Below are 72,089 nucleotides of genomic sequence, written 5' to 3' on the forward strand. Positions count from 1 at the left end.
TTTGATAAAAGTAAAATAAGTTTTAACAATATATTAATTAATATAATTTTAAATGAATTTTTGTTAACAATTTATTAATTATAACTATCTTTAGTTAACTAATGTTTTATGATTTAAAATTAAAAACTAGAATAAATTTGTAATTGTAATAAAATGTGAATATTTAAATATATCAAAAATAATAAAAATTAATATAATATTTATTGTTATTAATAAAATAAAATATTTGATTTATATAGTTATAAAATATTATTCAAATATTTAATTAAACAAAATATATTTTTAAGAATTGTAAAAATATAAAATTTAATTAACAATTATTTAGTAAACTTATAATTTTATAAAATGCAAAAATTTGATGGACAGTCAATTTATCTTTATTTTTTTTGTGTCAACAATTATAATACAAGTGTTGAAAGAGATTCATCTCAAAAACTTATAGATATATTATTATTCCATTAATTTATTAAATTAATGTTTTCTAACTACAGTATCTTTTAGATACTTTAATTACAAACTTTATATTATTTTTATGATTTAATTTAATCCTAATTGTCATATAGTTTTTAAATATACCCGTCTAAAGATATTATCATCAAATTTATATAATTTGTTCAGAAAAATACGATGATCTGGTTATAAGGTATTATATTATAGTAATAGTCTATACAGTACTGCAGTATCCATACTATGTATGACTCCATAGAATATTATAATAAAAAAATTAAAAATTATGCTAAGGATTACTTACAGTTAAATAATTAGTATTAAAGTTAAATTTAAGTAAAATTAGTTTTCTGTGGAAAAATCATTATATTATATAATATTATATTTTAAAAATCTTTTCATATAACAAAAAAAAAGATTTACTGTTCAATGAACTGATGAACCATTATTTTGTTGGTTGCAATCATCAATCGACAAATATTTACCTGTATTTTACTGTGTATTACCTGTATATATATATATATATTGTGTGTCTGTGTATATAATTTTCATAAGAAGAGTATACAATTGCTTTGATGCCGTATATGTGATCTTTGAGTAAAAAGATTGTTACTAACAATCAAATTACTTGTTAGTATCAATAGATATTTATGTTTATCTGTTAAAAGACTTAATCTTCAAAGTCTTTCAATACATTCAACCCATGGATTTCACTCTCAGGAGTGACAGACTCTAAGATCTGAAGTGTATTAATAAAAGTCAGTGATCTTTGCATTTAATTTGCATTTCTGTACATTTCTAATACTAATAATTTGAATTTATATAATTTTATAATAATAAACTGCATATTTATATTTGACTAAACATATAATAATATTTAAATTAATAATATATATTAATAATCGTCATTAAATTAAATATAGAAAACTATTAAAAAGTTACATTTTTTAATATAAAAGATTTAAATATTAGCTAATTATTTTGATTTTTAACTAATACTAATATTATCATCAAAATTGTTAAAAAATATATAGTAAAATTATTTAATAAGAAATTGAGTAAAACATATACAGATTTTCTATATAAATATATGAATATTTACAGTATATTTATACGTTATAAGCGACAATTGATTGTATTAATTGATATAATTTTACAACTGTTCCCAAAGGTATTGTCCCTATTATTTGTAATAATAATTTAGCAATTTTTGTAATTTTATTCATTTATAATTTATTCACTATTTTGTGTTTGTATACCTTATTTAATCAGACATTTGTTTATATAATTATTATTTTTAATTAATTCACATAAAGTTTATTTAGTATTAGTTGACAATTATTACTATTTATTGTTTATAATTTAGATGATAATGATTTCAAATTGCAATAATAATTAGTAACATAACTTATTAATAAATGTGTTAAACATTAATTATCCGACGATTAACATTCAATCAATTATTTTTCATTTTAAAGCTACTATTTTGGGAGTAAACCAAACACATTGATTAGTTAGATCTAAATATCTGTAATACAATTTTATAGTAGTAAATATATAATACTCAAAAAATGTTATAATATATATATTTTGAAATAATTTATATAATTTTAAACCAACAATTAATAATAATCAACAAGTAATTGAATATAATTTTTTTATTTTTTGTTATTGAGACACATGTGTTGAGACAATTAATACTATTACTTGAATAAATAAACTGTTTGTTAATGATATTTAATGGTAATATTTACTAATAGAAACGTAATAATAAAAGAATATTAATATATACAGTCATATAATACAATTTTCTATTTAATTTTATTACAAAATTAATATGGGAATTACATAAATATAAATTTTCATTTTTATATAATATGTCATATATACCTGTAATAACATAATGTAAAATTAATTGCCATAGTTTTATTTATGTTACTTTTTTAATTGAAAACTAATTATTTCTAATTTATAAAACACAATACATTACATCAATAATTAAATAAAGAGAATTTTATATTCAAAATTTAATTAATTAATTTAAATGACTTAAAGTTTTGACACATTCTAACATTTGTCACATTCACTAAACATATTATAAAGTTTATATCAATTGATTCAATAAATATATTTTTATTATATGTCATAAATTAATGTGTGTTATATTAAATAGCATTATTTAAATATCAAAAGCAATGATAAAAGTCAATTAAAAATACAGTATCTCAATAAAGTTAAAGGGATAAACATCTAAAAAGTAAAATCTAAAAATATCCGATTCTTGACCTTATTTGACCCAAAAATATACTATTTTTATGTGATATATTGTATATACTGTACATACAGTTTAGAAATACAAATGTTAGCATTACTACAAAGTAATCAAAGTGTCAAATAATATGCCAAAACAATACATTGTTGTTGTATTGGTCACATTAAAATTTTAAACACTGAAATATAATATTTATAGTAATTTTATTTAGATTAACAGATAGGTTAATATGGGATTGTTTGACTTATAAATTCTAACTTTATGTCAAATTTGTATTTTTTAATTTTGTGTTTAATACTGATATAATTAAATTATTTTAATTCAGACAAAAAATAATTAAATTTTGATGAAATTTTTTAAATAATATAATATGTACAAGTTTTGAAAATATTTTTTAAATATTGTTTTTTTTAAATAAAACAAAAAATGTATATTGACTTCTATATAATTATTATTACATATTTTATTATACTCTATTAAATATAACAAAAATTAATTTAAAGTTGTTTATTGCAGCTAAATGTTATAATAAAATAATATTGTAAAATACATTATTTAAATAATTTTGATTTTTTTGTCGCACAATTCAGACAATTTAATCTACAGTATATATAATGTGATGGGAAAATATCATAGTAATTACAAAATTGTTATTGTAATGATGTAATATATTTGTTAATAAGATTTAATGATTATTAATTATCTTATTTTTTGTAAACAACATAATAATAAAATACAATAATTTTTGTATTTGTATTATTATTGAATATTATAATACTTAAATATTATAATTTTATGATTTTAATGTACAGGTATTTTATTTAATAAAGTTTAATTAGATAAACAAAATACTATAAGAATTATATTTATAAAATTATAAAAAATTTAATCTAAATGATAAATCAGTGTTTTTTAAACTTATAATATTTATTTATTAATCTAGTTAATTTGATACAAATGCTAAATTATATTATTTATATCATTATAAAACGTTAATAATAAAAGTTAAAATAAATATCTGTTAATATTTTTAATAAAATCAGTATCTATTGTATTATATAATTGAATTGACTTCTTAATAGAAAAATTAATTAACGTTTTTATTTAATTGCAAACTCAATAAAACAATAAAAGATTAATATCCTGGTATTATTTAATTTCTCCCCTATTAATGTATATAAAAATAAATAATAGTAATAATAATAATTATTATTATTATAAAAAAGATCAAAATCACTAAATAAAACAACTGTTAGTTTAAGGATTTTCTGGTTCAGTAATGGCATAAAAGTGGGGTTTATTCAGGGATATGATATGACAGTCAATGTAAATGATGTCATATATACAGTATATATATTTGAAAAGTTGTGTGTGTTTTACAAATATCTTAAATAAACGACTCATTGAATTGAAAATAACATTGATTTTGATTTGGTTTACATCCAAATATAATTGTCTTATTATGAGAAAAGCAAAGGAAATCCTTATATATTAATCTCAAAGATGAGACAATTTTTCAAATTGAAGACATGGTATCCAATTGAAAGCAACCATTACTTCATGTCTAATATTGTTAACCGATATAACATTTTATTTGTAGTTTATTATATTATTTATGTGTTATAACTTTATATAATTAGTTGCATTTTATTTTTTACTTTTATTATATTTTCTAATAAAAATAATTATTCCCCAAAATATAGAAATATTTATATTTAATAATACAAATAGTTATACATTTATATATTATAATAATAAATGATATAAAATATATTGCTTAATAATAGTAAATACCGTTTTATTATTAAATAAAATAATATATATATAATTATATTTCAATGTTTTGCAAATAAATTATATATGTTAAATATTATTTTCAATATTATAGACAAAAACGTATTCAGTATTATAATATATCTAATAAACTAGAATTATATTAAATATTATATAAAAGAGTTGTTATTCATAGTATTGTAACAATAATTGTATTTATAACTAAAATTTGAAATAATATAGTAAATTGAAACAATTGGATACCAATAAAATTATATACTCATAAATTAAATACATTCAAAGGTTTCATTTTTAACACATTGTATGTATATTGAAATAAATAGTAATTATATTAAATACAATATAAAAACATTTAATCAGTAATTCAATAATATAGGTTATAATATAAGTTACATTTTTTGGTCATCTCTCATATTTGTTAATATTATTGATAATAATGTATACATTAATTACCATTGATTAACATTACCTTGACAATGTTAGAAACATTAAATATAAATATAAATTTCTAATAATACTTTTATCATATTACATTATTTTATAATACAATAGTAACTAGTATACAATAAAATAAATTATAGATTGTATATTTTATTGATTGAAATATTATATATCGTTGTAATCTTTAATTAAAAATAGATATATTTTATTAATTATAAAATTATAATTATAATAAATATTTTTATAAATCACTTCAAAAATCTTCATAAATTTCATTGATAATTAATAATCAATGTTTTAAGCTAAACATAAAAATCTTAACTTTAAAATTTATGAATAAGACATAAGTTACTATTAATAAATTTATTTACTAAATTAATTTTTTTAAACGTATTTAATTTTATTTTCAGACATTTTAATTATAAGATTTTAATCATTAATTTAATTAACACTTTTACAGTTTGATTTACTATTAAATACATAATAATTGATATCAATATTAATACAAATTAAACAATACTATAAAATTTATAAAATCTACTTCACTATAGATATAAGTGTAGTTTTTATTTATGTTATAAACTAAAAATGGGCAAATAGAAATATCTAATAAATTTTCGTGAAAAATTTCTAGTAAATTTCTCAAGAATAAATTTTACTTTATTATTATACTATGGGATCCCCATATTTATAGCTATTGTACTTTATATTCATTGTAATATATTTACTTAATTCTTAGGGCTATAGATATTAATTATAATTGACATAATTAGCATATTATTAAATAAAATTAATATATATATATATAAGAAGGTGCTCATTATATCTGTCCCAACGGTTTTCTTAATAATTCTTAAACAGATAGATATATTGTTTGTGTAAATGTCTGACTATTTTATATAAAACGTAATTTTTTATAAGTTTTAAGTTTATAATAAACTTTTTTACAGAAAGAATCTCTTTATCTGTTCAAACATATAATGAACGCCTTCTTATATATACAGTATATACAGTATATTTAAAATTTATTTTTCAAAATCATAAATACAATTCACATTTTTATAAACATCTATTAATCAATTTACTAAAATTTCAAATTAAACTTTTTATATGTAAATTCTATAATAAGCAACAATATGTAAATATTTAATAATTATACAAAATATGTAATTTTATTAGTAATTAATATTACAATTAAAATAAAAGTTACTTTAAAAATTGTTTATCTTTTTGTACATTTAAATTAATTTAAGTTTTTATTTATTATATAAATATTATTAAGCAATAGGTATTTTTATTAGCATGCATCATGTATTATTGCAAAATAAATTACATTACTTTTCTATTGATTTATTTAATGTGTTTCTAAATATAATTATTTTTATGTAATAAAATTGTAAATATTATGTAAATTATAGATTGAATGCATTGTTTTGTTTTCTAACAATTGTCTACATTAAATGAATTATATAAGTATTAATATAATATATTCATAACTATAAAAACGTAGATTTTAATTTATTTTTTTTGTTTCACGTTTGTAAAATAAAATTGTAAATTTACATAAAAATTGTTACTAAAATATTATAAATTAATCACTGTAATGTAAATTTTTAAATAACATTTGATTACTATTGAAAAAACAGTCTGATGATATATTATTTGCAACTATAATAAAATATTAATAAATGTTAAATATAAATATTTATTATATAAAAATATATCACGAAATAAAAGATTTGTGTCAACCAATTAATATTTAAATTATATATCTATTTAATTTTTTTATAATTAGTTTTATAATAATTAAATATTGTTTGATAAATAAATAAATAATATATATCTAAAACTTCAATAATAATATTTAATAAATTTTTTTTAATAAATTGTCAGTTTTGCCAACAATTGTCATTTGACTGTATATTCATTTGATGGCCGGATATTAGCTGACGGCGCGACTTATTTGGTGCGCAAAGCACTCCAACAGTATTATAATATTATATAATATTTAGATGAGATTTATGTTTAGCCTACCAGTGCTCTCACTAAACAAACAGAGCTCTCAAATGAAAATTATACACTTAAGACAAGAGACGTCGTTAAACCTGATGTGAACCTCAAATGACACCAACGATTACAAAACACTTTAATATTTTTTTATCTAAATAACTCACTATTTATATGTTAACATTGATTAATGTAAATATCGATAACAGATAAATAGTTTATGAAAAAACTAATTTTTATTAATTGAGAAAATTTTGAAATTAATTTATCTTAATATAAGACAAACTCAGACATTACGGCTAACCATTGATTAATCGACTCATTTACACGACACTGTGTTTTACATAAACTAAAAGATGAAAATCTCATATTTGTTTTTATCAATAAATATTAGTTAAGTGACAAAACCAAAAAACTACAGTTTCCACAAAATTAAATAATGGATGAAATATTAGGAGTAAATAAATCGGTGGTTCACGAAGTATATAATTCTTCATGTCTTCAATTACAACAATATTTCATATCACAAAACCAGATAAATGACGATCAAATTGGCGATACCATTGAGATGACAACTCAACCATTATTTAATACCTTATCTAATGCATTGACATGGGATGAAAGCAATTGTTCCGATATATTAAGTCAATTACAGGGACCGATACTAGAGCCTGAGTTTCCATATTATATACGTACGACAGCGACCATTGTGTGCACCATTGTGTTAATAATGGGCACAACCGGTAACCTATTGGTGCCCATAGTTGTCATCAAAACTAAAGAGTTGAGAAACTCGACGAATCTATTTCTTATAAATCTCAGTATTGCTGATCTACTCGTATTAATCGGTAAATTGTTTTTTATTTGTTTCTTTAGTATATATTTATTGTTATTAAATAAATCATTTATTTGAAAATTATCTATGAATTATATTTTTATTTTGTATTTTAAAATATGATTAATAATATTAATAATATTTATTATTTTTGTTTGATGTCTGTTATGTCAGTTTGTATGCCAACAGTTCTCATTGAATTACATACCAAACCAGAAATCTGGCATTTGGGTGAATGGATGTGTAAGTAATACTTTATATTATTAATAATTTTATTTTTATCACTATTTTCCACATACTGTACATATGTCTATTAACTCAATTATTTTTTTGGTCTACAAAAACACTAACAACACATACCAGTCTATCATTGAATTGCATAATACAGTATTTTAAAACTTTTTTTTTTATAATAAATTATGAGTTTCTAATAAAACTTTAAAACAAATGTAAATATAAATATCTCTATATATGATTATATTAATATAAGTGTTATACAGAATATAGACATTTATTTATTTGTTTTTGAGATCCATATGTTTCATAGTAATGCATGTACAGTATATATTTTATACAGTATTTATTTTTAAATTTTTTACTGTAAATTAAATATTAATAGTATTAGAAAAAAATTAATGAAATTATTTGAATAATTTTTATTATATTTAATTTTATTTTTAAAATTGTGCGAAAAATCTATAAGATCAATATTATAAGTTATTTAAAATTAAAATTAAAAAGACATTCATTTTAAATACAATATTAATATTATTATATAAATAAAAATTATTTTAATTGATTGTTTAAATTTAAATTTAATTCCTAATTAAGAATATTTTGATATATTTAACGAATTTATTATATTCGTTGTTCAAATTATTGTAAAATTATTGTTAATATTCCAATTAAAAACTTGTTTTTAAATAGTTAATAAAATTTTTATATCAATTGCAGTAAAAATTAAATTATTTTTGGATTATATTAATTTTTAAATACATACCTGTATGATACTGTTAAGTTATGTATCTATATATTAGATAATGTTGAATAAAATAATATAAAATAAGATTAAATCTAATCTAAATTTATATGAAAATTAAATAAATTTTGGTTTTAAATATTTTATTTAATATAAAATTAAATTTATATTTAGTTTAAAATATATCTTCAATTTTTAGATTTTTTTGACAACTATTAATACATATGACACTATACTACACATACAAATTTTACTTTTAAAGTATAATATATTAGATATTTATAAATAAAATGTCAAATATTAATATCATATTTGAATTGCAAAACACATGTCAGAATGTTTCTTTTTTATTATTTTTATTTTTTATTTTTATCTATATTTTTCACAACTTTTATTTTTGCGCATTATATTATATTTTTATATTTATTTTATATAATGTATTGTATAAACGTATTTAACTATTAATAAAGTGGATAAATCATAAGCAAACTAATAAACTAATAAAGTATTCTTATTGAAAGCATTTTAGTTTAAAATTTTATTTTTATTTTATAAAAATTAATATTATTTTATCAATAGCTAAATAATAAATTTAACTTATATTAACAAAATAATTAATGTTAATATTGTATTATACTTCTGCTTACTTAAAGTATATATTAATAATTCATTTAAAATACTTGAGATATTTTATTCAATATAAAATATAATTAAACTATTTGTTTTCAATATATAAATAGATAATATTATAATTAAGATATTTGTTTGTTTGTTGAAATGTTAAACTATTGTATATAGTGTTTTTGTAAATTTTAGTAACATTTTAGCTAATTTTGATACAAACCGTTTTAATCATTAATAAGAGCTAAACCATAAAATAAATTAATGCTTAAATGTTTGGACGGAATTAGTTTTAAGGATAAAAATACATTAAATTTAGTGTTAGATTCAATGTTTTTATAAGTGTTCACTTAATGAAAGTATCGATTGATTCAAACGAGTTGTGTGTCTGTCTAAGTGTGTGTCTAACTGTAGTTATATTAATGTACAATAATATAATATACCTTATTTGAGGGTTATGTCTACAAATACTTTATAATGTAATAAATAAATATAGTGACAATTAATAAATAAATTAAAAAATATATAAATACACTTATAAGCCATATGTACTGTACTATACATTAATGTATTAATAGTTTAATCGAATTTATATAAATTATTGTAAATTTTGTAAAAACTTGTTTTATGAAAATTTTCCTATAAAGTTTTACTATTATTATAAATTTAATTATAATTTATAAATATACATTTATAATAGTAATGTAAATTTCTGTACACCATTTGTTATGATAAAAACTTTTTAATCTAAACTTTCTAAATTTGTTTAATAAACTATTTATTAAATTTTTATAATATGATAAAATGATTGGATAAGTAAAGACATAAGTAATCTATTTATCATTTAATATATTTCTTATAAAATAATAATTTTAACCTAATTTAATAAATATATAATTAATTTTTGATTTTTATATAATAATTTATTTGAGCAAATCATTTATTACATTTTACATTAATTTATTGTGTTAATAAAATAATAAATATTTATGATTATTATAATATATATTGTATATACAGTACTAAAAAATCTAAATGTCTAATATTTTTTTTATTAAATGTTCTGTCAATTTGCAGACATAAGACCAGACACTTTAAAAAAATACAATAATATAATACAGTATTTATAACATATTAAGTATTAATTAAGTGAAGACACAGATATTAATAAATACACAGAATATTCAGTACCATAACTAATCATATTTTATATGCAAATATATTTTAATGTAACAAATGTTAAAATATTCCTAATAGAAATGCCATTTATTATTACATTATAAAATTTAAAGATATCATATAGAAATTATTTAAATTACATTTTTGTTATTTATTTAAAAAAAATTAATTTGTACTTATAATTGTTTCAATTGATTTATATACTCTGTATATATTATAATACAATATTATAACGCATCATTGATAGTATACAACTTTTTAAACTAAAATACAGTATATCTAAATAATAATAATATGTTAGATATTTACATAGAAAACAAATGTTATTATTAATAATACATACAGTACTTACAATAAAAGATAATACAGATTAATTTCAGTGCAGATATATTAACCTTGACATTGAATTAAAGTTTATAAATATATTTCATAAATATAACTACAGTATAATAAATACTTGATATTAGAGCAAATCATAAGTATTAAACATGATTAAATATTGTTATTATATTATTATTTAATATATTTAATAATAACAATATATATTTAATCATATTTAATACCTTATGATTTGGTCTAATATCATTGTGTTGTATAGTTATTGTAATACATGTGCTATAAATTATTAATAAAATTATTTTAGTAGTGATAGACAAACTTGCATTTAAAATCTATATTTACAGACTTAGGTAAACTAAATCAAAAAATTAAAAATAATTTAGTGTATATATATAATAGTACTGATATAATACTCTATTTATTATTCTTTCAAGTAATAGATGCTAAGTTTAAATAGATATTTATATATATATATATATAAAGTTATTTATATACTGTATTACAGACTGTAACTTACAGTAGATAAATACCAATATTTTTATGAATGACAAATAAAGTAAATTATCAAAAAATACATTTAAACTTATAAAATTTGTACTAAATATAAAAAACCAAATGATATATTTATTATATTTTTAAGTTTCTTAAATTAAAAAATTAGTTTAATAATTGTCAAGTTATTTGCATACAATTTAAAAACTTGTTTATATATATTTGCATCACTGTTTAAATAAGCTTGACTCGATTTTTAGTACAAGTATTAGCAATTAAAATGTATAATGAATACTTTATAAATTACATTTTAAATTTATTTCAAAATCAATCACTTACTATTTTAATTAAAAAAATGATCTATGTCTGTTTTAATAGTATTTGAATTAGAATTTCTAGTAATGTTTTAAAGAATATAACAAAAAGTATTTTATAATTATATAATATTTATAAAACTAGCTTGCTCATTTTGATATAGACATTACTTTCTCATTAAATATTTCAATGCATTTCAAAGTCCACTGTCAATAAAAACACATTCAATATTATAGCAATTACTCTATTGTTTTATAATAAAGTATTAAGGCTTAAAGTATAAAAATAAAAGATTATAAAATATATTATTAAGTTTCACTGTCATATTATTATATCAATATTTATACTTATAATGCTGTCTTATAAGCAACAAATAACTTAAGTAATAATATAGTATATAAGGTACTGTAGTATACTATACTATATTATTAATAAACTAAAATTTATTATTAGACTTCTTTGTATTTAATTTATAAATTATCTTCAAAATTAAATTATACGTTTTTCTAATATAATATTTACTACACCCACATCAGCATTGTATTAATATAATATTTATAAAAAATAGCCGAAACGTTGATGTTATGGATATTTTATTAATTATACTAAACATGTGATCAAATCAATACAATAACAACATCTGCAAGAATTTTAGAAATATGATTCTTATAGATAAAGAGTATTATATATATATATTATATATATAAGAGTTTTGGTATTGAATTTGTGTGAAATTTAATTAATTCAAATTATTTAAAGTTTTATATTTTGGGTTAAAAACCTTAAATATATTTTTTATTGTAAAAAATCATTTGATATTTCAACGATTCCAATATATTACAAAACTATCTAAAAAATTATAATATATATAACAATCTTTTTACAAATCTTTTCGATATGTTTTACATATTGACAAATAATAAAAAACTTATTTATTATTATATGTATATATATATATATATATATTCAATATAAAATATTTATAATAATAATAACAAAAATAGAGATAGAAAATATTTTTCATATTTTTAGTAACCTATATAACACACTAAACTCGCAATAAATATTAGCTGATATTAGACATATGGTTTCAAGAATTTTTTATTAAATGTATAAAAGTTTTATTAATATAATATCCATTTTAATGCCAATGGATGAGAGTAGGATATACACTACAATTGGTTAACAAATACTAGTAAAAAGTGTGTCAATCACTCATTGGATCTAATAATGAGCTCAAATGCAAATATAATTAAATTAAAATGTATTCAAACAAACACATTCTCTCTCTCTCTCTCTCTCTCTCTCTCTCTCTCTGTAGGTATAAATAACATTACTGTAGTTTTTACTACTTTTTTAGTATATTCTTAAAGAGAGAATAAGAGAAATTAGAGTAAATTCTTAAATGACATGATTTTGTCCAATGATTATCATTAACACACATATCATATATTATATATCTTATAATTTATTGATAATAATATCACTATTTTTCTTGTTTTTATTATCTTTAGGTAAAGCTGTTCCCTTTGTCGAGATGGTTGTCGCCCATTCATCCATACTTACCATATCTGCCATTAGCTTTGAGAGAGTAAGTGTCACATTTGCAGTAATATAAAGATAAAAACATTATATATATATTTATAATGATATTTTAGGTTAACACGAATATTCAATTTATTATTTATTTACTTTTATTTTATTTTATGTCTTTCCATCCCTTTCCCTCTATAATAGTATTATGCAATTTGTAAACCACTAAAAGCTGGTTACAAATGTACAAAATTGCGAGCGTAAGTCCACTTTATTTCTATTACTTTGTCTTATATTTCCCGAAACATTATCTCATAATAACCACTCTTTTTGTCTCAAATTTCCATTATTCGACTCAATAATAGTTTAATAATAATAGCTATCGTTTGGATTATAGCTATACTATCGACGTCTCCCATGTTATACATAACAGAGCTCTCGTTTGTTGAGTACATTGACGGCAGTATAGTACCAGTATGTCTGAGCRGAGTAGAGGGTCTCATAGAGACACTGTATTTGTTCATAATTTTGGTCACATTTTTTGCATTACCATTCCTCATACTAATAGTTTTGTATGGATTGATAGCCAAAAATTTGGTGATGGATTCCCGTTTGGTTAGTTCCAGTTCGGAACAGTACCAAATGAGACTCCGCAAACAAGTGGTCTTCATGTTAGCCGCTGTTATGTTAAACTTTTTCATATGTTTGCTACCATTCCGTATATTTTCGCTTTGGATTCTTGTCGTACCAAAAGAAAAAGTCGATGAATTAGGAATGGAAGGTATGTCTGAAAATTAAAGACAATCAACACATGCCATACATATTATAAGATCTCTATATAGACTTAATACACTACTATACCGTACTTACTATACTTTTTCAGTCAATATTATATTTTATGTTGTTTTATAACTGAGATTTTTGTTATAACTATTATTATATAAAAAACAAAATGAAATGAACATACAATACATATATTTTTCAATTTCTTTTTTGATCTCTTAATTAAATGCTATGAAATAAAATGATTTTTGTTTTCCTTATTATAGGGTATTATAATGTGCTCTACTTTTGTCGTATATTACTCTACATTAACAGGTATTTCGTATATAATATTATTTATATATATATAATAAACAATAATGTGATTAATATTTCTTTTATTGCTCTCTTTCTTTCTATCTTTCTATATATCTTTGTCTGTCATTCTGTCTTATAAATAAATATAATGTTGAATACACTTATGTTGGCTACCAGTGCGACAAATCCCATACTTTACAACATATGCAGCTCTAACTTTCGTCGAGGATTTTGCCATACATTAGGCATAAGAAAGATTCACAAACGACTACAAAGAAGAAATGGCACATCTGTTCACACGTCTATCACTTTGGGGAACAACAGCTCCATTAAGAGCAGATCCACACATTCGTCGTCCAACTATAATAATAATAACTATAATTATAATAATAATAACAACAACGCTCTTAGCGCTAATAATAGTATTATTGTTAACAATTGTGATGCCGTTAACAATACCGCCGGTGCCAATACAACAGCACAGATATATTCAAATGATAAGTCAAATATTATATATAAAACACACAACGGAATCGGTACTCATATTCAAAAAGTGGTTAACACTCTCATAACTGTCCAACGAAACGGACACAGAGTTTAAAAAATGTTATTAAATTATTAAGAAAATCGTATATTTTTTATTAATCAAATTATAATAAATAACAAATTATATTTATATTATATTACAGGGTATATACTGTATAAATATATATTTTATTTTTATCTAAAAAAATGTTAATACAGTATATAAATATCCATTATTCTTAATTATGAGTAAAGTTTAAATGATAAAATCAAATAACTTATTTATATTTATAATTATAAAAATATTTTTTTTGCTTGATATTTGTATATATAATATAAAAAAGATTTACTCTATTGATATATAATATCAATTATAAATGTTATATTTGGATATCAACTAATTGAGTGCTAAGACAAATAAATTTTAATTATAAACTATGCGTTACATAACATAGTCATTAATTTACTATTTATTTTGATTATTATACAAAAACATATATAATAAAAAAGAATATATATATATATTATAATTAATATATTACATAAATAAATACAAATTAAATATGAAATAAATTTATAAAACTAAATTATAAATAATAATAAATTTTGCATAAATTATTAATTGTTAAAAAATAGAATTTTTACAAAAGTAAAAAATAGCTCATAATTTTTTAAAATTATAAATTATCTATAAATAGTATAAATTAATCAAAAATTAATGAATTTAAAATATTTCAACTTTATGTATACTATCTCTATAAGAATATATGGTAATTAAAAAATATATAATTTATACAAAAAATTATATCAATTAATATTACACTTAACTAATTCAAATCCTTCGCCACAAACCATTACATGCCATTCGTTTACATCACTAAATCGGTAATTGTATATAAAATCATAAAATTTGTTTTATAAAAATATTTCACAACTAAATTGTTAATCAATTTTACCTGAAAAATGCTACAATTGATGATATGTCTGCAATGCTTGATATGATGAAACAAATTGGTTCTAATGATAGACTTTTTGAATAAACATTAGAGCTATACTTCCAGATGATAATCCTCTGGTCAATGGATGCGCTTAATAGTTGACAATCAGATACTATTTTAATTCCTATTAATAAAAATTTAAATTATAATTTAATTATAACTGAAAATTAAAAAATATTTTCTTTATATTACCTGTAATTTGTGATAAATGTGTATATTTATCGTTAACACTTGAAATTAGGATTATATCGTCGGATAATATTGAAAATAATGATAAAACTAATGTATTATCGTCACCACCCGTTACTATTATAAATAATTCATCTAATAATTAAAGATTTAAAAATTATAATTTAAAAATCTTAATAATCGAAAATATTTTTAAATATTAATTATTAATATACCGTTTAAAGAGTATACAAATAATGCATTAATTCCTGATTCATGTAAACGCATCTCAAATACAGATTTTAAATCAATTTGTTTGCTCTGAAAGTCATTATCTGATGATATCATTTGTCCGGTAAATCCTGAACCGAGAAACCAGAGTCTTAGTGTTCCGTCATTTGAAGTCGTAATAACATGCGATTGATTGACAGTTAATACACGTAAAACACAACTCGTGTTATATGAAGTAGTGTTTAATAAATAAAATATCATTAAAGTCGAGTCAAATATAAATAAACGAAACGATGAGTCGGAACAGGCAGTTGTGATCAGATATTTATTGTCATTAATTTTACTAATATTTGCGTCTAAATACCTAATCTGTGGATTAGATATTAAAGATAAGTTATTTATCTTTTTAGTTCTATTTTGAATTATATCGGAATCCCATAAAAATTTATTGAATAATTGTTTGCAAAATAACTGATTATCTTTCAATTGAATGGACCAAAGTATGAGTTGAGTCCGTCCGCCAACAGAAACCATAAAACAAGAGTCGGAAGATTTGTGTGATAAACATCCAGTTATGGCACATATATTGGATATATGACCAAAAAGTTGAGTCTCCAGTTTAATCAATTTTGACCGATGATTATAATTACCAATATGTATGATATTGTCTTCACCAGCGATTGAAATATAAGTATTTAAAGAAGTGGTAAATAAAATATGACAGCAATTAATTTTTTTCGTGTGAAATGTTTTGTTAAGAATGATATTGGAGTTGACATTAATTTTAGACAACTTTTTCCGATAACACAACAGGTTTTCATGTTTAGTATAACATAAGTTATGCTGATTTTGATGGTTAATATAATCCCACGATCGATGACCGCCACCGCAGTCAACACTCTCTATAAATCTTTGTTGTATTTCATCCCAAATGACAAAATTTCGTGATTCAAATCCATAGACATATGACAACTGATTAGTCGTGTCATCGAAGGTAAAGTTTCCAATCCATTCCATGTCTGAAAAGATTCTGTACGCTCTAAGAAGTATACAATTTTGATCTTCTAATAGAAATTCGCATATTTTACCATTTCTTCCACTAGAATACATGAATTTCGACTTTGGTTTGAGTTTAATAGCTGTCACTCCATTTGATCCATGCAAATGACGGAACTCTTTAAAAGGCTTCTCTTCATTGATTTTGTAGACAAAAACACTACCACATCGATCACCTAAAATAAGTAATTTCTCATAAATTAATCCATCGACTGGCCATCGATGACGGCTATTGGGTAAAACATATTCACTAATAGTGGTCATAGTATTCACTGACATGACTTTGACAACACCATTGAGACCACAACTAACAAAATGATTGCAATCAACAAAACAAACGCTAAGAACTTTCGATGTATAAACTCTTTTGACGCAAATGTCTAATGGATTGTCTAAATTCATTTTAATGGTAACAACTGCTATATCACCAAACTTTGATCCCAAAACTATTTGGTTGCGCTTAATGTTAACATCGAGTGCACAATAAGTGTTTAACATATAATTATAATCACTGTTTTTAATGCTTTTGCTGTCAGTATTTGTCGGCAACAGATAAATATCACCACTGATTGTCACACAAAATATGTAAAGCAGTTCTTGTTGGCCGATAAAGACTAGTTGTTTTGGATGTATATTACTCATTATTAATGGATCAAATGCAGTGATAGTATTTTGTATATCACAACAGATTATAGAAGCATCACTGCCGCCACTAAACGATATCATGGATTCATTATCGACAGCCAATGACCAAATACTTGAGTTTCGGTGTCCATTCACGCGTTGGATCAGTTTTTTGGCGGTTAAATCCCAAAAATACTGTCCACCATCTTCACCAACACTGATAACTATAGGTCGAGGTTTTGTAATAGTGATTACATTCCATATACGGGATAAATGACCGTAAAATACTTGGTTTAATGAAAATCTATTTCTTTCCCAAAATCCTACCGATTCTGAACCTAATTCACTATTGGCTGTCCAAATGCGGACACTTCGGTCATCTGACGCCGAAACTAAAATGTTAAGCGATTTATTGTAATTTAATGCAAATATCACTCCGTCGTGTCCTTCAAGTCTCTGTTGTATTTGTGTTTTAAAACTATTGTCAACTTGTGTTTGAAACCAATTCCAGATCACAATCTGTTTGAAAACAGTACCCGAAGCCAACACAAATCCTTTTGGTTCTTCAGATATGTACAGAAGTTCTGCTGAATATAGTAAACACTTGTCTTCTCCAGAGATGGTATTTATTATAACATTTTGCTGCCAATCGTAAACAATCACTTCATTGTGTGCTTTGACTACAAAAGCCAAACTATGGGTTAGTCGTATCGAAAGAAGCCAATCATAAAAATTGTGTCCAACGAGTAGATCATCAAATGTGTAGACATTTGTGGATAAAATATATAAAAACTTATATAAACTTAAAAAACGATTACCAGAAATGGCAACTATTATCTCAATGTGTGAATCTGTTTGACTATTGAGGTATGTATTGACACCCGTAATGACAAATGAAGTGAAAATAGGTTTACTTGATATCAATGCTTTCAAACCATTGTCGCCGGTTTTAAACACATGAAGAGTGGATCCAATGCCTGATAAAAATAGTGATAATTTTAATGATTAACAATTTGAAAGACTTATTAAATAAAATGTCAAAAATACAGACCAACGAAGAGAAATGGTTTCTCAAAAGTCAGAGCTCTTATGTGACATTTGGTGACAATAGGCTTGAAGTTGATTACACTTTTAGACATTGTTTGACATCAATTGTCACATCAATTCAAGTAATTACTAATTATTATTTATATTTATATTAGTCATCAACAGTAATACGTGACTGAATTAGTCATCAATTTGTTATATCATTCAAACCAATAGTCAATCCATACATACGGTGTGTAACACATGTGATGTCAATGTTATTGTAAACATCGATGCAATCAATATAAAACTTATAGATTCATATGGTGGTGGGATTAACCAATAGTGGATATGGGAAAAGGGTAAGCACTGAGGGGAAGCATTAATACATATAAAGCTATCAATAGTGATTGCGCAATAACATTGAAATAAAAATTTTAGAGTTTCCAACAAAAATATAAAAAATAAGGAAAGTTGTATTTTGTTTTTTATATAATTTTAAATTTTTATTAATTACTAATTTCTTTAATTTTTAATTTTTATTAATTTAATAATAAATTTATATTTAATTAATAAGTTATTTATCAAAATTTGTTTTATTTTTCTAAAATATTATTTAGTACTCCAAATAAAATATAATTTGGTCACTCTAATTTTTCATACTCTATGATCCCATCATATGAAACTATAAGTTTTATATTGGATGCAATGCATGTATTGAGACGTCGTTTATTGACATCACTTAGTCCTCCATTAAATGCAATAACCACTCGTAAACTTATGACTCTTATCAATAATAGTACTAATATTTGTTAAATATTTATTGTAAATTTGGGTCTTTTATAAATGAGTCAAAATATTTATAAGTCTTTATTGCAGTTTTCCTGTCATTTGTATGCAGGGTTTTTTTTAGAGACCACACATGTGGTAAATTACAGTAACGTAACTAGCGTTGCCAGCTAAAAAAATAGTAAATACTAAATATTTTATAAATTATATTTTAATTATTATTTAAGTGCTCTAAATCTTTTATTTATTTATTATTATTATTATTAATTATTATTACTAATTATTATTATTATTATTATTATTATTATTATTATTATTATTAATTATTATTATTATTAATTATTATTATTATTATTATTATTATTAATTATTATTATTATTAATTATTATTATTATTATTATTATTATTAATTATTATTATTATTAATTATTATTATTATTATTAATTATTATTATTATTATTATGAATGACAAGTTATTAGCCATAAATTATGACAAAAAATAATAAATTATTTTCACATTATTAAATACCTTAATACATCACATTAATGACCTTTATATAACAATAACACTACAATATAATAATACCGACTTACCAAAAATAAAACCGACTTTTATATCGAAATACCATGTTCCCATAGAAATATTGTTTTTTAATTACCGTGTTCCCATATATTTTTTTTATTTTATTATATTATAATTAAGATAATTTTAGGTACAAAGTATAATATAATTAATAATGTAACACGGTACTTATTTAAAAAAAACTATTTTTATAGGAAAACGGTACTTATTTTTAAAAATATTTTATGGGAATTTAACTAATTTAAAATAATTTTGTATGGGAACACTGATTATTTAAATATTAATATATATTGATATACACATGTAGGTATACTTACCTTTACATTAGTATGAAATATATATATCATGATTATACATTAGTTTAAAACAGCATTTTGTTATAAATATTGAAATAATTAATTATATTATATATAAAATAATTAAATACCAAATCAATTTTGAAGCAAATATTTATATATCGTATAATAATGGTTTAAAACAAATTAGTGATAAATTTAGTGTAATATGTGAACAAATAAAATTTTGAAATTTTTAAATAATAACAGTCAACAAAATTTATTTCAAAATTCAATTTTGATTGAAAAAATGGTTAAAATAACTAATAGTGATATCAACTTTTCCATACATATTTTTATGTATTCTTAGTTTTTTTACTTTGTATATTTATAAATAAATTATTTAAAATTATTTTTCCTACAAAGCCTGATATGTACTAATAGTATGGTTTTTTATTTAGAGTTTTACGGTATAATTTTATAAATTTATAATCATTATATTTAGTGACATTATTGATGTCCATTTTGGTTGTTATTAGTATTTTATATACTTTATATTAAAATAAATTCATTCTTTAAATGCATTACTAATCATAGTATATTTAATTAAATTTTTTTTATAAAAAATAAGTGTAAAGTTTTTTTTGTTGGCAACACTAGATAGTATACTGTGTATTAAAAACTCTATGCATTGATATATACTGTATGCTTATATGCACTAATCGTATATGTGATGTCATTTTTACATATACATTGATACCACATGTGTGATTGGCTGAACCACCTCGTAGTGCTTTACTTAATACACTGTTTGTATGTGATTTGTGTTTTCACTCATTTGACAACACATTCATTGATTTGTCGATCAATTGATTGATCCGTAAATACATTGGACACTGACATTGATGACAACAACGATGGCCAACGCGGCGGTCACTTTGCGACGAAACCGAAAGGGCTGTACGAGCGAAGAGTTTTATCTTTGGGCGGATGAGCCGTTTGAAGAGATGGACTCAACCATTGCTGTCCAACAGTTCATTCAGCAAACTATACGCAAAGATCCGGCAAATATCGATGAAATACTGATGGCTCCCGAAGGTCAAGAAGAGGGCGGTTGGAAGTATGAACACTTACGACAATTCTGTCTCGAACTGAATCGGTTGGCCGTCAAACTACAGGCCGAGTGTTCGCCGCAAACGTGTACACAGATGACGGCCACCGAACAGTGGATCTTCTTATGCGCCGCACATAAGACACCGAAAGAGTGTCCGGCTATTGACTACACCCGACACACGCTGGACGGCGCCGCCTGTCTTCTCAACTCAAACAAGTACTTCCCTTCCAGAGTGACTATCAAAGAGTCGTCTGTAGCCAAACTCGGATCAGTTTGTCGTCGAGTGTACCGTATCTTCAGTCACGCCTACTTCCATCACAAATCACTTTTCGATGAGTTCGAGAACCAGTCCTTCCTTTGCAAACGATTTACTGTTTTTGTTACTAAATATAATCTCATGTCTAAAGACAACCTCATTGTCCCGATTCCTGGTCTCGACAACACTACTACTACTACTACTACTACCACTACTACTGTAACCACCGGTGAGACAGAGGCTTAACACCAGTTACTTAATCCATATTTTGATTTGAGTTTTATTCTTAAATTTATCAACTTTTATATGCTTTCAAAATATATTAATATTTAATATTATTTATCTATAAATTACTGTAATTTTCAATTGTAATAAACCCTGAGTTAAAATAAAGTATTATATTATGAATGAAATGAATATATGGTTAGAGAATGTGACCAAAGATACTGTCGATTACTTTGAAAACTCATCCGAAGAGATGGCCAAATATCCACACAATATTTGTATAAACTTTTTTGACGCAAATGTCTAATGGATTGTCTAAATTGATTTTAATGGTAACAACTGCTATATCACCAAACTTTGATCCCAAAACTATTTGGTTGCGCTTAATGTTAACATCGAGTGCACAATAAGTGTTTAACATATAATTATAATCAATGTTTTTAATGCTTTTGCTGTCAGTATGACTATTAAGTAATTATTACATTCAAATAAATTGAAATGATTTGTCTGTTATATAATATTTTTGTGACAAATTCTTGTGTTTGTGACGAACTGAGATCTATTGTAATATTTTTGATAAAGTCTTGTTTCTCTAAACAAATTTCATCCAAATCTATACTATTATATAATTAGTTCAATGTTTGTGTCAAATATCTGTGACGCAAACAATTACTTTTAATGTTTCGGCGATTATTAATAATTTTAATTTATTAAATAAAAAAATTAATAAATAAAATATACTGTCTATAATAAACTGTAAGCGCGTAACGCGTTGCACGTGGTTTGAGCTAACTATTGACACACATTTGATTACCTGTAGATCTAATTATTTGATCGACAATTTGCCAAATTTTCGTTCATTAGTTTTGGTTGTCATCACTTCCGTTGAATGACAACATATAATGAGACAATTCCAGCCTTTTTCCGCACGAATACTAAAATAATAATAATAAACAAAATTGATTTAAATCTGTATTTGAGATGCGTTTACATGAAACAGGAATTAATGCATTATTTGTATACTCTTTAAACGGTATATTAATAATTAATATTTAAAAATATTTTCGATTATTAAGATTTTTAAATTATAATTTTTAAATCTTTAATTATTAGATGAATTATTTATAATAGTAACGGGTGGTGACGATAATACATTAGTTTTATCATTATTTTCAATATTATCGGACGATATAATCCTAATTTCAAGTGTTAACGATAAATATACACATTTATCACAAATTACAGGTAATATAAAGAATATATATATATATATATCGATGACATATTCATATGAACCAACTTTGTTAATGATTACGCCTTTTCTAACTCATCTCTCAATTGAAGAGCAGGTTTTAATGGATGTGTTGTCATCTGCGGTAAGTTGTCTTTTGATGCTTTTTATAATGTATAAAAGCAATGTTGAATAGATATTATCCATCGAAGATAACTTGAATCCATCGACTTCTTGGATGTAATTCCTAATACAAAAATATATGTTGTCATCGCTGATAGTACTTAATTGATTGTCTTCATCAAGAAGTGAACGCTCTTTCTTAGACTCAAACACTGATAAATCGTTATTATTGTCGTTATTATAATTATCTTCACTTTGAGATTCTTGTTGTCTTATAAACCCTGTATTAGTAGTACAACTCTGTCTATAATTATCATTAAACAAGTCATCACTACATGAGATATCATTACAAGACTCTCCAATGTATTAAATTCATTGCTACAAAAAGTACCAAATAGTAGAATCAAATAATTGTTTTGTTTTGCAATACAATAGCAAATATTGTGATTGTTTTGTCAATTGAGTGACAGTTTATACTTTAAAGTCAACAATCAATTGAATAATTGCAAAGAAATGTGTTTCAAATATTAATGTTGTCATCAATTGGTTAAGTATTGGCATAACTGGTGATACAATACATACAACAATGGGATCAATAGTATTGACCACTTTGTCTGTATTTCTCGGTATGTTCTTTGTGTTTATGGGATCAATTAAAGTGAGCCAACAGGTCAACCGTGAAATGCATCGGGAAATCCGCCGCCAGTTTGTCCAATACGCTAAAGTGTTGCCATTGGCCGCACAACTCGGCTTTAAAGTGTCGCCAAAATATTATCGATTAGTTATCGGTTGGACTGAATTAGTGGCCGGTTTGACGTTAGCTTTCATACCGGGAAAACTAAAGTTGGTCTCCAATGTCCTACTCGTTGGCATCACATTCGGCGGTATTTATACTCATGTCATGATTGGCGACAGATTTGAGCGTAAGTTTTGCAATCAATTGATAATTACTGAATAAATTTGTTTTGATTTTAAAGGAATCGCTCCATCGATTGTCTTCACTTTAATGCTTTGTTGTCGACTCATTGTCTCATATCAAGTGAAAAGACGTGAAGTCAATGAGGAGTTGAATATTAAAAAATTGAAGACACAATCACAGCCACAATCGGTCAGCGAAGAGAACAAGAAAGAGAAATAACTTATATATGATTTAGTGATTTGTGAACTCAACCCAAAACTATTGACATTATTTTTGCCAAAAACTTGTGCTCATCTTTGCTCTTAATTAACTGATATTTATCTCAACTTTTAGGCTATTGTTTGCCTCAAAATCTACTTTAAATGTTTGAATTGTTTGGTGATTCTCGACGTATCGGTTCCGATGAGCCGTGTTTTGTTGTGGCCGAATGTGGTCAGAACCATAACGGCGACATCGACTTAGCCATCAAAATGATAAATGAATGCAAGCATACTATTGGTGCCGATTGTGTTAAGTTTCAGAAAAGCAATTTAAACGCAAAATTTAATGCCAAAGCTCTCAACAGACCCTACAATAGTATTCATTCGTGGGGTAAGACATACGGTGACCATAAAAGACATCTTGAGTTTACAAACGAACAATTCATTTATCTAAGAGATTATGCCAGAAATGAAGGCATACTTTTTACGGCATCGGCAATGGATAGCCAATCGCTTAAATTTTTAGCTCAATTAGACGTACCCTTTATTAAGATCGGTAGCGGAGATGTTGACAATTATCCAATGCTTGAATTGGCCGCTAATTATAATAAGCCATTGTTTGTGTCAACCGGAATGCATGACTTAAATGTTGTAAAAACCGCCTATAATTTGATTTCAACTATTAATAGTCAGATCTGTCTTTTGCATTGTGTGTCAACATATCCGACACCATATTGTGATATAAATCTTAAAGTTATCACTGATTATCAACATTTATTTCCTGATGCTGTCATCGGATATAGTGGTCATGAAATTGGTGTCGAAGTGAGTTTAGCTGCCGTAACACTTGGAGCTAAAGTATTAGAAAGACATCTAACATTGGATAAGACTATGAAAGGTACCGATCATTCTGTATCTTTAGAACCGCAAGAGTTCCGACAAATGATTACTCAAATCCGTAATATAGAGTCAGCTCTTTCGGGACACAAACCAAAGTACAGACAAGAGTCTGAATGGATGTGTTATCGAAAACTCGGTAAATCTGTTGTCGCCAAACAATTTCTGCCAAAAGGAAGTGTTCTCACATTAGACTTAATTGACATCAAAGTCGCCGAACCTTTCGGTATAAATGCCTATAAAGTGTTTGATATAATCGGAAAAATACTTAATAAAGACGTTGATTGTGACGAAAGCATTCAATTTGAAGACTTGTCTCCAAATAGTGAATAAAATAATTGAATATTTCATGTATTTCATGACATTTTTCTAACCGATCCTATTATGTCGTTGTGGTCTTAAAATATCACTTTTATGACATTAGATACACATCTTTCTGTAGTACATGAGTTGGGCTTATATTATACAAAACAATAAATTAAATGTAAATTTAAAAACAATTATTAATATAACTATTATTTTATTTAATATATTTACAATACTGTATATGTTTATAATACATGATTATTTATACACAAGTAAAATATTATTTGGTTATACAATACAAATAGATTACAGTAATTTTAGATCTAATTATTAATTATTATATAAATAAATTATAAACATTTAGGTCAGTAATACTAATTTTTAAATAATATGTCAACATCTATATAAAGATATATAGTTTTTAATTATAATCACTTTAATACTGTTTCTAATTACATGAGAATTTAGTTAAACTTTTATAAAAATATTATTTGTCGAAAATATTAGTAGTTTTATAAAATACTATATAATACTTAAATAATATTATTGATTTCCAAAATAAGATTATGTAACAAATAATATAATAAAATGCTTTAACGTATAAACACTTTAAAATTAACTTTCGTATAACAATTATTAAGTATTAATTAATATAACAATAACAGTGATTGACTAACAAAGTGAAGTCATATCTGTCCTAAATTAGTGATACGTCCGTCACATTTAGGTTCAAGTTTTCTTAACTCTATGTCTAAATCGATATACTCTTTCTTATCGATAGCCAGTGTTTTAGTACCTCCACTGCAAACCAATGTCTTGCTGTTGGCTTCGGGATCAGCTCTCAACTGTTTTACAGACTCTAAGTAGTTCTTGACTAATGTAAAGATATCCAAACAATGCTCTTTAGGTATCAATACTTCACATTCTTTTAGCACATAATAACCATCTTTTCCTTTGTGTAAAAACTCTTCAGTAACCAAACGGTAGTGTCGTTTCAAATCGAGATTTTTTCGGCCAATTTTTATTGTATTGATATCAATACGTTTACCAATCGGTTTGTGCGAATCAAACTCGAACCTAATTCGAGATATTTGTGCGAAACTACCGTCTAATATAGGCCATCGACATAGACTACACTCGAGTGCAGTCAATAGTTGATGACCCGTTATATTTAATACTACCAACTCATCCATCATCGGTAAAATGCGGACCAAATCACGAAATTTGAAGTCACCCTTTGAATGTATTTGATCGCTTCGGAACATACCTGAGTTGAGAAGCACTACATCTGCTCCGGTACTTATCAAACATATATCGCTAATGAAATTTCCTAAATTTGTTTCGCGATTACGAATCGATGCGAATTTTCCGTCCAAATCGACCCGCATTTCACACAAAACATTGTCCATCTGTGACTCGACAATCAGTGAATACGGTTGGAGTTCATGTTTGATGTCCTCATCTTCTTTGAAGTCATAAGAATTAACATTTATCTCATTACAGTCGATATCATACTTGAAGTCATTATCAGTAAACTTAATGTCAATTTTACTGAATTGTCTGAAATCAGTTCCACTTTTAACACAAAGTTTATTATTAATAGTACGGATCTGATAGTCGTGATCGTGTCCGCCTAATATCAGATCAATTTCAGACACATTTTCGGCCAAAAGACAATCATTAGGCCAACGCATGTGAGTCAATGCGATCACAAAATCAACGCTTTCCTAAAAAAAAGTTGTCATTTAATTATTCAATAAATTTAATAATTTATTAGTTTGGTTACCATATTCTTCAAACGTTGAGCTAATTTTCTGCCCTCAGATACAAAATCCCGATAAACATAGCCCTCGGGTAAGGCATCGATTAGCCACTGTTCCTCTACTAAACCTATTATCCCAAACTTGAAAATATAAATAAAGAAATTAAATTAATTACTGTTAGTTAAACTTATGTAACAAATTGTTTTAAATTAGTAAAATAAACAACAATTTCTGATTATTATAAAATCAAATTAAATAAATGATTACTCTTTTATCATTCCTATCGATTATATGCCATATGTTTGCATTATTAATGGGACGGTTAGTCTTAGGGTTGTAGACATTGCTCATAAGCCACGGAAAGTTAGTTCTTTGCATAAATGAATTGAGATAATCGACACCAAAGTCTAAAGGGTTGACCAAAAAACTTATGTTTAATTATAATAATAATAAATGAAACAAATTTATGTAATAAATAAAATTGTAAACTGTCTTCAAAATAAAGTTTAATATTATAATAATATACGAACCGAACTCATGGTTCCCAAAGACAGCACAATTGATACCCAAAGCGTTCAAAACGGGTATCATTTGTTCGCCTTTAGTGAATGTACTCACTGTTTGGTCACAATATAAATATATTATAAATATATATATCATATAAATAATAACAATTCAATTCAATTACTAACTGATTGACGGAGAGATTATATCACCACTGAATAAGACTAAAGGATCGCAATCGCGGTATGAGTTAAAAGCAGTGACCATTCGGGCGGCACCTCCTGAGGGCTCATCAATACGAGACTCTATATTATAACAGTCATTGAAGTGTAATATCGATACAATTGATGTCTTATTAGTTTTAATGATAATATCATTATCACTGATACTCTTATTAATTGTATTATTGAATGTCTCATCAAATGCAGGCATTTATTTGAAATTTTGTTGTTTTTTAAAAATAACACAAATTTTGATATTTATTTCTTAATTGAATTTTATTTTTTTCAAATTTTATTATTATATTGAATGTAATTGTAAATTAAAAAAAAAACAACAATTATTTGACTAATAATTTGAAACAATAGTAAACATAAATATCACGCAATTGTTTCAATTATTCAATAATTAGTGAAAATATTTTTACAATATTTTTCATTACAAATAAATACAAATATTATGAGTTTATTCTCAAAGAAAGAGAGAGAGAAACAAATAAAGCTATAAATAGTGATTTAATTTTTTAAATTTTTAGTCAAATATAATGAAATGTAATTTGAAAACTACTCATATTTTGTGAGTTATTTTCAATTGACAGTTAGCTCTGCTTTTATTACGCAAAACTAATTTACATCACAAACCAAACCAATACACTAATAGAGAGTTATATTGAATATAATGAATATATTGAATAAATAAACAAAATATTTGTTATGTGAGCTAACTGTGCTCTAAACACCTGCGCATCAAATATAACTGTATTTTTATATATTAAATAAATAAATATTTAGTACAGTATTATACAATGTATTATATAATATTATTTATATTAATCTAATTTAAAAATAATTAAGAATTTAATTATTTTATATTTAATGTGATAATTAAAATCATTTAACATATAAATGCTAATATTTTTTTTATTACCGTACTTTACACTAAAATTTAAAAAGTTTGATAATTATTATTAAAAATTTAAAAATATACTTTATTAGTTTTTAAAAAATAAGCAACCATAAATACAGAGTATAAAATATTAATAAATAATTACATTTGAATTTATTATTTTTATACTTATACTCTTACATTAATATAATTTATAAACAATTATTTTTCTTATTAATTATCGATAACATTAGTTATTTGGATTTTTAATTATTAATAATTCGCTAAATATATTATTAATTAATACACTTTATGACAATAATTTTACAATATTTTATATATATTCAACACAAAAATATATAAACTAATAGTTTTTATTTAATTTTAATACTGTTTTAAATTAAACGTATTTATTAATTTATTTTTGTTTTGTTTAGTAAGAATCAATCACAGAATAAAGTAAAAATAGGAATAAACAGTTTTGTGAAAATAGTAAAAATAGTATACATTTATAATAAAATTATTAAATGAATTATTATTATTATCTCAATTGGTTTGAAATAATGACTTTTTAAAGCTCTTTACTGACGACCGGATCATTTAATTTGCTAAAGTATTTGAGTTTTTCTTCGGGATTCGGTATAATAGTATCGCCACCCGGTTTCCAACCGGCCGGACACACTTCTCCGTGTTGGTCGGTATACTGGAAAGCCTGTACCAAACGTAGGGTCTCGTCTACCGATCGGCCAACCGGTAGATCATTCATTGTTATTTGCCGTAGGATTCCTTTGGCATCGATTATAAATAGACCCCTAATTGTTAAAATTATTTAGTATTTAAAAAAAAACTGTCAGTAATTTATTTATAGAGTAACCAATAATACCTAAGCGTATGTCCCAAATCTTCTAAATAAACGCCATAATCTATATTAATGAAAAAGTTTTCAAAATATATTAGAAATATTTATTTAATTTATTTAAACCTATTATAAAATCGATAAGAATTTAGATATTTCTATATATTTAAAGAAAAAAAACAATTGAAAACTTTTGCAATTGTTTTGAAATGAAACAAACCTTTAGAAATCTGATGGGTTTGATCTGACAGAAGAGGAATATTAAGTGCTCCCAAACCTCCCTGTTTTCGGGGAGTTTTGATCCTTAATAAAAGAATAATTAAAACTACTATACAATTGATAAATCAATTAAATAGGATGTAATACCAGGCCAAGTGTGTAAATGGCGAATCAACCGAAACGCCTACCACTTCTGTATTAATAGATCTGAACTCTTGGATTCGATCACTAAAAGCCATTATTTCTGTCGGACAGACAAATGTGCTAAAAGTAGAAGAAAATGTCAATTATATGTGATTATCACTAAATGGTAATTAAAATATGTTTTGTTGTCTTACAAGTCGAGGGGATAGAAAAAGAAGACCAGATATTTGCCTCTGAATTGAGACAATTTAAACTCTTTGAACTCTCCATTCACTACAGCTGTTCCCTCCCAATCGGGCGCCAACTTTGATACTAATTAGACAATTATCACTAAATTAATTACAGCTATAATAATCACAATCAGATGCCATACTTTGTGTTTTACTATAATGCAAACGATGACCACCGCTGCCAGTACTTCGAGTCTCCTGCGGATACACGTGTCCGCCGGCGTATGAGTAGCACTGGTCCGATAGGTCTCGTTGTGCATCACCGGTGCCGATGATGGCCGACAATGTGGTCAACACAAGTAGTGCACCAAATGCTAACATTTTGTTGTTTGTTTCAGTCAATAGATTTAAAGGCACTTTAATTAAGTGACTATTTGTTTGATATATTGACAAAAACAGCGCTAACTTTCACTACATGTTTGTAGTGAGACGTGTATTGTATTACAGTAACAAAAAGGCCAACACTTATCGCATCAATCAATGCTATGGAAACCATAAATTTAGAACCTTTTCAACTCATGTAATAATTATAATTATTTTGCACTAAAATTTAATTATGATTTCACTGAAAAACCATTACTTAACAAATAATAATAACTTTTTGACAAATCATCATTAATTTAAAATTGATTATTAGACAAAAATATCCAATAATTCACATAAAAATATATTCAACTTTTATTAATTTCAATCATATATATTATACATAATATGTATTACATATGCATTTATTACAATAATTATTGTATAATTCATCTTAAGTTTTCAATCTTTACTATTATATAACTTATCAAATAAGTTATGACATAACATATAATTTACATTTGTATTATAGTAGGTGTTATATACAGTATATATTGTATAATAGATTTTACTTCCCATTAGATTAAGTATAAGTTTGTCTTAAACTTTAGCGTCAACTCTCTGTTGATAAAATAATAGTTACTATTATCTAATATACAATTAAATCATATATAATAATAAGTAAAATAGTTAAAAATAAAGCTAAATATATACAGATTACGGTACAAAAAGTATATTATATATTGTAAATCATAACTAATCAATGATCAGAGTTTACCAAAAGTTTTGATGACAATACCGTAGAAAAAGAGTTCTTCTCTGAGCCAACAGTCATATGAATACCCAATATATAAGAAAACAATTTATCGGAATCGATATCATCGGGAAGTTTGGTAAGAAATTGGGCCAAATATATGAAGTCTAAGTTAATCAACTCTTCGTAATACATGGAAAGTATGCCCAATGCGGCTCTAAATATGAACTCATCGCCATCGCGAAGAAACAAATCCCAAACACGACTGGCGATATCTAATGGAAGCGATCGGCTAAACAATGTATAGATATAGTCAACTAAATACAGATCGGGACTAAGTTTGTGATCATTGAAATGTTTGTACAGTTTTGGCAAATTTTCTTTAAAAAACTCTTCAAATGTCTTATAATAGGCATTCATAACGGGTTGGTTGACGCGGAAGAACGACACCAGCAATGGATTGTTTAACAAATTAGCTAAACATACGAATGCTTGTGCGGACTCCATATTCAAGAGCAGCATTGCCGCCAAAAACGACATTCCCTGAGCGTAACCGATGTCCGGTCGATAAGTCACGTAAGCACCTAACAGTTCGCTGAGTATATCATGATAGGGACCGTTCTCTTGGAAGAGTCCTAACTGTGGAAAAGTACGCGAAACGTCTAATTTAATTAAATCGGCGGTACTTTCACCACAACAACAGTCCTCATTCTCGTGACATTCGGCACTGAGTTTAGCCCAGACTTTCTCCTTTGAGCGACTGACACATTGTTCATAGACATCGTCAATGATGTTCAGATCGTTACCAATTGCCAAAATCCAAAGCCTTTGACGAACAAGTGATGGCACACCAGACCACCACAATTCGTTAGTCTTCTTTTGACTTCTTGTTTTCTGCCAATTTGGAAGTATCTCTTCGTTCCACAGTTTTATTGCTTCGATGACCTGTTCCTCTAATTGAAGTTGTTTTTCCACCAATTTCTTCATCACTTTCATTTCTTTCTGTTTTTTCTTACGGGTCTGTCGTATCATTTCCTCGAATTCTTGTTTGTGTTTCTTGTCTTCTTCGTGTGGTTTGGCCGGAAGATTAGACGGACGGTTCTCCAGTATTAATGCTGTCGTCGATGAGATATTTGCACAATTGTTGCCAATATTATGGTTATTATTATTATTAGCAATTGTTATGCTATTATTACTGCATTTCTTAACTTTATTAATAAGACTTTGAAACGATAGAGTAAACAATTTCTTTGGCTTTGAGTCAACAAGAGATTCAGTGTCATCTAAATTGAGTGATTGGACACTTGAGTCCACATTTGATATGTTATCAGTGCTGTTGTCATCGCTGATAGTACTTAATTGATTGTCTTCATCAAGAAGTGAACGCTCTTTCTTAGACTCAAACACTGATAAATCGTTATTATTGTCGTTATTATAATTATCTTCACTTTGAGATTCTTGTTGTCTTATAAACCCTGTATTAGTAGTACAACTCTGTCTATAATTATCATTAAACAAGTCATCACTACATGAGATATCATTACAAGACTCTCCAATGTTTGCCGAGTATTCATCACAAGATATTGTCTTATCATTAGATTCGTGGATACCTTTATTGTCGTCATTTATGAGACTCGTAAAGCCATTCAACTTCTTGAACCCGTTTTGATAATAATTATTATTACTATTCACACCATTTTTATATCCATTCAGCCCTTTATTGTTGACAAACTTTTTCTGTAGTAACAATTGTTTGGTGATTGGGTCGTAAACCAGAGGAACTTTATCTAAAACGGCATCAATGGTTGGACTGTCCAGTGTTTCAATGGATACCACAAATCCCTTACATTTGGTCTCTTTGTCGGACAACACCATCGATGATGACATTTCACATGTTTTTCGATTATCTGTGCAGCCATTTGTCATCAATCCATTGGTTGGCAAACAATCCAAGACTTTACCATTGATTGGCTTTATTTGTGATACATTTAAAACTTGTTTTTTCTCATTAAAATCATTTGCATTATTGTTATCATTGATGGCATTAATTGAATGAACAAAATCACACATTCCTTAATACAGATGGTCTGTTGTATGACTTAAAAGTGGTTTATCGGTTCAATTAAAATATGTGATTACAATTTGATGGCAAACCAAATGTCAAACAAACAGTCAATTGGTTTTTAACGGTGTAATGAAGCGATCAAACAACTGATGATTGCCTGATGTCTTGTAAAACAGTTTTTTAGGCCACAAATGACTGGTTTTCTAACATTCCTGACATAAGACCTGAGGCTATCATTAATAGCGATTAGTTTGTGAAACCTATTTAAAAATATTTAAAAATCTTAATAATAATTTATAATCGGTTTTCATTTATTTAACTCATATTAATTCATAAGTAAAAACTACAAAAATGAATCATTTAATTAATATAACTCTCAATTAAAAATTGCTTGTTATAGATATCATATCTCATAAAGTGTGATATCGTATTGTAATGTAAGCTAATTAATAACAATTTCATTCATAACTTTGAAATCATTATATTAATAATATTATTAAAAATAACAGTAAATTTATTTATCATACAAAATAAAACATCGATAACTTACCTATTGATGGGTGAACTTTGAGATTTAATAACAAATATTCATATAAAAGTGGATCAGATATCAACTTATCACAGATATATTTAAATTGTTTTAATTTACAACTATTGTCATTAAACATATGATATAATTATATTTAAAAAATTGTGTCTACAAACACACACACAGTAGTTATCAATAATTTAAAATTCACATAAAAATATTATAAAAGTGCTTAAAATTTTGTAATAATATAAATAAAACATTAATTATTATTATAATCACAAAAAACAAAAGTATATGTTTTCATTTAAATTAAAATATGTTTATAATTAGTATTATAAATAAAAGGCTATAAATTGTAAATATATTTTATTGTCTAAATTGCTTGCGATGTAAATAATATGTGCTGTATATTAATATATGATTTATATATAAATTATATCATATGACAAAACATTACTATATTTATTAAACATATGATATAATGATATAATTATTATTATTATTAACGATATTAAGACAATTATTAAAAGATATTACACTTAATTTGTTTCCAAAACATTCAAATTAAACACATATCAAAAATAAATACAATTTATTATACATATAAAGTAATAATAGTTATTACAATTAATTTAATAATTGTTTTTTCTTATATATAAAATTGTATTACAATTAAGTATCAAATGGTTTAACCAGTGGTCAAATAATAATAATATTAATAATTATAAAAAAAGACAAAATAGCAACACTTATAGTCAAATAATTGCAGTCATAGTTATCAATAGATTGATATGAAAATACATTAATAATAATAACAAATAATAAATTAATGATAATATGATAATCAATTCAAGAGAAAAACATTGAGTTTTCAACAAAAACAGGAAAACTATTGAGTTTTTAGTATTGTTTTAATAGTAATGTATTATTGAATGTATTATAGAATTACTGTATAAACAAGTTATTGACTATTAATGTATTAAAGAGACTCACATTCAATGGCTTTCAATGTATTTACAGTCAAATAACACTTTCGTCACCAATTGTTTCTACAAAACATAAATAATGTTCACAAATGTTATACATATTATTATTATTTAATATACTTTTATAATTTAAATTAGTTTTACGTTATTTATAGTTATATTTGACGTGACATTTACTTCAAGTGTATAAACGCCTTAAAACTGTATTTATTTTGTGATTAAGATATAGTAAACAAAACAGAAGTACTCTATAATAATATGCAGTGATTTTCGTGTCATAACTTTAATCTCACATTTCATACATTTTTCAAATGCCATAAGTTTTTATAATAATAATAATAATAATAATAATAGATATCATGTGAATCACACAACTTGTTTGTATAAAACTATAAACTATAGTATAAAACCAATTATAATTAATAATAATGATTATTATAATTATTTTACTTAATTTTATGTAATTAAAAAAGTTTTCAACTCATCGTTAGAAATAACTGATAATTAATTTAAGAATTTTTCAAAAATAATAATTATTATAAACACAAGTAGTCATAGCTGTAATGCATGAATTAACTTAATATATATATATATATATGCATTAAATTAAATTTTAGACATTCATAATAATATAAATAATTTAACGATAATAATGTTTTTAACTTAATTTAAAGTTTAACAAATACAGTATATAGAGTAGTAATGAATTAAATAGACCATAAAGTATAATAATTTTTTGGTTGCAAAGCAATCAATTGACAAACAAAAATCTCATTTTTTTATTCATACTTATTGTACCGTATATTCACTGTTAAGTTGTAATATTAATTTAATATAAAATTAAATACATTATTATTAGACTGATAATTGTAATGATAATATACAGTACAATGTATTTGAATTAAAGTTCAAATACAATACATTGTGCAAAGTTTATTGAGATAAGGGGTAATAATCTAAAAGTTATTTATTATTATCATTTAAATTAATATTAATACAATCAAAAATTTTAGTGCACTCAAAAATTAATAATTATTAATGTAATACAAGATTGTAAAAAATATATAAATTGTTATAAATTTTATACTTTAAATGTATCGTTAACTTCAATGGTTTACCTGAGGAGTGGACACAAATTTTTAAGATATCTGAAAATCCGAGAACTGGAAGAAGAATTTTTAAACCAAAAACAAGAAATTTAATTTGTGATAAAAATTATTTTTATTATTCAATAGATTTATTTAATTCACTCCCAATTTTTATAAGAAATGAAAATAATTTTAATTGTTATGTACAAAAATGTATAGAATTTTTTTATGTATTTTAATTTATGTAATTCATTAACGCGTTATAATGAATAAACTATTATTATTATTATTACTATTGATATTGTATAAATTATATAAAATGTATTTTACTAAGTTTTTTATATAAGAGTATTTTAAAATCATTACTACTGTAAAAATTTTTTATATAAAAATATAAAAAAAACTTTATATAAATTCATATAAATTAGTATTAAGCTCACAAGTCCAAGTACAGTACATTATATAATATTACAGTATTATAAAAATTATAAAAACTTATTTTTTTATTGTTATTAAATACTTGCTGTTCTTTTATTGTATAAATATTTGAGAGAATCGACAACAATATTAAATAATATACCAAAACATGCGAGAAAAGCCCCCACTTTCCAGATGAGGAATGTATCAATTTGTATGAGATAACCACCCATTAAAGCACCGATACCCAGACCGATACCCTCAAATGCTGCTGACATTATGGCTTGCATTGTTGCATAGCTTCTCGGCTCATAATCACCTGCTTTGGCAATACATACATCTTTATCATCCCTGTTCTCAACATTAAGTTGTTCCCTAACTTTTCTCAATCTCTCATTTTCTTGATTAGCATAATGTTGTGCCAAATCAGTCATTACTGTATAAAAGAGTCCAAATGTTAATCCTTGAGTTACTTCGATGAGTAGGACATCCCAATATGTGTTCCCATAGTTGATAACAAATCCATAGATGAAATAGCGAAAGGCAAAAGCACCCAAACTTATATTGAGTGAAATAGATGGCCCACAATAGTTAAGTATAATGTTGGCAATGATAAAAATAGGCAATTCACCGGCAAAAGACTCGACAAACAGGGCTAACCCCATAAGCAATGTGTCTTTGCCTCTGATTTTTTCAATATATGCAAAATAGTAGGACCAGTGAAAGGCTGTCAACGCACCGGTGATTAAAATAATGACAATGTATTGCATTATCGATGGGTTGTGTCGAAACAGATGAAACACATGTCGAGTAGACTTTGCGGTTGCAATAAATGGTTTTTTCAATATTGTCACCAATGGTTTGTGCTATTAATATAAGTTATTATTTGAAACTATTAATGTATTTGATTTAAATGATATTACTTTTGGTTCAAAAGTTGCAACAATTTCTGAATTATTGTCCTCCGACTGGTTTGTTATGCTCTTAAATTTAAAATACATAAGCATTAAATCGGTTCCTTCAATCACTATAAACATCAGTAGTCCTGGCAATAGATATGGCATTTGAGTAATATATTCATTAATAAGACCGGCGATCACTCCTAAGCACATTAAAAAATACATTACTTTATCTAGATTTATAAAATTGATTGAAATTACATACCACCGGTACCCCAGCCTACAGTTCCCCAAACCCGGTACTGTCCATAACTTTTATTTAATTCTGTTACCTCTTTCATACAAATATAATCATTAAGTGAAATGACAACTCCCTGTCCAGTGTTGGCCAACAATATTAATAAACACAATAATATCCATGAGATTACACCCAATTTAATGTATATTATAAGCAACAGTAGACTATATCCTATGATTGTAACGATTATAAACAATAATAGTATCTTTTTGTGGGAACCGTTGCGGTCAGCAATCGAGCAAAATAGCGGTTTGATTATCGCTACAAGAAATGGTAGTACAAAGTATAGGAGACCAATATCTTCGTAGGTGGCAATGGTATGTGCGGTGGCAAACACTGTCACAAATGGCATAATACCACTCAATGAGCCGAACCATAGAAGATAATGGGCCTTCAGGATAGACATATTGCCGATGATATGCTCTTTAATTAGAGATACAGTAAGTGATAAACACGCGGACCAAATGTCAATAAAAACTGGTTTTCAATGAGATATCTTATAATTTATATTATTATAATTTATAATTGACTTTCACTAACAATTTTTTTTATAGTATAGTAATAGCAGATTCTTTATATTCTTGTCATAAACTTTTTATCAGCATTTTTGTATTATTATCACATCTTTATATATATAATATAATTAAATAAAATTTATTTAGCAACAAATTATATTTTATTATTTCAAACTAAGAAACAAAATTAATTAAACTTAATAATTACCAATATATGAAATTGTATAATAATTAATAACACCAATTCATTCAATTATAATAATGATAATGAATTATATGAATTATATTAAAATGGATTTGAATTGCAATGAGTTTAGCGTTTCAAAAATTAAATGTCATATTAGTTGTTATATTATAGTTAATATCATATACTTTAAAATTTTAAACCAAAATAAAGTATATGTATATATTACTGTATAACATATACGGTATATGATACATCAAATTTATTAAAAACATTTACTGTACTATTTCAATTATATAAATTATTTAATAATTGTACAGTAGTATAATATTTAATGGTTATAAAATCTTATGCTTTATCTACTTATCATAAAAACAAACTATAGTAAAATTATGCTGTATTTAATTATAAATAAATCAATAGACTTGAATTGATAATTTATTGAAAATTGCCAGACATGAAATAGTATCTAATTTGAAGGCATTTATATCACACTTTTACTCAAAAATATGTTTATTTTACACATTTATTTCATTTAATGATCAATTAAACTACATTTCAATTCATATCCATTAGATGTCGACTATTTTGATATACAAAGAATATTCCTATTTTTAGCTTTTGTTTTGAATAAAATTTATATACAATAAATATACTGTAAATAATTATTTACTGTAAATAATTATTTACTGTACTGTATATTGTATGAAATCAATTATATTATAAATAATAATTTTGAAACCAAATGATTTGTGCGAAATATAGTTTGCCAAAACTCAATAATTGTTTATTAGTATAATAACAAGATTTTTATAAATTTTTACAATACATTAAGTGTTTCAAAATACTTCACTTTCATGATAACATTTTATAATAATTATAAATTTATAATGATTTAAAAGTCATTATTATAAAGTTATTAACTAATTTAGATAAGATTTAATAGATTTGTTAGTATTATAGTTTTTGTTTGGAACCTAAGTATATCATAAAACAATACTATTATAATATTAAATATATCAAAGATGTAGACTCAATGAGATACCGTATATCGAAACACTAATTGATTTATAATATAAATTTTAAATACTGTACTGACTATGCTTCGTGTTTTGAGTATAAAAAGTTTAATATTTATTATTTGTTTAATTATTTATATTTGTAAAGTATGTAATTATAAGTATTGTAATTTTTACAATTAATACAATGAAATTAGTTTTATCAAATCATAATATCACTGATTTTATTATAAGATTAACTAACATTTATGTGATATATAGTATATTAAGTTAAAAAGTGAAAACAAATTTCCAGCAACTAAATGTTTTAAATAATGTTTGGCAATTATTTCTCATTAAATTTATTATTTTTAATTATATTATAAAACAAATAAATGTTAATACTTTATATATATTATATATTAGTATATGCTATTATTTCACAAAAATACTTGAATTTGTTATATTTAAATTATTTATTATAGAATAAACAATTTGATAATATTTAACAAAATATTACAATTTGTAATTTACAAAAACCCATACAAAAGAATAAACATTTTCAATGAGAGATGTTATGTCATAGTAATACAACTATAAAGTAGTAAATGTATGAAAAATTTGAATAACTTTTGTGTTATATTTAGTACAATCCCTATAAGGAATGTCATGTATTGAACGCATAGGGAGTACAACGTTAACTACATGAGCCACTGATTCTATATTTGGATTATATAAGAATATTCTGTTCACACATGCGTTTATATACACTTTGCACATAAAGTGTAACACATTTTTAGAAAATTAGTTGTCGTGTGTTTTGTGACAAACTTTCGGCTATCAATTGTAATTAAATTGTCTCAAAATTTTTAAGTAATTTTAAAACACATAATAAACCAAATTTAAAATGGTTTGTTTGTTAAATTAATACTTTATTAAAAAAAATTATAATAATTGTGAATAAGTTTTAATTATTATTATTATTAATTATAAATTTGTTGGACATATATTGTAGGGCGAAGGCGATGGATCAAAGAAGGCTAAGACGGGATCCAAGAAGAGAGCCGCCAGAACCACATCCAACGTGTTTGCCATGTATTTCAATAACTCAAAGATATTAAACAATATTATTATTTATATTATTATTATTAATACATAAATCAATGGCTATTTAGGTTTACACCCCATCAGGTTCAGGAATTTAAAGAGGTATTTGATATTTCTATAAATAGATTTGTTTTTCTAAACTTAAATAAATTTAAAATGAATTGAATTATCGAGTTTTTTAGTTTAGTTTAGTTAAATAAGTTTATAAATAAATTATAAAAAAGTTTCTACTTATTTGTTAAATAATAATTAAATACTAATTAAATATTAATTTATAAAATGTTTGTGTTTAAATATGTTAAATAAAGAATATATACTTGAATTTATAATGTAGAAAATTCAAAATATATTAATTCAAAAAACATAACCAAAACAATATTAATATATAAATTAATTTTTAATAAATATAACCCCATATAAACATTAATTGTATATAATTTATTTTGAGCGACAGTTAAATTGTAAATTTTAGGATAACAATAATTAAAAAAACTAAGTTTATTATTCATAATATGTTAATTATAACTATTTTTGATATATAAATTGATTAATACTAATATATTGTTTATATTAATGGTTAGGCTTTCCAAATGATCGATCAGGACAAGGATGGGTTCGTATCTAAAAATGACATCAGAGCCACATTTGATTCATTAGGTATTTTCAATTATTTTCTAATTATTTTAAATTATATTATTATTATTATATTTATCAATTTAACTAATTAGGCCGTCTATGTACTGATGCCGAATTAGAGTCAATGGTACAGGAGGCGCCCGGACCCATCAATTTTACCATGTTCCTTACCATTTTCAGTGATAAAACTCAAGGTATGTTTATTTATATGTTAATAAACCACAAAAAACAAAACAATAATTTGTATGAATTGATAGGCACTGATGAGGAGGATGTCATATTGAATGCCTTCGCTCAATATGATGAGGGAGAAGGCCTGTGTCGGGAAGAAACGTTAGTTTATATTGTTATTTAAAATTATACATAAATTCTATCAATATTTAACTTACAAAATGTTTGCACCGTTAGCTTAAGGCATGCACTGATGACTTGGGGCGATAAGTTCACAGAAGCTGAAGTAATCAACAAAAATTAAGTTATATTACTGTTAAAAATTAATATATATTTGTATTGTTATGTTTAAAGGCAGACAAGATATTAGGTGAGGCACCGATGGATCGAAAGGGAAATATAGACATTAAAAAGTTCGCACAAATATTGACCAAAGGAGAGGAAGATGAAACCGGAGCTTAAACTACCGGTTCATTACAGCTATAGTCAAATCAACGCCATTGCGCTTAAATGTTATTTATATAAATAAAATAATATTATCTGAAAAATTATATAACATTTAATGAATAATAAAATTGGTTTTTCTTTGATATATCAATTTAGTAAACAATTTGTGCCCCAATTAACTTGTTTTCACTTTTATTAATTATTTGTTAACTATTTTGACTTTAGTTTCTCAACTTATATTTTGTTTGTTACATCTATTTAGTAAAATTATAAATTTATAACATTATACAATTTTACAAACTAAATATTATTATTGTATAATTCTATTATAATGCAATATATATATATACAGTATATTATTAATCAATCAAAATAAAAAAGTATTAAAATTCTATAAAAATTGTATTAAAATTACTTATTTTATAACTATTGATATTATACAAAGAATAAAATAAAAAATACTAAATCGAATGTATAAAAAAATAATTGCTACTTGTATAATAAATAATAAACTAAATTTTAATATAATTAAAATAATAACATAAAAATATATATACATTAAATAATAAAAAAGTTTATAATTTTAAAAACATAATTTGAAAAAATTCTTATCTTAAATAAAAGCTGTTTTCTCGATGCATAACAAATGACTTGAATTCAATATAAATCAATTTTTGACACATAATATGCAAATGTCTGTAAAAATCAAACATAACTCATATGTTAATATAAAATGTTATATAATTTATTTATAAAAATTATGCTATACCTAATATGATGATTCACATAAATGATAAATACGGTGAATTGTTTTTATTGAACAAAATTAAAGCAATATATCAAAATAAATAATGTAAATCAAAAATTTATACACAAAATTACATTTAGTAAAATTAAATAAATCTTGTTTATTGAATCAATTGAATCATATATATATTCTTACAGATATTACAATATAAGGAATCTAATGGACATATGATTTGTTTATAGCAAAAAAACTTAAGCATATAAAGCTGTTTATATTATTGCAAGCATTTTAATTAGACAACTATTGAAAATTTTTGTTTAACAATAAAACGAACGGATAGTTTGATATGATTAGAGATAATAAGAGTCTCAAAAAAGCATTTATATAATGACTATAATATTAGCGATGAAACAAATGCTGGACTTCGGGATGTCTGTAATAACTGATATTGTCTTTAATGTTGATAAATAATTATGCGATATATTTATTACAATATTATATCTTCAAATGATAAGGTATAGTTTGGTTGCGCTTTTGTCTGTTATTATTATTTATTATTAATTATTTTATTACAATATAAATAACCACATCTTTATTGGCTAACGATTTTCAGTAAATATATCCTAAAAATGGGAAATGATTTGTCTCTTTAATTATAATTATCTTTTTCTTTATTTTGCTTATACTATACAACTGAACATTCATAATCTAAATGAATTACTGAGAGACTAACCTATTATGACTGTGCTATTTATGCACCGGCACCCTCTTCCTCATCCTCACCACGCGTTAGGATTTGCGCAAACTTTTTGATGTCGACATTACCCTTGCCATCAGTGGGCGCCTCCGACAAAATTGAATTAGCCTAAAAATTATTATTATTATTATACATTTTTAACAAATGTATTGCTAACATACCTCAACTTCAGTAAACTTCTCACCCCATGTTACCAATGCGTGTTTCAAACTAATTGATAATATAATTAATATGAATTATATACTTAACTAATAACAATTGATTAATTAAAACAAATGACACTAACGTTTCCTCATTGCAAAGTCCATTGCCCTCATCGTATTGGGCGAAGGCATTCAATATGACCTCTTCCTCATCGGTTCCTATCGTAATATAAACAAATAGATACTGTATTATACAATATAATTATAAAATATCTGTTATAAAATAATTACACTAACAAACACTAATAACACTAATATAAATTTTATAGTAAATATTACCAATTTTGTTAACATCGTAATTAATAAATATTATATTATTACTTAACAAAATATATATTATAAACTGATGTGTTTTACTAATTTGATATAAATTTATTATTAAAATTATTATCTTTATATAACATACCCTGTGTTCTATCGCCAAAAATGGTCAAAAACATAGTGAAATTGATGGGACCGGGAGCCTCTTGAATCATAGACTCCAATTCCTGATCAGTACACAATCGGCCTATCGGTGCAAATATACGGGAAATATTATATAATTAAATATAATTAGATAGTATTAGTTGATTTATATATCTATAATAATAAAAAATACCCAATGAATCAAATGTGGCTCTGATGTCATTTTTGGAAATGAACCCATCCTTGTCCTGATCGATCATTTGGAAAGCCTAACCATTAATATAATTACATAATTATTATCAAAATCACCAATATATCAATTTATTACACAATAGATATACAATAGTAGTTATAATAATGTAATACCTCTTTAAACTCCTGGACCTGATGTTGAGTAAACCTATTGTACAAAACAAAACAATGAATCAATAAATAATAATCTATTAAAAGTTAATATTAAATCATTTTTAAGACATACATAGCAAAGACATTTGATCCGGTTCTTTGCGCTTTCTTTTTTGAAGTGGTCTTAGCGGGAGCGGCTGCTGGTGCTGCTGCCGGTGCAGCTGCTGGGGCTTCGGCTGCCGGTGCGGGTGCAGCTGCCGGTTCCGCCACCTTCTTGCTCTTCTTCTTTTTCTCTTTTACCTCATCTGCCTATTGATTATAAAAAATTACATTAATTATTGTCTGATATTGTCTTAATCAAAACATTATTACTATTATAAACATTATTATAAATATAAGCATAAAATCATTTACAAACAAACAAAAAATTAGTACAGTTTATTATACGATAACTTTCATATTATAAATTATCTTATATAATGATAGAAATCGTTTAATAAACTGTATTAATTTTTTTGTTTATAAATGATTTTGTCCTTATATTAATATGACATTTTGCTTGCTTAAAATAATTAAAAAAAATTATAGTACAATATATTGAATACATTGCTTGCTGAACAAATCAATTGCTTAACTTAAAAAATAATTAATATAATGCTATTAATATCAAAGTTAAGCATTTGTTAAAAATTTTATTTAATTAATTTACAAATAATATGTATTATTAAATATATTAAAAGTATATTTCTGATAAATATACTAATTTTTAAATATAAAATCAATGCAATTAATAAAATAATTTAATAATAAATAACAAAATAATTATAACTATATTTTTATAATTTATACTGTATATAAATATATTAAATTACTCTTGAATGCTATAATAATTAATACAAAATTTTAATTAATATATTTAATAAATTATTATTATTTATGATATATAATTATTATATATACTGTAATATATTAATACTAGTATATTTACAGTACGAGTATATAATAAAACATTACTGATAGCAATGTATTTAATACCGCAATTCTGAAATTTTTACGTACTATAAATTTTTATATTGTTTAGAGTATATGTTTTTTATATTGATGATTAGTGAAAGTAAAAAAATAAATTTAATAATAATGTAAATTAATTGTTATTATATCTTAAATTAAAAGCTTATCTAAAACTAAATAATTTTTATAATTACTGTATTTAAATGCTTGTATATTTGCTATATAAAAATATTATTATGCACTTATTTTTAAAAATATTTAAAAATATAATTTTATCTTGCATTTTGATTGCATAAATTTATTATAACAATATAAAAATAAAATATATATGTTAATAGGACATGATTAAAATATTTTCAAATAAATCAGCTGTTAATAAACAAATTTTAAAAATTAAAATAATTTTTATATCAAACAAAAAAACTTAATTACAAGTTATATTATTCTTAATAAATTAATTTTGATTATAATATAGCAAATAAAAATATATATGTGTATAACAACAAAATCGATAATATAAAAATATAAACTGTAATTATTATTAACTGCTTGTGGGAGTCATCACTGTATGGTATGTCTTAATATAGCCCTTTCCCTAAAAGGAAGGACACGAATATTCTTAATATCATTTTAAAGAGTCAAGTAATGCAATGCTATGAAAATGCAAATGTGTTTCCCATCATAAACAACACAACTGAGCCGAAACTCATATTTATGTTTAAAGATTAGTTTAATTATAAATAGTTTTACAAACTTATAAGTTTATTATAAATTTAAAAATTATTTACGTTTTCATAAAAATAAAAAATATGTATATTCAATATAATGTAGCAAACTTTAATAAATAGTACTGTATTATAATAAATACTATTGTGTTAATAGGCATATATTAAATTTGAATGTATTGATATATTAATACAAATATTATATTTAGAAACTAATGATTTTTGAAATAAAAACTATTATGACTAAACTAAATATTTAATGATTTAAGCGTTTTCATAAATAATAATAAATAAATTTATCAAAAAATAGTTTGAAAACATTTAATTGTATTTTTTAAAATAAAGTATATATATAAATATATATTTATCTATTTATAATTTACTATACTAATTTTAAAATTAAAATCATTTAATTGCGTAAATTATACTAAATATAAGCAATAATTAAAAATAACTTTTATCAAAGTAATATATTGTATTAAATATTTTTATCAAACTTAATTAATTTTAATTAAATCTTGTAAATCAAAGTAAAACAACTAAACTTCAATTTTAAATTTCATATTATAAGTTAATTATTTTTTGTAGAATAGATTATAAATAACAATATTAAGCACATGTGCAAAATTTTAAATATATATTTTATTTTTATCTTATAATTATTCTTACTTTAAAAATATAAATATTAACAAATGTTAGATAAAATTTAAATAAGTGTAATAAATAATGTATTTGAATGTCAAATGTACGTTATGTTTAAAAATATATTAAAATACTACATAAACTTAAATCAGTTTCTATAAACAAAATTAATTGTGAAATATTTTATTTAAATTATTATATTATTATTTCGATAAATTAATTTATTGACAAAATTATAAAAAAATATTTTGATTAAGACTTACCATTTTATGTAATGTTTTATAGCGGAAAACTAAAGAGCAATAAGTGATTCACAAATCAGTAGTAAGTTTGAAGACTGAGATTAAAATGAGTGAGAGATTAGCGTTTGATTAGAAAATTTTAATACAAGAGTGACGTCTGGGAAAGGGAGACGAATAGACAGAATAGGCTCAGACCTAATGTCACTAATAATAAACCACTTAAAACACTGGTATTTTTACATCAAACAGTATAGTATATAACAACTCATATATGGTTCAACACATGACCGATATATCTATATTTCCGACTAAAATAAATGCCAAAACTCTTGGCTCTGAAAAAACTTTTGTTAAAATGCTTTAACAGAAATTCCTCAACAATTGAACTCTAATTTTAAACAAGTTTTGTCACATATAATGGTTTTTATTCAATGATATAAAAAAATAATAAAATTTAAACATATAATGATATATAGAGTATATAAATGTATGCAATAAAATAATTGATAGTATTTTTCGTTGGTTTTAATGGTTTGCCATTCAATTCTCAATAATATCTTAAGCTTTTTAAACGACACATACCTTTGATTTTGCAATAATTTTATTTTTAAAAATAATTATTGGTTTCATTTATAATAGATTTTATGCAGCAAAAATGAATAAATTTTTAATATATATATATATATAAATATATTTTTGGTTTCAAACAATTTAGAGTAAAATATTATTTTTATTAGATAAACAAATTAACAAAAGTAGTTTAAATATTTAAAATATATTTATTTAAAAATGCATACATAAGATAAATAAACAAATAAATATATTAAGAAAACAGTCAATTCTTGATTTTATTTGCATTTCTAATATAGATATAAAATTATTTTAAAATATTTATTATTTTCTTACTAAAAACATTTTCAGTGTCTTAAAAAATTAAGTTTTTAATTATAATATATTAATATGAATATAGAATATTTAATTAAAATTTTAATAATTAATAAAACATTTATAATTTAAACTTATAGTATATTAAACAAATTTTATAAAATTTATAATATAACCAATTAATTATGTTAAATTAATGATTCTATTATATAAAGTAACATTTAATATAATTCAGTAATTTTTAAATATAAACATATGATATATATATATATATATACTACAATAAAACTAATATATTTTTAATAAAATTTATTAAAATAAATAAAATGTGAATTTAATTATAGATTATTAATAAATTAGTTATTATTTGAATAAACTTATTTATCATTTAAATGTACTAAATAAATATCATTATTCTATTATTAAATTTAAATGTTATTAATTAAAATAATTATTTAATTATAAATACTGTATATATAGCAGTAATTTTAATGGCTTAATAAAATATATAATGTATTTGTTTACTTATAGTGATAATAATAAATAAATTAGTTATTTTATAGCAAATACAGTAATCGTATAACAAAAACTCACAACAAAATGATTAATGATTTGTTTTACTTAATAATAATCCTTTGAATTTGTGAGAAGAGATGAAAAAAAGTAAATAAGTATTTAATTTTAGACATTCATCCATCAAATGGCAATGAAGTTAATACTAACTTCAATATAATATGTAAAAAGTATCAATCGATGTCTTTCTAACAATTTTGTAGTCAATAATAACATAAAAATACACTGTTTTTTATTTAATTCCAGTTCCTTAACATACAGTCAACTAATATACAGCAAAATTTAATCTCCAGATAAAAAATTTAAATAAAATAGATTTCAAATGATTCGGTAAAATTAAAAGAAAAACTTATAAAATTTATTAAAATCTAAGAATAATTTATAATAAACAAGATGTAAAAATTTATAACTAATAAACTTGATTTAAGTAATACTGAAAATATACAGTATTTGAATTGGTTTTTAATAAAACTTTTTATTAATAGGCGATAAATATTTGATATATTGATAAAAATAATTAAAGATATTAATAAATTTCAAATTACCACAATAGTCATATACAATTAATACAATTAAATATTTTTTACAATTTTTAGTTTTTTTAGTTAAACTATTGATTATTTATTTTTTTTTTGTATATATTATTATTTTCATAATAACAAACTTTTATTATCTATTATTTAAAATAATATTAAAAATATTGCCATTATTTAATAGACACATACAGTTTAAACTATTTTCTAAAAAACTCAATTGYTTTTTGATTAATATCTGAACAATTGTTTTATGGAAATTAATTCAAATGTGTTTGATATATATATATAGTTTAATTGTTGAATAATTTACAGATACTTTAAAATAATTAATTCGTTTGATAACTATTTTGACACTAAAGTAGATTTTATTGGTGTTTGTATTGATTGAACTGAAATAATAGACATAATATAAATATATTTATATTTGATTTCATTGCGAAACCAATGAAATCTATTTTAGTGTCAATTTGATTGATTCGTCAGTTATATTGTAATTCTAATATAATCTTAAAAACTATTTGACATAACTTTTTGAAAATTTTATCACAAATTTCTGATTATTTAAATTATATATTTTAACAATTTTGAATCAATCTAATAATATCAGATATTATCAGTTTTATAATATGTATAATAACACACAAACCTTTGTGTCTTTTATTTTGCAAAATACATTATGTTTGTCCTGTTGTCTAATTTATACTGTTTTTTAAATGTATGATTAACTAAAACCTCTACTTTTATATCATACGTGTGTTTTAACCAAACAATACCTAATGATTGCAAACAATAACTTCAAGAAAATAGATTCAAATATGTAAAACTATTTTAATGTTTTTTTTTTAAATACAAATATCAATTAATGTCAATATTTATAAACAATAATTAAAACAGTATTATTGCACAATCAATAACACAATCCAAAACCAAACATCTAATGGAAAATTGCGACAATTTTTGTCATTGCTTTTACTCTTTTTAATCATCAGATTTTTTTGATCAGTTATCTCAACGATTAATTGATTTATATATTGACTTTTTTAAGGAAAAAAGAGAAAACAACTCAAGTTTGGCACCAATTTGTGTTATTTGTGAGCTGTTAGACAAACAAAAGTTAGTGAAAGATCTATTATATGAATATTTATATAGAAATATATTCTTTATTTTATGTCAACTAATATCTTAGTAAATACGGTTATTCTGTACCTTAATATAACATATATGTACTATAATTGTATACCTATAATACTACTGTAACTTATATTATAAAGATTATAGTTTAGACTTAGAGTATAGTAAATAATGTATGTATTGTACTGTACTTTAATGTTGTATTTAGAGTGAGTAAGTGATGATGCGGTCGATGGCAACTTTGAGAGGCATTTATTATTTTTTCACAAATATCTCATCATTTAATGGCATAGATATTGGTGACAGCATATGATTTAGAGATAACCGATTCGTGCCATCAATTTTGTTATGTTATATTAAAAGTGTGAAAAATCAAACCAAATATATTAGAAAAATAATTCTCTCTCTCTCTCTCTCTCTCTCTCTCTCTCTATCTATCTATCTATCTATCTATCTATCTATCTATCTATCTATCTATCTATCTATCTATCTATCTATCTATCTATCTATCTATCTATCTATCTATCTATCTATCTCTATCTTTATAACGATTTTTAAGATAAGACTGATAAGAAAGTATTTAGCTAATATTGATTGATGTTAAATGATATGTTTAATTATAAATAAAAATATTTTCTAATAATAGTCATGGGATTAGATAAAACATTAACTTTTATATAAAGAGTTTGTGTTTGGTTTGACAAAATGTACTCTAGAATAATAGTGAATTGATTATTATTAATACATTGAAATATAATATATTATTTTGTATGTAAAATAGTTGTCAATTTTAATAATATTGTTGTTTACTTTATGACAATTTATTATAATATAATAGTTGTATTAGTTTTATTATGTATAATAATTGATATTAATATTATATCACTTACTCTTTTGCTTTTAATATACTCCAAAAACATAAAAATGTTTATATAATGTGTATATAAAAATAACTGATACTATAGCAACTATTGTAATATATACTGTATATGCTGTATATATACAATATGAGTCAATTCATCAAACATATTATATAATATAATATTATAAAAAATATTATGAATTATGTTATTTCCGCACCAAAAGTCAAAATAATTAATACTTAGATAAATCTAATGAAAAAATGTTGATAAAAGTCTTTGAATAAAGAAATGCATAAATTATTTCAACAGAAAAAAGTTTCACTAAAATTCAAATTCATTTATCAAACTATTTGTGCATTTGTTGTAAAAATGACATATATTGTAATGTTGTACTTATTAAGAGAATTGACTGTATGTATAAATCTTTGTCTATAAGTTTCTCATTAGACGACATACTATAATAAATAAGTAAATGGTATATAATATATGATATGATATAAGTTATTGATTTAATCTAACATTAAACTACTTTTTATATCACCAGTTGTTGTCATCTATTTATTAACTTTAAACAGTAATTAATTATTTAACATTTCTAATAGTTTACAATGTATTATCAATTAATAATTTTTGTGTATAATTTCTACTAATATTTTTATAGTTATGTATTATTAATAATGATAAGTATTATACATAAAATAAATTATTAATTAATTTTAGAATCCATTATTTATCCAATAATTTTAAAATTGAGTTTTTATAATAAACAGAATAATATGTATTTTTTAAAACCTTAGATGTAATATAATGTTTATATTTCTAAACAAAATAATTTTATTAATGTGAATTTATAACTAAAGTGATAATTGATGTGATAATTATAGCAATTATATATTTAAATAGTTTTTAAATTCTTATATCTATTTATATATTTATTACAATTATTATTGACATTATTAAAAAAATATAAATTCGTCATAAAGTAAAATATCTACTATTAAAAAATCAATTACAACACATGTTTAGAATTTAATTAAAACAATTTAAACATTTTTAAAAATCAATTTACAATATATAAATAAAACAAAAATTATGATTACACACATTACATTTTTTATCACTTATTTTTATCATAATTATAAGTTAAGCATCTGAGCAAACATAATAATATTGTTATGCAATTACTTATCGCTTTGATTTTATTTATATCAACTTTTGATTATTTTCATTTTTAGATATTTTTATTAAAAACATTTATCTATAAAACAAAACTATTTTAACACTAATATAATTCAAATATTACTCAACCCGAGCTCAGATATAATCATAACTTGAATTTTTATATGTGAACTCACGATTCATATATTGAATATAATTTATATATATTATATACTATATATACTGTATATATAATTGCACATAATTTTTTGACAAAATTGGACGTAAATTAAATATATTTGTTGTTATATTAGATTTAGTATTTGCTAAACTATATCTATCATTTGTTTTTGTTATTATTTTATAAAACTATTTAACTAAACATAATAAACATCTTTTTATCAAATTTAATTATATTTGAATATATAAATAATATATTTTAGAGGGATTTATTAAATATAATAACTACAATAAGAATAGAATTATATAATTTTTAATAAATATTTTTTTGTATTTGTTGTTAAATATAAAATTTTAATCATCAATGTATTAATGTTTTACAAAAAAAAAATTGATATAAAGATTTTGTTTAAAAATAAAATTTCAAAGTATGTAATAGATAAATAAGCATTAAATAGTTGCAAAAAACTTATTTTCAATAGTGTATATAATACTAACCAATTTTTATTGAATTATATGTATATAATCTATAGTACAAAATATATATTGTATTTCAGACATATGTATTTGCATCGATAGTATTATAAATATATAAAGAATTTATAAAACTTTTAATGCATTTGAATATCGTTTTATATAATTCTTATGCAATTCTCAATAGACTTACAAAAGTTTTTCAATTTTATATATGCATTAAAATCTTTTGCATTCAATATAATCGCATGAAATGGAAAACATATTAAGTTTACAACTGATAATAGAAAGATAGTGTAAATTTCATGAAAATTTGTTAATATCTAATATATACTCATTTGATTATTCACTCAATCGCCACTAAAATATATTTAAAATATTAGTCAAATAGTTATTTTACAAACATATAGTACATATTTCATGAAATAATTAAAAAACTAAGAAAACAATTTTTAAATAGAAAATTAAGAATAAATTATTTAACTTTTCTAAACTTATATTCAAATTTAAATTTTAAAAATAGGATCTTAAGAACAAAACAAAAGACTGTTGTAATTAGTGAACTAAATATTATAATAATTTTGTGTTTGACATACATTTTGAAAAAGAGAAATAAAGTACAATGAATCACATTTTTGTAGTTTTATATTTAGAAATGAATATAACTATAATGTAGATTGAATTTAGTCGATCCTTATCTTTACAGATAACTGTTCACTCATTGAACAAACTAATAGCGCAATGTATTAAATGACATCAACACGAATAATACAGAGAGAGAGAGAGAGAGAGAGAGAGAGAGAGAGAGAAACAATCAAACATATGGATTAACAATTACTTAATAATGTTATTATATTGAGTTAAAGATATTATATTGTATAAAATATTTTCATCTTTATATAATATTACCGTTTAAACAGGTATTATAAAAATATGTGGATTATTAACTGTTTAACTTATCAAATATCAATTCAGTTATACTTGATTTAAGACTCGTTATACTAAATATATTTTTAGTTATAATATTATTTAAAGTTATTTAATAATATTCTATTAAATAATGTATAATTAAAATTTGGAGTATAAGCAAATTAAATAATTTATGCTATAAATTAAATTAAATATTTTACAAATTTTAGATAAATATTTTTAATTTATTCTAGATATTGTAAAAATCATCTATTAGAGATATATATTAATTTTTTAAAGTATGAACAGTTTTACTAAAATAAAAAAATGCTAAAAATAATAATCTGTATTTTGATGATCTTTAAAACGCGGAAAACTTTCCGCAAGTCTTTAAAGATTGATTAATAATATTATAAATATTTGTAAACATTAATTGATATTAAAAATAGAAAAATACTATAACGATATAAAATATTTAAAAAATTATTACATTTATTTAAAAAGTTACATGCAAATATTAAGTTTTGTAAAAAATTTTAACGCATAATAATCTTAATTTTATTAATATAATTTTTTAAAAATAAAATCAAGTAAAATTTTATTTATTATTTTTATATAGTAACATATTACATTTACAATTAAAATAAATAATTACATCAAATTTATAAAAATTTAAAATAGTAGATTGTAATAAATTTTTAGTATAAGTTAGTTTAAATAATAATAAATAAATTATTATTTATACAAATTACAGTTGACAATTTATAGATTTGCAATTTTTAGAAATATTATATTTATAAAAAATGTACTCTATATATTAAATATATTGATTTTAAAAAAAACTTAATTTATTTTAAAATACAGTACAATCATAATTTAATTGTCGGTCGCTATTAATGCTCATTAATATTAAGATTAATGTTTAAATAAATTATTGCATATACTATCTGTACTAAAACAAATCATATATTATACATTTTCATACCTATATGTAGACCACATAAATCACATTGAATTTTTATATTTTTAATATAAATTAATTATAGTTATTTTATTTAACAAAAATAGGTTACCACAAATATAACCAGCTAATGTACAGTACTTAATTTTATAGTAATATAATATTTTAAATAATAATATTGATTACCAAACAATATTTTATTTAAAAATAGTAAGATATTATAAATTAATCTTAAGTTAATATATTTTTTGGGATATAAAATGATTAATGAGTTAATAACTAAAAACTTGACAAATATTTGACATTAAAATTGACTTAAATTATAAACATATTGATTAACATTTAAAGTTAGACCTTTGGATCTCAATTAGCCATATATTTGGTTTATAACAGCATAAAAGCGACCACTAATTACAGTCATCTCTTATGAATAATGACTTTAAGTTAATTTCAACAGTCGTTTATTAATTTATAATTTATTACAATTATCACTAAAAGCATTATAAAAACATTAATAAACTCATTAATATTAAAATTCTTGAAGGATTTATATATAGATTACTGGTTTAGACTTAATTTAATGATTGTATAAAAATCTTTCAATAATATTCTTCAATATTTATGTATATTCTGTAATAAATAACTTTATATATCCATATATCAGAATTATAATAAATTATATTATAATTTTTAAGCTCTTTATAATATTGAATGAATAAAATAATATGAATTTAATTAGATTTTCACGATCTTATGTATGCTTTTGTAGACATAATTAATAATTCGGTATTTTTATTGTTAAATTTTTTTCATAAAATTTGTATTAATTTAATTTTTAAATTTTAATACATTAAATCATTAATATATTTAGATATTGGGCTTATTTTTTTTTGGATCACATTTCGAAATTATTTTAAACAACTGTTAAATTAATTTATCATAATTATATTAATTTATAAACAAAAATATTTTTAATAGTAATTCTGCAAAATATTTATATATTATTAATATGTGATAAGTCATCGACCATTTACTGATATATAGTTCAGATAAGCAATATATACACGCAATACCTATCTTATAGAAAACCAAGTCATTGATTGAAATAACCGGACATTCAATATATGAACTCTTTGCTGATATATATTCTGTATATTGTCATCAATATTATTATTATTATACTATTAAACATAACTAATTATTTATTACTAACTCATAAATATGAAATTCTATGGTTAATAATTAATTAGTATTACTGTAGTGATTACAAATACAGACATACAGTATGTTTGTTCATTAATAGCATACATGAGTTGTGATTGCAGCTGTAGTTCCTTCAACACACTTATATTTTTGTTGGATTGTACTGACATAACCTAAACAAACTTTTCAATTACACGATACTGATATTTATCCATTGTTTGCCAATTACAGTATAATGATTACAATTGTCATAATTATACAAATTATTATTTAGAAAAATAAATATTTAATTTGTATATTCATTAGGAAAAACAATAAAGTTGTCATCATTTTACATAATATTTAATACTAAACTAATCAATATTTCAATGAAACCAAACTTTATATGTATAACATATTAGTAATATTTGTGGTCATATATCGGTGATTCTTCCGTCGGACAGATTTGATTGATTGATCTCAATCTTGTTACGAGTGGACACCGGAAATATATCACTGGAAGTCATATTATTCATATTAGTTGTGATGATGTGATGCGGTGATGGAGAGTAGTCCTGGCAATGACCTGTAGGTCCACCACCTATACCGCAGTGGTCAGCACCGGAACGAGAGGAACACCGTTGCCTAATATCCGAGTTGTTATTACAGCACTGATCGCGAGCGATATAACTAATTATTATGCGGCGAAACGCTTCACGAAATTCAGTGTTAAATATACTATAGTTATGTGTGAAACATAATTAAATGAAACAAATAATGTATTAATTAGTCATCATTTTGAACGTGTTTTAGTTAATTAACTAAAATTTTAAAACTATTTTTTCTAGACCTAAATTAGTTTAATTATTTGCCTCAATTATATTGTCTCAAAAAACATTTTATGTGTATGGCTTTGACAATTAATTTAACGTTTATTTAGGCTAATTGTAAAATAAATTTATATATAATATTATTTTCAAAAAAATAGTTTTAATTTTAAGTATAAATAATGCATATAATGATAAATATATACCTATAAATTGCTGGATTAAGACTACTATTGAAATAACCTGTAATATAGAGAATTAGTAATAGTAATAATAATTAATATATTATATAAATATGTAATCCTATGTTATATTATTTAATATGACTGTTGTATCCCTACCGAGCCATGTGAGCACTTTAAATGCTAGACTGGGTATACATGTCTTGCAATAAGCGGCCACTATATTCATACAGAAGAATGGTGTCCAACACGCTATTTGTTTGTATATAAATAAAGAAAAAACAGACAAATAGATTGACAGTTAGTTTATCAGATAGTATGACATTTAATATAATAATTTAATACAATATTAAAGACAGTTGTGTTGAGAAAAAGCAGAAATACTGGGATTAGATGAGAAAGAAAGAGAGAGAAAGAGATGACATGACAGTCAATAATACGTGCCTAAGAATGTGCCCATAATTACACCTAAAGTGATGGCAGCCTTATGTTCGGTGATGTGATGATTATAGGTCTGTCCGCTCACATGAATCGGTTTTGTCATAGATTTAATACTTTTGACGTGTTTTTGGCAAATGGCATACAATTTGGCGTATAGTGCGACCATTATTATACACGGCAGGTAAAAACTATAATAATCAATGTTTTAAATATAACATTTAATACATTTATATATTCATTATATTAGTTTATTCTCTTAATATAAAACATATATTTTTATGCTCATTATATATCAAATATCAAAAAAATAAAAATTAGTGGTGACATTACATTTGTTTGATCGACAAATTGTTATGTAAATGTAATCAATTTAAGTGATATTTCTTTGAACTAAAATACTGTTTATAGATTTAATAATAATAATAATCTATTTTATAATAATATATAATATTTGATATACTGTATGTATTGTATATATTATATATAATATAATAAATTTTATTTGAGATCTAATTTTATAACCCACTCATCATTCAAATATTAGAAATAAATGTAAGTTTTTTGACGTGTTATCCGCCAAATCTATACAAACATTAAGATTTTGTGTCTGAATATTGATTTCATACAAACATAAAGATAAATTTTTAGAAAAATCAATATTTTTTCTCTTTTGACACCAAAAATACCTATAAAATCAAAATCTAAACATATTTTCTTTTCTACAAAATTATAACAAATATTTTTACAAAATATATTTATTGTAAATATCTTTAACTATACAATGAAATCATTTTCTATATTTTTGACATAACGGTCAGTATTTAAACAACAAAAATAAAAATAAATAAAAAATTTTTGTTGCGCATAGTTTATCATATTTCAAGTGTCATCAAATTTATACTACAAGTTAAATATTCAATGTATTGAATATGTATTGAATAAATTTTGTGTCAATAAAAGATATCGTATAAAGTAAAAAATGTTTTTACAATTCAATATTTGATGCATTCAGAAAAAAATCACTACTAAGTTACAAAATTTTTATAAAAAAAGAAAGTTTTTCAAAACAAAAAATAAATTGTATTAAAGAGTGAAAATATTTGGAAAAAATTAAAGTAATTACCTGATGGTTGAACTGACTAAAGCATAGGTAGGGGTGAGGTCGAGAGCACATTGAGGTCTATCATCTAATATATCGGTAATTAGAGTAACATTTTTGTCAATATCGGTGTTTGCCGTAGGCTTATGCCATCCCAGACTGATTGGCACAAAAGAGACGAATCCTGAGACCAACCAAATACCAGAAACGGCACAAAAGATTATCTTTTTATTCATCCATCGATTATAACTCATGGGGTCCTTGATATGTACAAAACGGTCTAATGAAATGGCACACAGATTCAGTATAGAGCACGTGCCTACAAAAACCATATGAATGGTGCCCATCAAAAACAGATTAATATCGCATCAATAATAACAGACAAACAAAAAATAAAAATTGTATTTAATGCTGACAAATGTTTTTTTTTCACTATATTCAGATATATATTATATACGATATATCATATATATATATATATATATATATATATATATATATATATATATATATATATATATATAAATAACAGTATTATATTGTTTTCTGGATTTTTGTTATAAACAATACTTACAACAACTGATATCAAATGCAATCCATATTTCGCATAGTTGTGGTCCAAACATCCAGTACTCCATGAGATCGTTAGCCAAAGCAAACGTCATCACCAAACAGCCCACAAATAAATCGGCTAATGCTGTGATATATTGTAATAATTTTTATATTAAATTAATTTTTTATCACCTTTAATATGAAAGTACTAAATTTTTGATAAAAAAGTTATTGTGGTTTTTTTTTTGTTTAAATGTTAAATGATTTATTTAAGATAAAATAATAATAATAATAATAATAATAATAATATGTTAATACCAAGTGATGCCAGAAACAGATTGCCGAGTCTTCTAAGTCTTCTATCGCTAGATATGGCCAAACAAACCATAATGTTTCCCAATATTGATACTAGTATTGTGAGTCCCAACACCAGTCCGATCACAATCTTTATGTATACACTGAATGGTTCGGTATATTCCATGTCCTCAACGGGTAATTCCGGCTCTTTATTCCAGTCATACTTGAAATTATCGTTTCCTTCTGATGGATGGGAAATGGATTTTGTGGTCAAACCAATCATTTTTTCGATGCTTTCCATGTTTTCTATCGCTATTTTATTACAATAGTCAGAAATAATCAATTTATATTTATATAATAACAGATATTTTTACTTGAAAATATTCATACATATACAACATATATATATATTAGTATATAAACAATTATAAAAAAATGTCATTTATTCACTGCCATATAAAACAAACTTTAATAAGTATTTGTAAGTTTCAAACAAAAATAGCAAAAATATATTAATATATGAATTAAAAAACTAAGTCAAACAATGATAATAAAAGACAGAAATATATTATTTTTATTATTAATTATTTGTCTAAAAGGCATCTTCTAATGTCATGAAATGTTAAAGAAATCTAATTTATAATAAGTTATATAAAAACTATAACTGCTTTAAGATGTTTCTTATGCACAAAAATAAAGTCAAAATTAATTTATGAATATAAGAATAGCATAGATATTGAAACAACAAATTGAATAAATACATCAAAATATTTGTATAATTGCTTATACTGTAAGGCAATTATGTAGTTAAATCACAAATAGAAATAACTTTTAGTCAAATATTCAATATACGGTAAAATTTATATTTAAATATATGCATAATATGACATATAATGTAATTTTTATGTATTAATAAAATAATTAATATATTTATTCAGTAGTAAGAAACAGTTTAAAATATATATTTTATATATAACACAAACAATAAAATAATAGAAACAATAATTTAATAATTCTGTATAATTCTTGTCATATAAGACTAGACAATCTCTCAATTTTTATACAAAACAAAATTCATTTATTATTAACATTTTCTGATGAGAGGTTTTGAATGTTTGTTAAAGAAATGTCTAATAAAATGCAGAAATATAGTTATAAGGATTTTATTTGTAAAGTGATGTATTATATTTTTTAAAAACTAAAATATTTTTTTCAATTTATTTTTTATTTTCTTTTATAAAAAATAATTTATTGCAATAAATCCATTGAACGCTAAAATTCACTGCCATTTGTATAACTAATGATCAGTATATTACATGAAAAGTTGATAATGATATTGAAATATAATATTGAAAATACTATTAAATACAAATGTAATATTATTGTAATATACATGTCATGTAAGATAAAAATAATTAATTAAAAATAGTTTTTTTGAAAAATACAACATCTGTTTTGATTTAATAAAATAAATTATTGTATAATACTGTTGTATTAATATTATATTTAAAGTTATAATATCTATTTCAAAATTATATAATACAATCAACATTGCATGAATAAATAAAATGTCTGAATAAAAAGCTATAAAATATATTATTAAAAAATAATTACCATTTATTATAATTTTTATTATATTATTCCATAATTATTAAAAAATTAATACTATTTTTATTTTATTTGTTTTAAAAAACTTAATTGTTTAATTATGTACCATACTTAAACAATATCATATATTGTCACCTGTTCATCAATTTTGACAAAATTATGTTATAATTGATAAAAGTGGACCCCCTCCCCCATCTAATACCCCTTCAAGATTTTTGTCAGTTTACTCCCTCCTAGTATCCCCTTCTAGACCAATAAATCTGATATAAACATATTTTTTAGATTTCCAATATTAATATCCAGTTATCTTAAATCCCAAACTTATAATACGTAAACGTTATTATTTTATAAGATCTGTTTGCGGAAACCATATTATTAATATCAAAATATTTAATATTATATTAATTCAATTATTCATAAAATATTGACCAAAGAAATCTACTAAAAAGATATTGAAATTGAATTAATGTATTAAATATTGTTAGAAATGTGAGATCAATTATGGGTTGAGTTCAAGAGCTAGATTATAGTTAATAATATATATGTTTATATGATATAATAGTATACAAAAATAGTGGTATTATTGCCAAAACAAGTATTAATATAACAAATAACTTACAGATAAATACTATGATAGCTGAAACAGATTTATTGCTCTAATATAATATCACATAATACTATGTCAAACACTACAATAGTATATAAAAAAGGAAAAAAGCCATTGTATTTGATTCAATAATATTGACATTTATTATTGACATAACATATGAATTGATTTTTATAAGTTTGATATAAATTTATTGAGAATTTATTTTAACAATACTTTAGTATTGTATATCATATACTGTATAATAGACAAGTACTACAATACTATAGTTACTTTAATATATACTACCGATATATAATAGTAGACTGTATTAGTGGTCATACCATTTTCAATGTTGCTAATTAAAAGACAACTAAATTTGCATTTTAAATAGATATTGACAATAGCCTATTGTACATAAAAATTGCTAATTAGATTAACATTATAATCAATACTGAATTATTTTCTGCAAAAAAGTTAAAAAATAATTAATATTTAAAATTAATTAGATTTTTAAAAATACGTGAAATTTGTTTATTGGCTAAATGTTTATTAATTTGCATGAAAAATTTTCTTATTGTGCACTTAATTTTAATTTTATAAAATACAGTGAAAAATATTCATTACATATTGAAATTATCATTAGTTATAAAAATAACATAAATTATTATTAATATTTATTATATTTATATTGTATTATTGTATATTAATGAAAATGTTACAAAATGTCATTTATCTATTTATCATACTTTGTAACTAATCTCTAGAGACTCAATAAATAACTATAAATCAAATTAATTATGTCTTATATAATCATTGAAATGTCCAGTCGATAATGTTTTTTCAATTGAGTTAAACCAATAGACTTAACTGTTTGATAGTAAATTACTTCAAAATCTAGTATTAATGTTATATTTAATATTATACAAAATTGTATATAAAATATTAAAATATCAATAGAAATAATTTACTTATAAGTAAATTGAATAGCTATAATAAAAACATTTCTACATTAATTTTTTGTTAATCATATTATAATAATGTTATGAAGTATATTGAGTGCTATAATTGTATAGAAAATTCAATATATTAATACATTTGTTAAAATAATTTAACGAAATGTGTTATAATTGAATTATAATCGTTTGAATGATTTTGAGGATCTATTGTAAAAATCTAAACACTGTTCAATTGTTACTAATAAAAAATTTTAATTAAAATTATATCGTTTTAGTGAACACTCATTTAATGACATTTTGGCTACGATAATATTTGCCACAATATAATATATAAAAAATATAATTGTTATATAAATATAAAAAATTTAATAAATAAAACAAAATAAATGCCACATTTAGATGACATATGTATAAAACAACATAAAATAGTTTAGATTATATCATGTATAATATAATATATTAAAATTGTATTCATAAATTTTATTAAAATATTTAAATAACTAAAAAATACTATCAAAATAAAACAATTTTTAAATATTTTTTATTATAATTAATAATTTAATAATATTATACATTAAACAATAACTAATAATACAACACATTTAGCAATTTCTATTTTTAAGATCGATTTTTATAATAAACACATAAAACAAATAATACACACATTATATCATTGCATAAAATAATGAACAAATTCTATATAATTTAAAATAATATAAAATAGATAAAAGAGAAAAATCAATAAAATTGTTTTCTAAAAATAAAGTTTTATTTACTCATAAAAAGTTTAAATGTGTGGACAATAGCGGCTATAATTGTAATGTTTGTTTTATTGTTAATGATTTTATTATGGTTTAACAGCTAATGATTTTTTATTAACAACTATTCATTTCAATCAATAGATTTCAAGAAATCAAAGAAAATATATTTTTAATTCATAAAATTGATATCATTAGCAGACAAACTAAAATAAAAAATAAAACAATTTAGAGTTTACTTAGAGTTAATAATAATTATGAAAAACAAAAATATAAAAGTAAAATATTTTTAAAGTAAATTTACTAATTTTCTAAATAAGACTTCCAAATAATTTTAACCATTTTTAGATTGTCTTTCTCTACATTTAAAAGTTATTATAAAATATATAATTATTATATTTATAAATTATAATAACTCAATTGCCACCCCTCCCCCATCTTATATAAGCGTATATCTGAATGACTTTTTTTAAAAAAATTATGTAAATTAAATTAAAACTTTTATAACAAGAGTTGAATATATAAGTGAGATATTTCTAAAATATTTTAAAAAAATTAATTCAATATTTACTATTAAAAAATACCAGAAAAATAGTAAATTTTATCTTAAATATATATGCAAATAAATAATTGATTGTTTTCAATAGCATAACAAGTGTTAAACAAACTTCATAAACAAATTTGAATTTATATTCAATTATTAAATAATTTTTATTTATAGTTGTTCTATAATATACAGTTTATAAATAGTTAAATAAACTCAAATATTTATTTTTAGATAAATTATACAATAGTTTTAAAATAAAATTCAATGATATTATAGTTTATATTACAAACATTTAGCGAACATTTTAGTATTTTTTTTTATTTAAATATTTTGATTTTTTGAAAATTACTATTTTAGAAATTAGTCATATTAATTGAATATTTAATTGTTATGTAATTTTAATTTAAGAAAATCTAAGAATAAATGTTTTGTTTAAATCCTATTTTTGCTTTTTATATTATACTATTATTTTTATTATTCAATGGTTTAAATCGGTCATTGATTTTAATTAGTGCAAACATTTTTGTAATCAATGTAATCGTTTACGACATGAACTCCCACTTAAAATGACAATTAATTAGTATTAAGAAACAGATCACTATTTTTGTTTTACATTAAAAACATTATAGGATTTACAAAAAAATTGTTTTCAAAGATGAAAATATTTACTATTATGTGACTTTGTATGATATTATAAAGTCTATAATAAACAAATAAACACATATAATATAAGTGTGTATACTATACTCTAAAGTATATTTGGCTAAATAGCCGATATTAATGAGTGTGTGATTTATTTTTGAGTAAAGAGTTTGTTAGTACAGTAAATATATTTGATTTGATTTGCAAACCTTTAGGCAAACCGTTAATCAAATGATGACTTTATTATTCATAATCCAAACTAAATCTCTACTTTATATGTCATTATTCATGTGATGTTAACCTACAGTAAATATAAATTGATTTTTATATCAATAATTGACAGCCAATTGATTGACAAGATATAAATAAGTGAAATATAAAAATATAATCATAAATTATTTACATATATCATGTATGTAGAAAAATATCAATATTATTTATAATTTATAATAATACATGAATAATTTTTATACATTTATTAACATCTATAATATATAAATTCATTATTTATATTACAATTTCTAGACTTATATGTTAATTGTTGTTTAATAAACTCATTGATTATAAATATATGATTTAATATTAACTAATCCTTAACTAAAGTTTAGTAAACAAATTATAAATAAACTGATTTATTATAAATAATGATTTGATTAATTAATAGTCTATTAATAATAAATTATATATTGAATTTTATATAATCTTATATCAATTTGTTATTTAAAACTAATTTAGTTTTATAATAAAATTTTAATCTTTTAATAATTAAAAAGTTGAGAAAAAAGTCATTTATTTAGTTAAAAAAAAGTAAAAATATATTAAAGATTTACATTAATAAGTTATTGAATTGTCTTCACAAATGTTTTGAAAACAAAACAAATCATTAAATAGGATTAAACTTAAGTTTTCGTGAATTGATTAATCAGTTTGAAGGCAAAAGTAATGACAGGAATGCTAAGTCTTCTCAAAGCTTTGTGGTCTTTATTGAATGTATAAGTGTGGGTATGTTATACAGTATAACACACACACACACACACACACACACACACACACACACACAGCTATTGTGATTTAATAAAGTTTAAGCACAACTTTTATATTAATATTTATACATTGTTTTTACTGGTAATGTTGCACTTTTAATAATCATTGATTTGAACAGTTTCTCAAAGATAACCCTTACTGTGTATGTGTATGTGTATGTGTATGTGTATGTGTATGTGTATGTGTATGTGTATGTGTATGTGTATGTGTATGTGTATGTGTATGTGTATGTGTATGTGTATGTGTATGTGTATGTGTATGTGTATGTGTATGTGTATGTGTATGTGTATGTGTATGTGTATGTGTATGTGTATGTGTATGTGTATGTGTATGTGTATGTGTATGTGTATGTGTATGTGTATGTGTTTATTAGCTGTTGATTTAGTAAATCAATTAATATTTTGAGAGATAAATAGTTTGCCTTATTTTGTGTCATATTCTTTCATTATTAAATAAATCAAAGTATAATAAGAATATTATGTTTTATGAATTGGTATTTATTAAATAATATATCATATTTATATTGAAATGCTAAAAATTTATGATGTTTACTTTATATGTAATATTATGTCACTTAATAATTTTTATATTTTTATAAACTAAAAATGATAAAAACATTTTTATAGTTTATATTTAGCAATTTGTAGTCATTAGAAATATGCAAAAATTTTTAATTATTTAAATTTTTTTAAAACATTTATAACCAAAAGAAATATAGTAAATAAATATATATTTATATAAATTTTTAAGTAAATAAATGTCTAAATTTGTTTGAATTGCTTTAGTTTTGATAAGTCATAGGAAAGGATGTAAGTGAGTGAGTGATGGCATCAATAGCTGACTTTCAATGAGTGAAAAAGGGGTTTCAAAATGTAATAAAAACAGGTTTTGTAATGGATTTGTCATTTACTCTTTTCTTTACTTTTTTCTAATACTAAAATCACTTTCAACCCATCAAATGAATTGCCGTCTAAAGTATTATTGTATGAGAGATATAAAGTATATATGAAAAAAGTAAAGTAAAATGAAATGAAAAATATTAAGAAAATTCTCTCTAAAAATTTGATAGCAATTTACTGCCAAAAAATCAAATGTTATGAAATAAAATGAAAGGATATGATAACATATTTTTATTGTTCAACAAAAATGTTTGAACACAACAAACATAATAACAAATTGCTGGCAAATACTAATATCTCTGTCACTATTACTATATTTATATCATATATTTTTGTAATATGTTTTAGGCTTTGAAGGGATCGATAGAAACATTTTCTACATTTACTTCCAAATACTAGTTTCTCACTTTGTATTGATATATATATATAGAATCAATTGAAAAATTATTAGATAAACCATTTGAGATCTCATATTATATATGTTATAAATCTTGAGGCAAATTATAGTTATATATCTTATATTCAATATAATTCAATGCGTAATAAATAATGTTATGTAATGTTTGAAATGTAGGATATGTTTATAGTCAACGATAAACCACTGGTCGCTAGTTTAGTCGATAGTATAGTGAGAAACTATATTTTATTTATATAAATAGTAATTATTTTCACATTAAATTCATTTCATAGGAGTTTCTCTCTATCAGCTGTAAGTGAGTGAGTGAGTGAGTGAGTGAGTGAGTGAGTGAGTGAGTGAGTGAGTGAGTGAGTGAGTGAGTGAGTGAGTGAGTGAGTGAGAGAGAGAGAGAGAGAGAGAGAGATTTTACGGATGACTACATACGCAACGGGTTTGTTGGTGTTTGTGATGCTTATCTAAAAACACTATTATATTTAAAATTACAATTTTATTTGTTGGTTCACATAATATTATATAATAATATTATTATTATTATTAGCATTATTATTATCATTGAGAAATATTTATTTTTGGATTTTTTTTCATTTACTGCATTGTGTATTATAGTGACATTAAAAGGTATTTCTATAAACTTTAATTAAGCTGATTATCATTTATTTTTATTGCCAGTAATAACAATGCATATACAAACATTAATATTTTGAAATAATAATTATAATAGTTAGTATTTGATTAAATACATAAGTTTTTATTAAATATTTTAAGTTATATATACTGTAAATAAATAAATAAAGAATATTCTTTGTCTATATTTTAATACCGATTTTGTGGGATATATATTGAATTCACTCAAATGAACACTTAATATATGATTCTTATGACACTTTTGTTGGCATTTAATCGCCTTTAAAGCTAATAAAATGTTTAAATCCGTTATATATATGTTATAAAACAGTTGTATAATGTATAATACAGTTTAGTGAAGTGAGCGATGAAACAATCTCTGCTTTTCAAACAATATAGTGAACACTGATTTAAGTTTTTAGTTTTTTTTTGTTTTTTGTCTTATATAATGAAAAAAAGTTAAAGTCAAACCTTAAATATAAAATTAAAACTTTTTTTTTGTAATCATAATAATAATTAACAAATAAAATATATTCTAAATATTTGCTAACATAAATTTATATACATTTAACCCATGCCATTTGTAATAATTTAATTGCTGATAAATAAATGAGCAAAGAGTTAACAAAAATAACATTAAAAATTTATTATAACTAAAACTCAATTAAATATAAATTATATCAAAAAATTATAATAAACTTTTTTATACATAAATTATCGTACTTTACACTAATTATTATACACTTAGGTATTTTTTGGTAACTAAATCGTCAATGAACTCATCAAATTTATTATCAAATTATATTTTATGCCATATTGTTTTAACACTGATTAAATAGTTTATATATTTAATAAAAACTGATATTATTTTTTAAGGATTTAAGCAAATATTTAACTAATTAAATACTTTCTTGTTTATTAAAATTGTTAGACTATTAATTTGTTATAAATATATACTTTATAAATTATATTTTTTATATGCATTTTCATGTATAATATTCGTTTATTTTTAAAATATATATTGTATTTATATTTAAATTCTATAATAATTTGTATTAAATTTAATAGTTATTAATAGAAAATGCCATTGACTTTTAACAAAGTGTTGTTTAAATTATAATCATAGTTAATAAAAGATAATAAAGCAGTCATATAATATATGTATAAATATAATTGTAATGAACAATAAATTCAAAATAAAATAAAAATTATATTAAATTAATAAGATAAACAATAATATATTATTGTATAATTCATATAATAGTCAATATTTAAAATCAAAATTTATATAATATATACTCTATTATTAAATTTTTTCTAACTAATAAAACTATGATTTATCGTTTATATTTAAATGACTATTTATTGTCCAATATAACAATAGATTGTATTAAAAAATTAAATAAAAATCAATATTACATATTATATGCAATTGAAAATATAACTGGCAAACTGAAAATATTATTTGACTATTTTATATAATATATGTGTTAAATAAATTTTAGGCATAAAATCAATGAAAATAAGAGTGAGAACCTAAAGAAAGTTAAAAAGTTTAACTAAAAAAATAAAAAAATACAATCATTAATACATTCATTTATTTTTATTGGGAATTAGAGATGAATACATACTAATCATTACTGAATGGCTAAAAATACTTTATATATATAAATTAAGTTTTGCTTATTTAATAAATAAAATCTTTTAGATATATATATATATAGTTGAGATATAATTTTTAGTTCTTTTTTTATCTCAAACCACTTTTCCAAACATTATTTAGTGTTTATATATTGTTTTTGGAGGTTAAGTCTGTATATTATATTGTAGTATAGCTTATATATTGTATAAGTAAACCAATTGATTGAGTGCTGAAATGCAGACTAAAAACAAATCACATATAAGAAGAAGTGGTCCAAGAATTTCATTATAACACAAATCTATTATATATTTTATTTTGGAGACTAAAACTTGTGCTGTTTTTTGAGGCATTTATTATTATAACTACTAATACTAATACTGATTGACGAAAGAGTGAAAAAAGAAGAGATAGATAGATAGATAGAGAGAAAGAAAGAGAGAGAGAGAGAGAGAGAGATAAAGAGAGACATAGTAGTGAGTTAGTCAATGAGAAATCATAAAAGAGAGATTCACAACTCTAACCGTAATTAAAAAACAAATTAATTGAATCACTGAATAAGTATTAGTCTATTGAATGACTATTTATCGTACAGAATATTTAGTAGCTTTTATATTTTATTTTACATTATTAATATGTAAAATTATAAGTAAATATAAAAGATTTATATCTATGTATGTGTGTGTGTGTCTGCTTATGTACTCATATACTGTATTTATACTTTATATGTAATAATAATATAAAATAAAAAATACAGGTATGATACAGATAATTATACCAAAACGTGAAATATCAAAATATAATTATTAATTCTCTTTTACTTATTTATAGCATTTATATAAAAAACTAATACTGTATTTATAGATAACAAATAAAATTTTGTCAGTTTTAACGGCAAAATAATATAATTATTAATGATGTGTTAATATGTTAGACTGATTACTATCAGTCAAAGTGTCAAATGTAATGGACATTTAATTTTAACATTTTATATGTAATTTCAATTTCAACATAAAATATATTATTCTTTGCTTTTAATGACTTAAAACTTTTGATTTGATATTTATAGCATATAAACCTATAGTATAAATATATTATAAATTATAATTACTCCTTAAATGACTCTTATGAGTAATGCATCTGAAAAATGATTATTTATATTTTTGTATAAATTATTATAAAGTAAATTAAATTAATAAAATTAAAAAATACAATTTTTTATATTAACTTTATGTAGTTAATACATCTAATACTGTGATTTTTAAAAAATATTTAACAAGCAACATTATCAAAAATTATCAATTACGAATAAATAAAATAAAATTATAAATATTATATTAATTTTTTTATTTATAACTAGTGATCTCAAAAATAAAATCGACAAATTTAATTATAATTTTTAAAAAAATTTCATTATATTTTTCAAATCTATTTAATCTTTTGGTTCAATAATTCAATAATTTGTTGAACTGTAAGATTGATGTCAAATGAATTGTAAAATAATTTGATTACAAAATTGCACAAATATTTTTATTTTAAATTACATTTGACGGTTTATTTTATTTTTCAATATGTTATATTATAAAAGATAAAATATTATAAAAATAATATTTTTTTAGTTATTTTTTAAATATTATCTTAAAATCAAAAATCTATAAAAATAAAAAATATTTGAATTTAACTTTTTTTATGAGCATACATAATTTATATTAAAAATTACTAATTATTTATATGTAATAAAATTAATTTATAATATAATAGAATTTCTATAAACATAATTAGTAGAAAATTGATCATGCTAAATTACATTTACAGTATTTTATAATCAAATAATGAAAACATATAATAATTTACATAATTCTTATTCGTTTTATAGTTCGTTATAAAATCTTTTAAAATCAGATTATTAGAAATTGTGAAAAATAAATATTTTTATATAAATGAATCAATTTATTATAGTATTTTTGACAAATATAATATGCTTTTTATATTTATCCAGTCATTCAAATTTAGCAAATCATTTGATACACTGTCAAACTTTAATGTCAATATAATTTAAATAAATATATACGTATTATTATAATAATAACAATAATTTTTTATACAGTACAGTATATAAAATAAACATTTAAACTAAATTTGTTGTTTTAAAATATATAAAATAAAAATTACTTTATGTTTGTAATCAATCAACATTTTTCTATTTAATATTAATTTTTTCATTAAAATTTGTTAATTTCTTAATATAAATTATCTGTTTTGATAAAGAAAAACAATAAATAATTGTTTACTAAGTAAATAATAAAACATAATAACATTTAATTATTGTTTGTTTTGTTTTCATAGCTATTTTATAATATGTATTTTTTAATTGGATAATAAAATTTATTTATATTTTTAATTTTAATAACATTATTAATTGCTTGAATTTATATTATGTAAGTTATTTATAATGTAATATAATAAAATACAATACTAATATCATTTAATATCAAGTTTATTTTATCATTGTATATAATTTTTTAATAAATCTTATAATTATGTCATTAACGCTATATATTTTTATGGCACACATGTTATGTTTTCACAATAATAATACTATAGTATTATTACAGTTATTTAGCTTCATTGTAATATTTGGGATCTATTGTTAAAACTTAATGTAATCAAGTTATCGTACAAACAATAAATAGTGTCGACATTAATGTCGGATACAAAACATTCAAACTATAATTTATAGACAATTTTTATATTATAATATCAATATTATAATAAAAACTATATAACTTAAGGTAGTGCAATGTAAAAATGATTAATATATTTATGAAATAACTTTGTTGTTTAAATATTTATTGATGATTTAAGATTCAATGTATTAGACTTTTCTTTGTTTATAAAAAATGGTATTTTAAGCAAATTTATTATTTTGTCTATT

At 22.4% G+C, this 72,089-nt stretch overlaps 13 protein-coding genes across 14 annotated transcripts; 5 read left to right on the forward strand and 8 right to left on the reverse strand.

Annotated features, from left to right (window-relative positions):
* The first annotated feature begins 7,364 nt into the window (after window positions 1-7,364).
* Window positions 7,365-14,059, forward strand: LOC128965672 (growth hormone secretagogue receptor type 1-like). The gene is made up of 5 exons (XM_054312415.1): window positions 7,365-7,809; window positions 7,971-8,039; window positions 13,236-13,312; window positions 13,459-13,514; window positions 13,620-14,059. Exons 1-5 carry the CDS (start codon window positions 7,401-7,403, stop codon window positions 14,050-14,052), a joined length of 1,044 nt encoding a protein of 347 aa, XP_054168390.1. The 5' UTR covers window positions 7,365-7,400; the 3' UTR covers window positions 14,053-14,059.
* A 517-nt stretch (window positions 14,060-14,576) lies between these two features.
* On the reverse strand, window positions 14,577-19,319 carry LOC128965790 (WD repeat-containing protein 6-like). The gene is made up of 6 exons (XM_054312558.1): window positions 18,988-19,319; window positions 16,262-18,913; window positions 16,050-16,181; window positions 15,816-15,981; window positions 15,688-15,736; window positions 14,577-14,694 (listed from the first exon to the last, which is right to left on the reverse strand). The coding sequence occupies exons 1-6, from the start codon at window positions 19,073-19,075 to the stop codon at window positions 14,629-14,631; spliced, it is 3,153 nt and encodes a 1,050-aa protein (XP_054168533.1). The 5' UTR covers window positions 19,076-19,319; the 3' UTR covers window positions 14,577-14,628.
* Window positions 19,320-21,337: 2,018 nt separating this feature from the next.
* On the forward strand, window positions 21,338-22,353 carry LOC128965989 (MOB-like protein phocein). The gene has a single exon (XM_054312785.1). The coding sequence runs from the start codon at window positions 21,517-21,519 to the stop codon at window positions 22,225-22,227; it is 711 nt and encodes a 236-aa protein (XP_054168760.1). The 5' UTR covers window positions 21,338-21,516; the 3' UTR covers window positions 22,228-22,353.
* Window positions 22,354-23,501: 1,148 nt separating this feature from the next.
* Window positions 23,502-23,923, reverse strand: LOC128965828 (uncharacterized; the record flags this gene model as incomplete). Its single annotated transcript, XM_054312605.1, has 1 exon — window positions 23,502-23,923. A coding segment is annotated over one exon (390 nt), but the record flags the coding sequence as incomplete, so codon positions are not given.
* LOC128965965 (novel acetylcholine receptor chaperone-like) lies at window positions 23,863-24,714 on the forward strand. The gene is made up of 2 exons (XM_054312757.1): window positions 23,863-24,483; window positions 24,538-24,714. Exons 1-2 carry the CDS (start codon window positions 24,147-24,149, stop codon window positions 24,696-24,698), a joined length of 498 nt encoding a protein of 165 aa, XP_054168732.1. The 5' UTR covers window positions 23,863-24,146; the 3' UTR covers window positions 24,699-24,714.
* Window positions 24,715-24,829: 115 nt separating this feature from the next.
* LOC128965964 (sialic acid synthase-like) lies at window positions 24,830-26,027 on the forward strand. The gene has a single exon (XM_054312756.1). The coding sequence runs from the start codon at window positions 24,842-24,844 to the stop codon at window positions 25,907-25,909; it is 1,068 nt and encodes a 355-aa protein (XP_054168731.1). The 5' UTR covers window positions 24,830-24,841; the 3' UTR covers window positions 25,910-26,027.
* Window positions 26,028-26,568: 541 nt separating this feature from the next.
* On the reverse strand, window positions 26,569-28,581 carry LOC128965829 (mannosylglucosyl-3-phosphoglycerate phosphatase-like). Its single transcript, XM_054312606.1, has 5 exons — window positions 28,338-28,581; window positions 28,176-28,262; window positions 27,913-28,052; window positions 27,669-27,785; window positions 26,569-27,609 (listed from the first exon to the last, which is right to left on the reverse strand). Exons 1-5 carry the CDS (start codon window positions 28,579-28,581, stop codon window positions 26,569-26,571), a joined length of 1,629 nt encoding a protein of 542 aa, XP_054168581.1.
* A 1,161-nt stretch (window positions 28,582-29,742) lies between these two features.
* Window positions 29,743-31,147, reverse strand: LOC128965780 (peroxiredoxin-2-like). Its single transcript, XM_054312549.1, has 6 exons — window positions 30,846-31,147; window positions 30,667-30,784; window positions 30,476-30,592; window positions 30,330-30,412; window positions 30,137-30,176; window positions 29,743-30,065 (listed from the first exon to the last, which is right to left on the reverse strand). The coding sequence occupies exons 1-6, from the start codon at window positions 31,021-31,023 to the stop codon at window positions 29,825-29,827; spliced, it is 777 nt and encodes a 258-aa protein (XP_054168524.1). The 5' UTR covers window positions 31,024-31,147; the 3' UTR covers window positions 29,743-29,824.
* A 582-nt stretch (window positions 31,148-31,729) lies between these two features.
* On the reverse strand, window positions 31,730-34,573 carry LOC128965778 (TBC1 domain family member 12-like). Its single transcript, XM_054312546.1, has 2 exons — window positions 34,375-34,573; window positions 31,730-34,084 (listed from the first exon to the last, which is right to left on the reverse strand). The coding sequence occupies exon 2, from the start codon at window positions 33,827-33,829 to the stop codon at window positions 31,766-31,768; it is 2,064 nt and encodes a 687-aa protein (XP_054168521.1). The 5' UTR covers window positions 33,830-34,084; window positions 34,375-34,573; the 3' UTR covers window positions 31,730-31,765.
* Window positions 34,574-36,963: 2,390 nt separating this feature from the next.
* Window positions 36,964-38,450, reverse strand: LOC128965779 (major facilitator superfamily domain-containing protein 6-like; the record flags this gene model as incomplete). The annotated part of the gene is made up of 3 exons (XM_054312548.1): window positions 38,012-38,450; window positions 37,771-37,949; window positions 36,964-37,713 (listed from the first exon to the last, which is right to left on the reverse strand). Coding segments are annotated over exons 1-3 (1,368 nt in total), but the record flags the coding sequence as incomplete, so codon positions are not given.
* A 2,077-nt stretch (window positions 38,451-40,527) lies between these two features.
* Window positions 40,528-42,267, forward strand: LOC128965781 (myosin regulatory light chain 12B-like). Of its 2 annotated transcripts, XM_054312551.1 has the most exons (8): window positions 40,528-40,651; window positions 40,757-40,836; window positions 40,917-40,950; window positions 41,430-41,505; window positions 41,577-41,678; window positions 41,742-41,817; window positions 41,893-41,941; window positions 42,010-42,267. In XM_054312551.1, the coding sequence occupies exons 1-8, from the start codon at window positions 40,649-40,651 to the stop codon at window positions 42,115-42,117; spliced, it is 528 nt and encodes a 175-aa protein (XP_054168526.1). In that variant the 5' UTR covers window positions 40,528-40,648; the 3' UTR covers window positions 42,118-42,267. The 2 variants fall into 2 exon arrangements, with proteins under 2 accessions (XP_054168526.1, XP_054168525.1); XM_054312550.1 differs by having other exon boundaries at window positions 41,577-41,817.
* Window positions 42,268-43,043: 776 nt separating this feature from the next.
* Window positions 43,044-47,434, reverse strand: LOC128965743 (myosin regulatory light chain 2-like). Its single transcript, XM_054312501.1, has 9 exons — window positions 47,202-47,434; window positions 44,694-44,869; window positions 44,582-44,615; window positions 44,409-44,484; window positions 44,217-44,318; window positions 43,894-43,969; window positions 43,769-43,817; window positions 43,584-43,715; window positions 43,044-43,473 (listed from the first exon to the last, which is right to left on the reverse strand). Exons 1-8 carry the CDS (start codon window positions 47,202-47,204, stop codon window positions 43,602-43,604), a joined length of 630 nt encoding a protein of 209 aa, XP_054168476.1. The 5' UTR covers window positions 47,205-47,434; the 3' UTR covers window positions 43,044-43,473; window positions 43,584-43,601.
* Window positions 47,435-56,466: 9,032 nt separating this feature from the next.
* Window positions 56,467-59,738, reverse strand: LOC128965830 (dopamine receptor 1-like). Its single transcript, XM_054312607.1, has 7 exons — window positions 59,452-59,738; window positions 59,156-59,278; window positions 58,606-58,900; window positions 57,486-57,670; window positions 57,201-57,293; window positions 57,066-57,102; window positions 56,467-56,770 (listed from the first exon to the last, which is right to left on the reverse strand). Exons 1-7 carry the CDS (start codon window positions 59,729-59,731, stop codon window positions 56,467-56,469), a joined length of 1,317 nt encoding a protein of 438 aa, XP_054168582.1. The 5' UTR covers window positions 59,732-59,738.
* Between the last annotated feature and the right edge of the window lie 12,351 nt (window positions 59,739-72,089).

This window comes from Oppia nitens, unplaced genomic scaffold (assembly GCF_028296485.1).
Source record: "Oppia nitens isolate AA-2021 unplaced genomic scaffold, nextdenovo-longstitch-racon4-pilon3 scaffold18_pilon_pilon_pilon, whole genome shotgun sequence".
NCBI lineage: Eukaryota > Metazoa > Arthropoda > Arachnida > Sarcoptiformes > Oppiidae > Oppia > Oppia nitens.

Excerpts from the sequence above, each read along its gene's own strand:
- LOC128965790 (XM_054312558.1), bottom strand. The coding sequence starts at position 19,075 with ATGTCTAAAAGTGTAATCAACTTCAAGCCTATTGTCACCAAATGTCAC. Across the intron at positions 18,914-18,987 it reads GAAACCATTTCTCTTCGTTG|GCATTGGATCCACTCTTCAT; the intron begins GTCTGTATTTTT and ends TATTTTTATCAG. Across the intron at positions 16,182-16,261 it reads ATTTGTATACTCTTTAAACG|ATGAATTATTTATAATAGTA; the intron begins GTATATTAATAA and ends TTTAATTATTAG.
- LOC128965989 (XM_054312785.1), top strand. The coding sequence starts at position 21,517 with ATGACAACAACGATGGCCAACGCGGCGGTCACTTTGCGACGAAACCGA.
- LOC128965965 (XM_054312757.1), top strand. The coding sequence starts at position 24,147 with ATGGGATCAATAGTATTGACCACTTTGTCTGTATTTCTCGGTATGTTC. Across the intron at positions 24,484-24,537 it reads GATTGGCGACAGATTTGAGC|GAATCGCTCCATCGATTGTC; the intron begins GTAAGTTTTGCA and ends TTGATTTTAAAG.
- LOC128965964 (XM_054312756.1), top strand. The coding sequence starts at position 24,842 with ATGTTTGAATTGTTTGGTGATTCTCGACGTATCGGTTCCGATGAGCCG.
- LOC128965829 (XM_054312606.1), bottom strand. The coding sequence starts at position 28,581 with ATGCCTGCATTTGATGAGACATTCAATAATACAATTAATAAGAGTATC. Across the intron at positions 28,263-28,337 it reads TATAATCTCTCCGTCAATCA|TGAGTACATTCACTAAAGGC; the intron begins GTTAGTAATTGA and ends GTGACCAAACAG. Across the intron at positions 28,053-28,175 it reads CTTTGGGAACCATGAGTTCG|ACTTTGGTGTCGATTATCTC; the intron begins GTTCGTATATTA and ends TCAACCCTTTAG.
- LOC128965780 (XM_054312549.1), bottom strand. The coding sequence starts at position 31,023 with ATGTTAGCATTTGGTGCACTACTTGTGTTGACCACATTGTCGGCCATC. Across the intron at positions 30,177-30,329 it reads AACCCATCAGATTTCTAAAG|ATTATGGCGTTTATTTAGAA; the intron begins GTTTGTTTCATT and ends TCATTAATATAG. Across the intron at positions 30,066-30,136 it reads GATTTGGGACATACGCTTAG|GGGTCTATTTATAATCGATG; the intron begins GTATTATTGGTT and ends TTTAACAATTAG.
- LOC128965778 (XM_054312546.1), bottom strand. The coding sequence starts at position 33,829 with ATGTGTGATTTTGTTCATTCAATTAATGCCATCAATGATAACAATAAT.
- LOC128965781 (XM_054312550.1), top strand. Across the intron at positions 40,951-41,429 it reads AGGTTCAGGAATTTAAAGAG|GCTTTCCAAATGATCGATCA; the intron begins GTATTTGATATT and ends ATTAATGGTTAG. Across the intron at positions 41,818-41,892 it reads GGCCTGTGTCGGGAAGAAAC|CTTAAGGCATGCACTGATGA; the intron begins GTTAGTTTATAT and ends TTGCACCGTTAG.
- LOC128965743 (XM_054312501.1), bottom strand. Across the intron at positions 43,970-44,216 it reads TTTTGGCGATAGAACACAGG|GAACCGATGAGGAAGAGGTC; the intron begins GTATGTTATATA and ends ATATTACGATAG. Across the intron at positions 43,818-43,893 it reads GGACTTTGCAATGAGGAAAC|TTTGAAACACGCATTGGTAA; the intron begins GTTAGTGTCATT and ends ATTATCAATTAG.
- LOC128965830 (XM_054312607.1), bottom strand. The coding sequence starts at position 59,731 with ATGGAAAGCATCGAAAAAATGATTGGTTTGACCACAAAATCCATTTCC. Across the intron at positions 57,103-57,200 it reads TAAAGTGCTCACATGGCTCG|GTTATTTCAATAGTAGTCTT; the intron begins GTAGGGATACAA and ends TCTATATTACAG. Across the intron at positions 56,771-57,065 it reads CTTAATCCAGCAATTTATAG|TATATTTAACACTGAATTTC; the intron begins GTATATATTTAT and ends ACATAACTATAG.